The sequence below is a fragment of the Dreissena polymorpha genome, chromosome 1 (assembly GCF_020536995.1).
Source record: "Dreissena polymorpha isolate Duluth1 chromosome 1, UMN_Dpol_1.0, whole genome shotgun sequence".
In the NCBI taxonomy this organism is placed as follows: Eukaryota; Metazoa; Mollusca; class Bivalvia; order Myida; family Dreissenidae; genus Dreissena; species Dreissena polymorpha.
This window is the reverse complement of record NC_068355.1, coordinates 105,238,882-105,310,970: the sequence shown is the minus strand read 5'-3', so window position 1 is coordinate 105,310,970 and position 72,089 is coordinate 105,238,882. Positions and strand designations below refer to the sequence as shown.

Below are 72,089 nucleotides of genomic sequence, written 5' to 3'. Positions count from 1 at the left end.
GACAGATCCATCTTTAAAATGATACCAGGTTCGGAAAAATTGATACGTCGAAAAGGCAAGAAAAATGCTGTGAAAGTTGTAAGTTTTATAATGGGACCCTATGGGAATCGGAATTAGTGTAATATAACCTTGTTAAAAATTAATATCAACAAATCTTCTGAAACTTTAATAACTGTTATTTATGGTTAATACATTGTTAACTCATCAAAGGAGGTATGTGTATGATTATTGTACTTTTAAGATGAACCAAATAATGATTGAAATCTTGATGGCTTTAGTAAATACTAGGGATGTCAACGAATATCCGAATATCCGAATATTCGGTTCCGCACCGAATATTCGAATACTATTTTCTTTTCCGAATCGAATATTCGAAAGAAAAAAAAATCGAATAATTTCAAAGACTTCGTATTCGTGAAATTTGTCTCAAATATTGTAAAAAAGTTGTTCCTCGTTTCATAGTGTTTATTCCGGTAGGCGCGATAATGCGTCGCTATGGTGATGACAGTACAAGTGTCATCATTCCCGCTAATTGCCTACCTATAGGAAACTTTAATTGACCAAAGACAGTCACTTTGTGTCAAAATTATGATAGGTGCAAATCGCGTAGGCAATTAAAACACCGACCCGCACTTGATCCTATGACTCGAATTACATATAAAATGATCAAAGATTTAATGAGTAAAGGAAAAGCCGACTTGGTGTAAAACAACAAATAAGAACTTATGCAAAAGATTTTTGATTGACGTAAATTGCGTTCTCCAATCAAGTGTGTTGTGGCATCTTTTTTCAGTATGTATCGTTGGTGTTTTGTCCGTACATAATACATTTGTTTTTGTTTGAATGTGTTCGCTATGTAAATAATATGTTTAAGTTCAGCTTAACTTATTTCTAGATCTAACTGTTCTGTCATGTATTTGTTTTGTCGTTATGTAAATATTATGTTTCTCGTTCTATTGTTGATGTACAATATTAAAAGTTTAAAAACTGTTTTTGTCATTCAATGTTAACAATTACATCTAGCTATAAACAGCCTCAATATCAAAATAAACAAAAGTCTCCCGAAACTATAAAATTTATATGAACGCTTTGAAATTGTTGACGTTATTAACACTGACAGCTAGGCGTGGCTGTTACGTTCAATTCCTGCAAGAATGAACCCACCTACCTTATAATTCGCCGATTCCCCTATCCATCTCCCTTTCAATGAAGAAAAAATCCGATTGCTTTGTTCAATCAAGTTTTTAAACACATATTCACGAATATTTGATCAACATCTTATAAACAATAATCAACACAATCAACCTCGAATTAGCGACGCCAACGCTGTGCCAATATTTAGTCACTTCCGGTAAAAACGAAAGTAAAATTCATGGAGTAATTGTACGGTGAACAAAGTTGATTTTGTTGATTTTTTTCCAACAGATGTTGACCGAATATCCGAATATTCGTTCGGAAGGACGGCCGAATATTCGAATACCAAAATCGGTATTCGTTGCCATCCATAGTAAATACTGACTGAAAACAAAAAGGTTATCAAAACATTTTTCTTTTAAACTTAATTTAAAACGGAATGATACAGTCTTATACCATATAAACCATTGTATTGTTATAAGTTAAGAACTAAAATATACATACCAAATACTGAATTATTCACGAGTTTGTAGAAGTTCTGTTCGAAGTTTGATTTGGCTTGCTGTCTCAGCTGTGTGTTGAGTTGTACATATTTAGCCATGAAATCATCTTGTTGGAATTCTTATATTCTATGATTTTTTTTCAATTTCATTCCCAGCTGGAGATATAGTTGCAGGTTTCGATAATGGAGTACGTAGTCTTTATTGTCTTCTAGAGTGGTAAGTAATTTTTGAACTTTTGCTCTGGGTGGTAGTTGATCATTTACATTTAAACTTTGATGTTTTGATTTTGGATTTAATTTTTTAAATATTTTTTGTGCATAAGGTGACAATTTCTCATTGGGTATAAACTTTCTTTCTGGCGCAAGACAAAATTCATTATGACTATCATGTAATTCTTTAGGGTATTCAAGGTCAACTTCCAAGATATATCCCTTGGATCCATTCTCTGGTATTGTTTGTACATTAAAACAATCAATTTCTTCTTGAGAATTTTTTTTAAAGAATCCGACAGGTAACTTTTATGACATGCTGTAACCATACAAGTTGTTCACATCGAAATAAACAAGAAAAGATGTTGGTTCAGAAGGGTCATAATCATCTAAATAGGGATTGTTTGCTTTTTTATATCTTTTTGACATTTGACTAATACCTCCACGAATGCCCTTGTCAATAAACAGAACCTGATTTATGTCTGTCATCAGTTCTAATGTCACACCAGTAATTTTCAACATAGCTTGCCAACTAAGTCCAGGACTTGTATAAAAATGACAAGGGTCAAGATCATAACAATTTTGAGATGTGTCACGAAAATTCTCAAAAACATCAGCTAAGAGCAAAACATCTGTTTTTAGGTGAAGATCATGGCATTCGCCCAAATGTTTTAAATTGTGGACTTCAAACACTTGTTTGGCATGGTTATAATCATCCTGAGAAATGTTATCACTTGTTAGTGATGAATAAAATTTGTATATTGAAGGAAGTTAAGATTCATCAAATTTTTCCCATGAGGTCATGTACTCATAGGGATAAACACCTTTTCTTAACAATAGATTTGCATGTTCATGTATTTCACTATGGAAATGTTTAAATGGCTGTACACTTTCTTGAGATAGATTATCTACAAGACCTTCTAATGATGTGTTTAAAAATCCAAAAGAATCAATAAATCTTAGTTTTCCCACACTGAAACTGATATACTTTTCAATGCATTTTAATTTGTAATCTTTAAATGACCCAATGCTTTGACATAACAAATGACCATCAAAGTTTTTCAAATTACATTGCAAGTTACAGTTCATATGTGTGGCACCTATAAATGCTCCAGTGGTATGATTATGGTGTCGTGCCTTTTTCTCTTCATCTATGAATACTTTTTGCATAAACAACATTGTTTAGACATTTCAAACATTCTTTCTTCATAATCTGTCAAGTTCAGTGGTTTAATGTTTTTTAAATGCTTATTTATCTCTTCAGCTTCATGCAATAAACATTCTAAAAGTTTTTTAGAAGCACCAAAACCTCGATACACAACTGTATCCTTAGTGTAATTAGGGTCAGTGCATACCACTTTATACCCAAAAGAGCAGGGTTCCAACAGTTGTTTTTTAAAGTGCAACTTTATACATTGTCTACATCTAAAGGTTTATTAAGGGTTTCAAAATCTGCATAAATGACATAAGGAATGCGCCAAGTTTTTTCATAGCCTTTAAACTCAAGAAAACAGTTATCTCCTGATGGTAATTCAATTTTTTGGGCATCATGAACCTGACAATACTCTATATGATCTTTTAATAAAGTTTCATTTTTAAACCCATGAAGACAATATTGACAAAAATACAATAAGGCCTTGCCTTTTCTGAAATATGTCAAAAATCTATTTATGTCCTTAATGAGAACATAGTTGGTATTAGTTTCTGATTTCAATAACAACAAATTAATGTGATGCTGTCTGTGCTTACATTTTGTAATACGTAATGGTAAAACATCATTTTCCTCGTATGCAAAAACATTGACAGGTATTGCTGGGTTCTGTTTTTCAAATTTAGTAATTGATATTGGATAATTGGATAATTTATATTTGACATATTTAATTCATTCTCAAATGGCTGATAAGTACTCACCAAAGGACAATTCAAGGGATGTATGGAAGCGAGACAGCTCCATAAAAAACATTTTGATCCACATTTCTAATGTTTAATAAAGACTGTAAACGCTGTATATTATTTGGTAAATCCATGAAACTAGATCCATTTAATGGTGAAAAGTTTACGGTGTGAATGATTAATTTCAATACTCAACACCCACCCAGAGCTTTCTCTTACATACTTTTCAAAACTTTCAAACATTTTAAGAAATGCCTCAGATAGATTTTCCAAATCAAATGTCTCTATGTTTAAACTAGTGTAAGTCCAACTAACAAAATATGGAAAAACTACAGTTTCTCCATTTTGTCCATCTTTCATTAGTTCCACTTGTATAGATAAATACCACTTGATTGGTTCTTTTTGGAGTCGTAGTTTTAAAATATGTTGAATTTGCTTATCTGCATTTGCAAAAAATGTTAATAAATCATACTGTTCATGATTATTCGGAAGTAGTGTGAAATCCTGTACTGCATCATTTATAGCAGAGTTCAACGATGGCGGTGTGGAAGCAGCTTCTAAAGAAGAGGCACCTGCAGCACTCCTCTGGTCTTCTCGCATTACGAAGCGGTGGTCATTATCGATCAGTGAAGTTTGAGGATGTGTGAAATCCTGTTCTGCATCATTTATAGCAAGCAGTGTTCAACGATAGCGACGTGGAAGCAGCTTCCAAAGAAGAGGCAACTGCAGCACTCTGGTCTTCTCGCATTGCGTAGCGGTGGTCATTATCGATCAGTGAAGTTTGAGGATGTGTTGAAGAATTTTCTCGAGAGAGTAAGTCCTTAGATATTGTTCCTTTTTCGTTACCACCATTCTGATGTTTTCTTTTTTATGTTTTTGAAGGTAGTCTTTTCTTCTAATTTTACAATCACAGTATTCACAAGTGAAAAATGTGTTGTGAGTTAATATATGTCTATTAAGACTCATTTTTACATTGTAAACTTTTTCACAAATTTCACATTTAAATCCCTGTTTTTGTCGTTTTTCTGTGTTGATACACTTATCACAATTTAATTTTCTTTTCAAAGTATTTAATTCTTCTTGAAATTCTGAACTTTCATCTGGAAACACATTGTTTAAGTCATCAAAATTAATGTCTTCCATTGTGAAGATTTTTTCTCAAACTGAGAAAGTGGAGACTGTGGTCGCTTTTTATTGTTGAAAAAAGTCCGCCAAATTATTGTTGAAGAAAGTCCGCCAAATTATTGGCAAAAAATTCAAATTTTAGCGGGAAACATATATTTAAAATTAAAAGTTAGCAGTTGATTTTCATACATTATAAGAAATCCATTATATTTTTTTCGTGTGATTACCTTTTACTTTCTGCTTTTTCTTGGCGGAAAAAAATCAAATTTTAGCGGGAAACATACATTTAAAATTAAAAGTTAGCAGTTGATTTTCATACATTATAAGAAATCCATTTTATTTTTTTCGTGTGATTACCTTTTACTTTCTGCTTTTTTCTTATTTAATTATTTTCAGTTTTTTGCCTTTTTTATAAAAACTTAGTAGTTTTTCTACTGTTTGATGTTTTTTTTAAATAGATTTTGCTCCAATATCAACAAAAGTTTGTTTAACAGTAAGTTTTCTTTCCGAATTACCACCAATTTGAACAGCAGACAAGTCTCTTTTTTCTGTTGTTTCTGATGGTTGTTCTTTATTTTTGTTTAATCCATTACCACATTCCATGTATCTGGTTTTAAATAGCAAGTGTTCATACTTTGATTTAGGGATCAACACTTATTCCTGAGCCATGTTTCACAAGGTTTTATGAGTGTTATAATTTGCTTATAATATTTTAAGATAAATGCTCTCCTTCTCTTCTGTGATATACCTTTGGAAATCAGCTTGCGAAAGAAATGCCTATATCTTTTCATCCTCTTTTTATTCTCATAAGGTATGATTAAATTTCCTAAAAGTGCATTGTAAATCACCTCTATAATAACATTCATTTGAGGTTTTGTTAAGTGTTTAATAAGTATTTTTTGTTGGTGTTCACTTGCGTTTAAAAGAAAAAATAACAAGTATTTTTCTTTTTGTAGCTTATTTGCCATAATTTTCCTTTTCAGGTCGGAACACAATCAAAGTTTGATGAGGGAATATCTCTGTTCCTAGTTGATATAACTGGTTTGAATGTGGACTTATATCAACCAGTAAGTAACTATATTTTTTATTTGTAGCTTTCCTGTATGCATCCATAAAGTAATTTGTTTCACCAGGGACATTTGTTTTGCTAATGTTTGTATTTGTAATTGATCTCGTTGATTGTTAAACAATACAAAATAGTGGCTATTTAAACTTATAGTGAGAAAATATTTTCCACCTGTAAACAGATTCTGAACCACGAAAAACACAGAAAAATTTCTATGGTGACTGTAGATGGTGAATAAGTTGACTATATCCACACTTTCAGATGCTTTTTGAGCTAAATCATCAATGACTAAAATTTTGAAGTCAGATTCCATTGACCACACATCCATGTCTTCTTTGCTTGGTAAACCCTCATGAAATTCAATTGTTTCTATTTGCTTTTTCATATTATCAAATAAGGGTTGATCAGTCGAATAGCAATAAATGATCTTTTTTGGATTCTCCGTAAACATGAATTGCGCATTTTTAAACACATTCCAAAGAAATGTTGACTTTCCGCTACCACTTGATCCGGCAATAATGCAAGTTGCAGGGCATTCAAATTTAATGAGTGTATCCATCATAATGTGTGTATTGAAGGTTCACATGTAACATACTAATTAAAAAATAAAACCAACCACATTATATAACTTTAGATACATTTTATTAAAGGTCTACATATTTGTTTATTTACATTTACACTGTTTACACAATATGGAAACATATTACTAATACAACTATATACAACTGAATCATTATAGTCAAAATCATTTGAAAAGCTGTATACTATATCATGAAAAGATACACCATTTATACGTTGTAATAAGAAAAACCAAACAATACATTCCACACAAATCACTATAATCACTCTGCAACTGTTTAAAATTAACAACAATGTTATCAAAAACAGGTATATATTTACTAAAATAAGTATTAAAATAGTCAATAGATTTACCAAAACTATCAAAATATTCAATTTTTGTTGAATTTGGAGAGTAAAAACTACACCAATGTCTCCCGTCATTCAAATGATCATCAGTATTTGCAATAAATCCACATGGAAATCTCAAGTCTTTTGGTAGTTGGTCAGCAGCAAATACACCCATAATAGATGTTTTTAACACTGGGCTACAGTTTATACAACACAGCAGTTGTGATGTATTCATTCTGAAATAATGTCTCTTTAAGCATTAATTTGGAAAAAACCTGGTGAACTGCTATACACTATACAACTCGTTGCACTTGGTAAAGCTGTCCCAAACTGAACCTCTAATCGCACATGTCCTGTTTTTATTAGAGATATAAACATGCTCTCATTTGCGAATTTCGGTTCGAACTGAAATGTGAACAAAGTAGATGTATTTGCAAAGTCCTCTATTTATATCGATACCACCATTTTTATTCCACAGTCCGTTGGTTAAAAACATATTTGTGTACGCTCTCATAAAACTCTGACCTTCTAATTTATTAAAATTTAATTTTAATGGATTATCCCACACTGGAATCCCATCAGCGTACAGACAAATGCTTTTAATATCACAGTTTAAAAAATTAAATGGATTTGATTTGTAATCACCCGAAACTGCAGTTGATTTTACATATGCCATAATGATTGTGTTTGGTTTTTGTCCTTGAAATAAATTGCCCCATGTAAACACTGTACTTCCAGCTGCAATGGTTTGAGAGCGACACTCAAGTCGATTGAATGGGTACTTGGCTGTTCTACTTTTCAACATCTCAGAATGGGCAACGATGATAGTTGGACTGACTCTAACTTTCTTTGCTAGAAGGTAAATGTCTATGATTCTTACTTTAAAGCTTGAAGCATCCTCTCCAGAGGATAAACAAAATGCTGGTGAGCTACGATACAATTTTAGTTTCACATCAATTTGATTTAACAAAAATCGTTGAATAGTAAATAAACTATGATATATTGGCCCCTGTAACTCTAAAGTTTTGGATCCTGTAATGTATTTTGTTCGTTCATACAACCCTTTGTTTGCTCCAGTGGGATCACAGTTTCCAGGTTGGTCACTATCGTCTTTTATAAACAACTGAGAGGATAATTGTGAAAATACAGTGTCTTGTCCATTGTATAATAAAGCATGAAACATTGCTGTATATGGATTGTAATTAGATGATATTACAGCTTTGTTTTGTAATGTTACAATTCGTTAGGAATACCCTTAAAAAATGCCTCTTGCATGAAATACGACATCTTTAAATATGTTTCTGTAATTTTCTATCCGTTTAAGGGTATTTATGTACTATTATTTTCAAACCTTTTCTTGTCTTCTTTTTATATTTTTTACAGCATTATATCCTTTTGTATTGTTTTTTCTTGTTTTTTTAGTTGTAGTTAATACCTTTTTTCTTGTTTCCTTAGGTTGTAATCCTTTTCTGTTAACTATCTGTGTTTCCTCCAAAGGCTTAACTAACTTTTGAGCAAGAGATGATACTTCAGATGTTTTTATACCATCTCGTTTCAGTTCACTTTTTGCTTGATTTACAGTCTGTTCTGATGGAGAAACTGTTGATGCTGACACTACTTTCTGAAGCAGACTTTTGTGAGGTTGCAAATCCCTTCCCAACCTGAGGTTTGTTGTTTTTAAAATAGTCAATCCATTTTTGTGGATTAGGAACATAAAGTCTAGATTGATTCATTTTCATGAATAAAATGGATAACGTCTAAAATGAAGTGTGAGGTGCACTGGTGAAGTTATGAATGAGGCGTTCTCTCCATTTACAGTTTTTATACTGAACTCTGTTTCTTGAAATTCTGACTTGTTTAATGACAGATAAAATGGTTATTCAAGCACATATATCCACCTTTTTCTTTGATCACTTTTATCTACTCGTCTCAAAAGTGCCTGTTCACCATCGACTATATTGTCTTTGCATAAATCACGATAAATAAATAAAGTATCATCAATATCTTTCTTTTTTAAACTAAGTTCTGTCTGTAGTAAACTAATTTCACATAAAGCTATTTTCCAGTGACCTTCAAACCTTAGTGGACGTTTCAACTGGATTTTAAATTTATAGGGTGTATTGTCTGTAAAAATGTGGTTACTTTCACTGTCTCTCACCAACATGTATCGATCCATTTTTTTAATTATTTTTCTTGTACTTGATTCGCATCAATCCAACTATCAAATGATTTTGGAAAACCTTCCCAACTAACAAAATATTGCAATTTTCCCTTGACTTTTCTCTTTTTAAAGATTTTTTCAATATACCATAAACTCTCTTCATTTTTATCTACAAGAATCATCTCTTGTTCTTTAACATATCCTTCAATGGGCTCGTTGTTTAAGTCAATGATTTTATACATTGGTATACCTTGTTTTAACATTCTGCTTTTAATTTTAAACACTTCAATAGTGTATTGCTGTTGATAGGCACGTCTAAAGGGTTGTTTGGTGTAACTTAATCGAATTAAATCACCAATTTTAAACTTAAATGATGGTGGTTTTTTTGGAAATTGTTTTGCTTTCAAGTACAGTTTTTTCCAAAGTCGAGTCTCATTCCCTTTTGTAATTTCATGAGGTGACAAACCAAATAAGCTACGATGGGGGTTACTGTTATAACTATTCACAATGTCTTGCAAATGTTCAATATACCTATAATTACCATGACGTCGTAACATTCTAAACATCATACTTCTTAATGTTCTAATAACCCTTTTGGCATAATTTGCTTTATTATTGCTATGAGTGTTAAAAAGATAAATATTCTGTTTCTTCATGAACTTCTTTATATTTTGGTCAATAAATTCTAATCCTTTATCTGTTCGTATTTTGTTGAATTTTCTGTGATGTAAAACGTCTTTTATGGCTGATAAAACGGTTTGTATTTTTATTCCTAAGTGCTCGAACCAGTAAAAAACGGGATAATATGTCTATCACTATGAGTAAAAACTTAACTCCATCGCAATGCTTTAAAATGTTTTCCACTGACATAAGGTCCATATCAGCTTGGTCATTTAGACCTGCCACTTGTACAGGTGGTGTTTTATAAGAATGTCTCACTTGTTTTTGCAACGCATAGGAATCTTGATTATTCAACCATTTGTTGATGAAATTCAAAGTATACGCTCCTGGATATTTTTATTTCTCAATATGTGTTGTAATTTCACAGCACCTACATAAATTCCGGGTTGCTTAGCATTAAAATAGTATTCTGAAAGAATACGCTGCTTTTGTAATTTATCCATGGTAAATCAATACTGATTGTTTATTTATAAAAATTGGCAGTGTGTACTATACGAAAACAACTTTAAAAATGAACAACATGAATACTTCAATGCATATAAAATATTTATTTTATACACATAGTGATCTCATTACAAAACATGTACAGTACATAAAAATGTTAAATGTGATAAAACACTGATGAGTTTTCTGATATTTCTTTGTTTACAATCATGTGCTTTTCAACTCTCTCAATTATCCCCCCTACAGTCAACAAGACTGGATGAGTATTTCCCCTTACACTAGCAATCAAATAAAAGATTATTTTCCCTTATACTGTACAAAGTTAATATTATAAACATAATGACATTACAAAATATCGAACATTTACAAAACATGTCATCAATTTAAGGTAACAAGCTTTTCAAAGTATTACATTGAGAAATATTAAGGGTTACACCAAAAACTGTAGCATTTCCGTACATTGCAAAATGTCGTATGTCTATATATGTTTGGTTGCTTATTTTACAAAATGATAAAAACACGTTATTTTCTAACGAAAATTGTTTCGTTCGATACAATAAAACCAATGGTGTTGTGTTCATTTCAGAAGGCTCCCATTGCTGTGGAGTGCATTGAACGACATCATGGCCTAAAAGAACATACCCGGGGATAATACCAGCAGCAACAAGTGTTAGTAAAATTATCCTTTTCATCATGGCAGTTCTACACTTCACGTTTTTTGCTTTTTGTAAAAGTTCGTTCTGGATATTTACATTGTTTACATCATATACAAAAGATACATTCCCATCAATATTATCTGAACACTCCATTTCTAGTAGAAGATCAATCCTTGACTGAATACTAACGTTGAATTACTGTGTTTTTATATCAGTTACAGCGAAACAATCTGTCTTCTATCTGTGTAATTGTAAGCACCATTTTTTCATCTTGGCTTTCCATTGATCCGTTTTCATAATGGCTAAAAAGTATTTGCTCTCTATAACTCGTTTGTGAAGGAAAACCATCTCTGGGGTAATATTCGAAATGGCCATCATTTCTTCCCAAGAACGTATGATGGCATTTTCATCGACTTCTTTCAGCATATCCTCGAAATAAAACTCAAGTTGATACTCTTCATCATCACATATCATGAGGCAGTCATGTTCTCTCTGTGAAGGGTGATTGGTTTGACAACCATAACAGTTCTTTCGAACAGTCATTGTTTTGACTTCACATAAAGCTTTTGCGTATAAAAAGTCAAAGTAGGAACGCATCATCATGACACTCGCTGAAGTTGAGATGTATAATTGAGGGGATGATGACAATTCTACTCCCTCAGTCATGTTATTCTCTTCTTTCCCCATTTCATTGTTTAATGATAAAACACTATGTCCATCTTCACAACTTAGCTTAAAATCTTGAGATGATGAACAAGCCATGTTCACTATGTGCTTCTGTCACTTGTTGAAGTGGGAATGAAACACATAACTTGAGGATTTCTTTATATAGCTTTATGTCTAACGAATTTTGTTTTCAAATTTTTCAGTCCACGCAACCGCCAAAATGCACGCCGCTGTTTTGAAGCACGTCTGAGTGAACCGATGGTTTCCATGGATTCCATAAAGATTCAATTGATTTGCTGGTTTTTAATTGTCCAATTATTTTTAAAAATAAACATTTTGGTGAATGTTGTTTGTGTTCTTCCAACGGATCATCTTCTTTCCCCCATTGGTGTAATCGTACTGCACACGAAAAACATTCTACTGTATCGTTTTTACCTGTGTAATAAAAGCCAGCTGATGATAACTGAAACTTGTTCCGTTGAATTTGAGGTGACCATAGATAAAATGTTTTAAGTCTATCTTCATAAAATGTGAGGTGTTCAAATTTGAACTCGAGTTCTTGAAATGCATTCATGGTGACTGTCCCTCTAAAAATGAAATCAGTAGTTCAACACTTTCTTTTAAACTACACAACGTTTCAAACATTGTCGTTGGTAAAATTAACTTGTTTTTTTCCTTTTTTAAAAACCAGTTTTACTCGTGATCGTCTCTTTTTTCAAAACTAAGGTAAAATTATTGTCAAGTGTACAAATTACTTCTTTACACACTGGGGACCAGGTTATGTTTTCAAAACCATATTGCTTAAAATAAGATAGTGTATCTTCAGAAAACAGTAACTGCCTGTGCCATTATTCCATACGAAAATACACGCACGTTTTGTACCCACAAATGTCCACAAAAATTAAAATAATGGATGAAAAGATAAATCACCTAATCCAATGGCACTATTAAACATGTTCGTGCACACTTGTACCTAAACGATCTTATTATAACGCATCAATATGAAGGATCCATCCTATATTAAACCGACTTAAATCGTCAATATAGCGGCAATCATTCAAACCGCCAAAATGCTTGCTCATGAAATGTTAAACCGAAGGCAGTGAAACAGCTAAATTGCTCACTTACCATATTTCAAACCGACACAAGTGAAATCGTCAATATAGCGGCAATTATTCGAACCGCCCGCTAAAATGCTCACGTATTATATTTCAAACCGACGGAAACCGTCAAGATGGCCGCCAAACCGCCAACATTCTTACTCATACGAAACCGCTAAAAACCGACGGAAGTGAAACCGTCAAGATGGTGTCAAACCGACAACATTCTTACTCATCATATATCAAACCGCAAAAAACCGACGGTTGTAAACCGCCAAGATGACCGCCAAACCTATCAACCAATCAGAAGGCCGATCTCACTCCATTACAACCAGTCAGAACGTTGGAACGTCCAAGATGGCGGTATAAACCGTCCAAGATAGCCGCGAAAGCCCTACTTTTATACTACTGCTATCGTATTCTTAGTCACTCTGATGTTATACATTAGACTAGGGTACTCCTTAAGCGAGATGTCTGATAGTAATGGCAAGTTAGACACCTGGTTCTAGCGCTTTTCTCTAGCCTATATCTTTCTTCTGTTACCTAGGGCCAACTCTCTGGAGCAGCTCATCGAACATCGCTGGTTCCATCCTCAAAAAGGTGAAGCACAAATTGGTGTCTACCATTCGGAGTTCTCGCAGGAGTGGGTCATACTGTCCAAACTGATGTCTCCCATTTGTAGATAGCCATGGCCGTACCGAGTTTCTTCTTGGCCTTCTTCTGCGCTTCCGCCTGTTAATAAGCAATCCTCGTAGTTTCACAAAATATTACGACAACAACATAACTCTCCACATTATTAATTTGTTTCGCGTTGCAACGCTTTCTAATTTTCAGGTTTTTAAATCGTCAAAGATGCATATAATGGCTATTTTAGAGCATGGTAAATGTTCAGTATTACTGTTTCCTCACAAATATCATAACTAAAACGAAAAGTTGCGAATCTAAAACAACTTTTTTTAATTTTGTCAATTTACCCAAACGTGAAAAGGCCCCATGCCCAAATCATATAAAGATAAAGTGACGCTATGACTAAAATAACTACAATTACTATTGTTTGTGTTTGCCACTCTGCACTGAACATTAACAAATACATTTGATTTTGCACACAACTATTTTTTTATTAAAACATTATAAATGAACAATACAATACAACGAAACTCGAATTGGACAAACAATAGCAGTTTATTCATGTACTGTTTAAGGTCCACACTGTCGATAAACAAACTTCAAAACGAGGCATTGACGAGCATTGATCAATATTTTCTGTCAAAGATAAAAAATAGATCATTATAATAATGTAAGCAGTATGCAAAATGATGAAGACCGTCTATGTACACATGAACAAAAAGGAAATCAACAAACATACAAGCACTCGTTTTAATTGGAATACAAACTATAATTTATGTATCGAATATAGCATAATATTCCAGAAATAAATCAAAACAGTCAGATATCAGCCGTAAGACGTTACTTGGATATTTTATTATTGCGTACAAAAATAATTAAAAAAAAAAGTATTTTGCCAAATTTTCACAGAACAAAACACAAATGATCGTCCTCTCTTACAGTATAGCCACGTTCCTGAAAGATGCCATCGCTTCCCATCCTCTGGGCTTGTATTCGAATATTCGTTCCGATGTGGAACGTGACATTACTGTTGTCTAACATCCCTTGGATACGGCAGCTTGACATCAGAGGAACGTTGTCATCGGAAAATACGCATGGGTGAGTGCATTCTGGTAGTTTCACGGTGCTCTCAAACACCAAGCTTCTTGTAAAACCTTGATTGGGAACAGAAACACGATTCTATAATACACTAGTATAGTATGCAATCCATTGTTTTGCTTAATATTAACTGAACAGACATATAATAGCAAACTTGTAAATAAGGGCAGCCTATTCAGGCGTTCAGGAACGATTTCCAGACGTGCTGACCGAGTACGGCAAACATTGTGGTTTTATAATTAAACGATTTTCCTCTATTTTGACACTATACTATTTCGGTAATGTTTGTTTTCTCATCTTGAAAGCAAAACTGTGTTTATCGATAGTTAATTATATTCCCCGGACGATTTAGTGAACGAGTAGTGACCCTGAAATTCTGCGAGATGGATTGTAACGCGTAAATGTAACTGGGCCACAATTTGTTTCGTTCGAACATACAGAGAGTTGTCCGGAATTCCTTACACTGTACAGTGCTACATCCTTTGCGCTGAGCACTGACACAGTGATGAAGCCAAAGTTCAGAGGTTTTATCTCGAATTAGCCTATGAAATATTCGAAAATATTCCTGCGTGTCTCCTGGCGTTATATAATCAAAGTACTGACAGTACTGGTGTGACGATGCTTTTGAAGAGAATTGATATAAAAGCATCTATTAAAGTTTATCTACATCACCACAATTGTGTATGTGGGTACGAAAATTTTGGGTAGGAAAGAAAATGGGTACGAAAATTTTGGGTACAAAAATTATGCCAAAAAAAATCGGGTACGAAAAAAGATTTGGTTACGAAAAAAAGTTTGGGTAGGAAAAAAAATTGGGTACGAAACAAAATTTGGGTACGAGTAAAAATTTGGGTACGAAAAAAAATGGGCACGAAAAATGTAGGCTACGAAAAAAAATTGGGGGTACGCGGAAGTAGTACCCGTGGGGAACTTGATCCATTCAGCGAAACTGGGAGGCGGGTTACATTCTCGATCAAATATAACAAGAAATATCTTTAAAAAGATATTCGACGTGTATTTTCTGTACCTCTTATCTTTAAAAAAACGTTATGTTACAGTAAAACGTTTGTGGGTTATAACATTACGTTTCAGCATATAAATTCAAAACTTGACATGCTCTTTAATTACACCATGCTCTTTAATTTCACATATATATCATACCAAACTTTATATTTCGTTGTTTCCTTTCCTAAAATAATGATGCTATGTGTACGGACGTGATTTCACATGCCCATGTGCATGAACATATAATTTTTCTCTTTTGATTATTGTTTTTTCTCTAATTCAATAAGCTTAGTCATGTTTGTTCGTTAATTACGGCAATAATTTCATGATGATTCCCGAAAGTAGGTATGAGCTCATAGTCGTAAGAGCACTTGAATACGTGAAGTCGCCCATGAACACATGGTAAAGTTAACTAAATCTCCACGATATGACCTAATATGTGTTTAAAACAGCAAACAATATCCAACAAACGAATGAATTATCAAACATAGTATGTGCACTGATGTGGCTCTGTAATTTCTGTTCGAAAAGTTTATTAAATATTTATTATGCAAATTGAGAAAGCACGCATAAGAGCGAGTTCCACAGATGACATACGGCTATTATGCTGTTTATATACCATAGTCGCTACAACGTTTACACATGTCAGGTTCGAAATTATTCGTTTTCTTTACACTCATGATCGCGTTGAAAGTTAGTTATACACGTTTTAATTCGCAATGTATTTACTGAATAACGACACATGTCAAATACAATACAGAAAATGCGTAGTTGTTTCATTGGTCTATAAAAATATAATGGATTGAATATAACTGATTTAAAATTAACGTTTTCAAACTATTATTAAACTTTTTTTCCCAGAATACGCTGTCCTATTTATAGCTGGGCTTCCTATACGTTTATCAATGATAATCAGCGAGGTTTGCCGATTAGAAAAATCGAGCTATCTCTATCGGACTGGCTCGGTCTTTTACATAGGTCGCCATTGTGACGAATTTTTTTGTGGTATGATAACTTAGACGAGCTGCTTCGCAGCATCGTCAAAAATCATTTAAGGTGAAAAGCTGGGTAAAACAGTGTTCCATGATTCAGATACATAGATACAGGCTAAAGCTAATTAACATACCCAATGGTTACTCATAACATAGATGCAGACAGCCCGCACATTCAGTCTCTTGTATGTATTGCTTGGAATAACATCATTATAAGTAGTTGCATTATTGCTCTATACCTATGTTAAGGTCAGAGTTGTTGACACCGTACGTGTGAACTGCTAGGGTAACAAGTAATGCATAAAACCGTACGTGTGAACTGCTAGGATAACAAGTAATGCATAAACAACAAAGTACGGGTCAACAGGGCTGTCTTTATGACTACCTAATTCGTGAGTAAAAAGTATTGCTCGCAGATTCATTTTTTATTTATTTTCATCAATTATCTTATTGTATATTTTGAATCTGTATATGGTGTCGACAATCAAAAGTTTTGTACAGGGAATTTTCATCTTGGATTATATTCTTAGTGAGATAGGTGTTCGATATTCCAACAATAGTCATTTAATATGATGGTGATTGCATATTGTCTTTATATTCAGTTCTCATTACCATTTTCATCATACTTTCTATGCTTTTAGAACGTCCAAAAAGGGTCACGTTGATGTTATTCTGTCTAAGTTATCTCTATGAAATAAAAAGGATAATAAAAAGTGCACACAAATCTCGACCCGTGCGTTACGACACACTCTTTATAAATTTGAATGGCGTGTGTTCATTTCAAACTTGCGATTAATTTTGAAAAATGAGTTGAGTCTTAAATTATGCAACAGCGAAAAACTTAAGTGCCTTCAGCGCTTTGATTAGCTGTAAGCGTTAGCTCACAACTAATGTGGACAGGTAGTTTTGCAAGTTAGTCTGCTTTTAGCTACGCTAGGAACGATAACTGCAAATCAGTCTGCTGTGAGCTACGCTAGGAACGATAACCACTGCCTGTCTCCACTACCTGCAGTAAAATTATGCAGACGACGAATGCTAGGAGCGTCTGCTCTACTACTGCAGTGTGTGTATTTAATCAATAGTGTTTAACAGCTTGTAAGACGACATTGGCCAGTCTAGTGTTTATCATTGAAATATGTACATATTGGCTGTTTTCGGGAAAACGGGGCTTAATGCATGTCAAATAAGATTAGCCTGTGTACACTGATTAGCCTGTGCAATGCACACAAGCTAATCAAGGACGACACTATCTGATTTTATGGTGTGTTTCGTTTAAAGACAGTCTGTGTCACTGGGATGACAATTAATGCCCATGCATTAAGCCCTGTTTTCCCAAAATGAAGCTTAACTTATCTTTTTTATTAATGATTAAAAAACACACATTTCAACCTGTGCTTTAAGACACACTCTTTACAAATTTGAATGGGGTGTGGTCATTTCCAACTTGTAATATAAAAGCTATAACATAATTTTGAAAACTGAGTTATTGCATTTTGTCGTGTGTGTGTGTGTGTGTGTTCCGACTGTACGAATTCAGCGCCCGCGCGAAAAAGCGTACTCATATGATATTTCGCAAGTAAATCTATTGCAAAGATGAGCAATAAATAGACTATAGAGGGCGTTCAGTAAATGTGGTTTACTTAGCCCTCTATCATTTTTTTAAAAATGACCAATTATCATTTATGTGCTTAGAAAAATTTATGTCCAGGATATTCAAAAACAACTCGAGCAACATGTTGAATTCGTCTGTAAAAGTTATTACATCGACGCATGTGCTTATTGTTAGCGAAGTACTTAGCACGCTTTGATAGATATATAGAAGGAAAACGATTGAATGGATTATTATTGTGTACCTAGCTTGTTCTAGCTGGAATGATTTATTTATTGAAATGTAAATTTATCTTGACGATAATGACCTTAAGATCTGGAACACATGCCTTCAAATAAAAACGTGAATGCCGTATTTGACGTGGAAGCTTCAGCAGCGATTACGCCAGCAATAGCTTAATTCACAATTCTACGAAACGTAGGATGTTGAAACTAGCAAAAGATGTTTACATGAAAATAAGTCGCTGCTTGTCATTGAATATCATAATCAAGGAGGAGTTATTTTAAAAAGAATTATCAATTGAATATAACTTACTTGCGGACTTTCTAAACCACCAAGCGCATTTTATCCGGTAGATGTTACTCTCGGCTCCGAATAATAGAACATAGTTACAGCCCGTTTATCACGGGCCGTTAATCAAGGGCGCCACTTCCTTTTTTCGATGTATTGATAAATGAGCCAATCCTACTTCCGAGATGGCGCTTAGGACCGGATAATTTGAAATTTCACGAACAATTCTTCAGGGTGAGTAGGTTTTATATGTTTTTTCCAACATATTTCGCAATATTTAAAAAAAAATCGGACAATGTAGTGCGATTCAGCGAAGACTAATTCATCTACAAATAGGCATAAACATACAATCAAAACCAATTTGGAAACTTGATGACCGTTATAAGTTGTGACATAGTGGAGTTTTTGATAGCAAATACATGTAGATGTATTAATTTTGCCGGTGTAACGAGCAAATTTTCACCCGATTAATTCGCGAACGACATCAAACGATTGCGTTGATGCATGTACAGACGCATTGGCTTCTTGCAGATCTAATTAATAATGTTGTATTTTTCCAAAAGAGATGAGCCAATACCAAGGAGGTGAGCTAAGGACATGAGGTGGCGCCAATGCACAATATATGAATCATCACATGACTTACATTTGATAGATTATATTCCTTTTTCAAATTTCTTTTTATTTATCAACGTAAATACTTAAACCTTAATCTAAACAACACATAAGCACATTCTATATAAAAAAAACAAGATGTAATTATATACCGGTACGTAACAAACTCATTTAAGAAGTCAAAAACCAGTACAAACATAGTGTACGATATGAATAAAAAAAATGTAATATATAAATCCTATAACTCAATTCTCAATATTCTCAATATATTTTTTCTACAACATATATGTTTATACAAAAACACAATTCACGAAGTAATTTAAAGATGTTACTTCTGCTTGAAACGATGCATGTTTTCTCCTATTTCAATTGTTTAATTCACTGAAAGGCAAATGTCAACAAATCTTAAATAGGCTAACATAATGTCGTTTGTTCCTACTAATATCTGCAAAATATTAGGATAGTTTCGGCTTTAATCGCTACCTTTTTGTTTATTATACTCGAGCTTCTTTCCAGTTTTGTAGTATACAGTGTTCAATAACAGAAATCTTCAAATTCTCTTTGTAACACATGTTTCTTCATAATTATGTAGACTTTACTGTTTCGATAATATTTAATAATGATTCAATTTTAAACAAGAAATATCTTTAAAAAAGATATACGGCGTAAATAGTTTAATGAATGAGATCAAGGATAGCGAATGTCTTTTTCTGTGCAGTTCTTAGCTGCATCACACGCAGTACGGGATGTTACGGGGAGTTTTCGCGGCTTATTTTACATTATAACATATTGCTGGTCAAAAACCTATAGATACAAAACAGAAAACCAAAAGAAGAATGGAAGTGAAATTTAAACATATGAGTCAACCGGCCACACGAGAAGTATCCGTATTTATAGGCGCGTTCTTCGAACAAACCTGTTTTAGTAGTTTGTCGGGCATTGCTATTTGATTCGATTATTAACAGTATCAATTATCATCGTGCTAATGCTTAAAGTAATATTATGGGCATTTTGCACTGTTGAATTGAGCTGAAAAGAATTAACAGGTCAAAATAGTTAGTTAAAATGTGGTTACTGATTAATTATCTGCAACTCACCTTGCTACCAGTTGTTTATAAAAATATATTTTATATTCGATATTCTTACGTGACCCACCCAGTCCTGTAAGCTGAAATGATCCGTAAAACAATTTCGTGTCTTTGTGTCGTATGAACAAATCTGCACTAAAACTAAATTTAGGTTCAACTCGTAAACGCATGATCAGTTGTCAAACGAAAGTACGGTTGAAATTCAAATGCATTATTTTTCTCTTTCTGGTATATTGTTTTAGTATGATGATGCTGCATTAATTAATATAAGTGTATATGAAGTAGAAACATCAAAAATAATCAACGGTTGCGATAGACACCGATAAACTGTTACATGCTCATAATATCACTTTAGTACATTAGGCAATATGGACGAATAATTATTGTTAAATTTATCAACAATAATATTTATCATTGTATTGTTGAAAACACATTAAGAATCTATTATTTACATACCATTATTATATTGCTGAATATCTTCATTTAACATATTTCTGGTCTAAAGAAAATTCCAGGTCACCTAGTTCACGGATAGCGTCTTTATTATATAACGATTATTTTACTGGCCGCCAACTCCGGTGATGACCTGTATATAAACTCTGAATGTCCGCGAATTGACCCGATATACCTCGCGGGTTGAAATGCAATGCTTTAAAGTGAGGCATCGCTTCCATTGCTCTTTATACTTTTACATGTTAACATGTTGACAGGAATAAGGAAGTAAGTACTAAATATGAGAACATAGCCTTTTAAGTATAAACGCTCTTGCGCTGGTAATACTCTGAAAATAAAAGGTGTACGCACAAACTGTATTGATGTCGAGAATTGAGTGTAAAACTGTTCTATCTATTAAGCCTTTTCATTCGAGATAAAATTGTTTCATACAGTAAAACAGTGTTACAAAGACGCGGATATGTTTCCAATGTTCTGGTGGTATACTCAAATCAGCCAATGGAATAAATGAAGTGTATTCATTCGTACCTAGCCGCGGGAAATTTTATTGGAATTTTATTGGACACTTACAAAGGTCAGGCTAAGGTGAAAAGCTGGCTTATGCAGCTTACGCCGAAAAAAAAGTTCGAACACTCAACATTGAATACGACACAAAAAGTGTCGGCATTGGCTCCATCTCTTTTGGAAAAAGACCAAATTATCTATTAGATCGAAAAGAAGCCGATGTTTTTGTGCATGGAACAACTTATAAATGTTTAAAGCAATCGTTTGAGTTTGTAAGCGATTTAATTTGGTGGAAATTTTCGTCATACCGGCAAAATACAACAATATTCTGTTAAAATCTTCACCATGCCACAACTTATAAAGGTCATCACGTTTCCGGATGGGTTGTTATTATATGTTTCTGTACATGTGTGGATGAATAAATCTTCGCTCAATCGCACTACATTGTCCGATTTTAAAAATAATGCGAAATACCCGTGACATTTCAAAACAACCGGTCCTTAGTGTCGGAAGCAGCATTGGCTCATTTATCAATGCATCGCAAAAAGGTGGCACCCGTGATTAACGACCTTGAGTTATGACGTCATAATGAATATGACGTTGTAATCCGAATTCAACCGAAGCGACGCCCTTAGTTACTGAAAAGTAAATTCAGGCGAAAGACGTGTTTTTAGCGCTCTCGAAAATTGCTTAACTTAGGCTCAATTTCAACATTTTTTTGGATACTCAAGGTAAGATTATTTACGGTATAGGCAGTACTGATAAATTAGCACATTTAAATCGCTAAATAAAACAACGATTTTCACACTTTTTAAAATTTATATATGTGTGTGGGGCGTTGGATATTGTTTCGGTGATTGTTCTTTCGGAATAAAAAGAAACACAAAGAAAACACAATGCAAAACAGGTGTCAAATAGTATTTCTTTACTAGAATTAAGAACAGTTTCACATGTGGATTGTTGTTGAATTGATGAAGTAAATTTAATTAACTTGAAGATCTACTTCAATCTTCAGTACTTGTCTGATTTTTAAGGTATTTGAAACGTTTCTGTTCAATGCATGTGCATTGTTTTAATTTAAAGCGATGTATTAAAAAGGGATTGAGACCTAATTTGATGTAACACAATGTTCCTGGTTTACATTTGGATAGACTACTGCTTTGATAGATCGGTAGTAGATGGGGCATTATTGCGCGGATGAGTTGATGGGAAGATAACTGGATATCTAGATAGATGGATGAATGGTTGGATATGTGGATATATATTTTGATAGATACGGTGGATGGTTATTTAGGTTAGGGAATCGTTTGATATGAGAGTTGATGGTTGAAGAGTTAGATGGATTGTTGGATAGAAAGATGGATGGTATGAACAATACTGTATGTTTATAGTTGGATAGTTTAGTGCATGGTAGGATAGCATGGTGGGTGGTTGGAGAGATAGAACAGGGTGGTTGGAAAGATATGTGGATAGGTTTGCAAATGTGAGAATACGTGAGTTTATAGTTGGATAGGTGGGAAGGGGATGTCCGATTTGTGGATGATAATGATTGATTGGTTATTCATGTAGATGGATGGTTGGAAAGATAGATTTGTGGTAGGAAAGATAGGTAAATGTTTTGATGAGTAAGTGAATGGTATAATATGTGAATGCATGGTTAAAAAGGTGGGTGGATGGTTGGATAGGTGGGTGGATGGTTGGATAGATAGGTAGATGGTTGGAAAGATAGGTGGATCGTTCGATAGGTTATTGCATGCTTGGCCGATGGTTTGATAGGTGGGTAATGGGTATGTGGGTGTTTGGTTTGATAGGTTGAGGGAGTGTCAGAGATGTAGAATGATGAATGACTCGATAGACAGGTGGTTGGAAAGATGGATGCTTGGTGAAAGATTAAATAGAAGGCGCATGGATAGAAAGATAGATGGGTGGTTGGAAAGATATGTGGATGGTTTGATATATGAGAGCGTGGTTTGATAGCTAAATAATTTATGGATATTGTTGGGTAGAGGGTATGTGGGTGTATGTTTTCATAGGTGTGTTGTTAGATTGGTAAATTAATAGTTTGATATAAGGGTGGATTGTTTGATGGATGGTTTGTTTGTTGGATATGTGAATGGACGGTTGGATAGGTTGGTGTATGGGTAGATTGCAGATTAGTTGGTTGGATAGGTGGGTGGAGTATGGATAGATGGCAGGTTTGATGGTTGGATAGTATGATTGATGGTTGGATATGAGGATAAATGGTTGGAAAGCTGGATGTTACTGTATAGTTGTATATGTGGATGGATAGTTTGATATGTTTTTATATAGTTGGAAAGGTGGATGGATGATTGGTTAGGTTGGTTGATCGATTGATTGGTGTCATCCATGCAAAGTCATCCATTAAGACGTCACGATAATTATTAATTCGTTTCAACGAAAGGCGTGCGTGAACCTATTTTGAGCATTCGTCTCATGGGTATTGGGGTACGGCAGGGACCTATACAAACAGAGGGATGAAAAACTCACTGAACCGAAAAAAAAGCTAACGCGTTGTTACGCAAAAGGGAAACGAGACTTGCGACCCAACGAGACTTCGCGCGACGAGGCAAATTTTCACAGCCGCCATTTTGACAAAGCGAGACCGTGACAAAGCAATCGAGACAGAATAAGATAACAAATTGATCAAGTGTTGCCAACACAGAAGTATTCATTGCAAAGGTTTGTTGAGTTTGATACATCTAATTGTTTCATTTGTGTTCGACTATGCTTTGTATTTACTTATAAAACAACGGTGGGTATTTTCACCAAATCATGCGTATCATTGTTTACACTTCCATAATCCGAGAAACGTGTGTCGTGGCTTTTTTCAAAAGGCTTGGTCAAATAAAGCTCTATACTATTCATGTTGGTATTCTTACAAACGTTATATTTCAACGCATTGTGTGATGCTAATTTTATTTGTATTATTAGCAAATTCATGATTTTGAATGAGCACAAAGGCAATACAATTTTAGTCTTTTTTTTTTATATTTTACCACTTTCAGTTTCATCAACATATGCCGTGGCTCTTTTTGAAAGGCTCAGTCAATACTAGCCCTATATATATCATGTTGGTATCTTTACAAACGTTACATTTCAATGCATTGTGTGGTGCAAATTTAATTCGCATTATTTGCAAAGGTATAATTTTGTATTAGCTCAAAGATTATACAATTTTAGTCATTTTTTTATTTTGTAATCACTGTCAGTTTGATCAACATATGTCGTGGCTCTTTTCGAAAGGCTCAGTCAATACTAGCCCTATATTAATCTAATGGGTATCTTTACAAACATTACATTTCAACGCATTGTGTGATGCTAATTTTATTTGTATTATTTGTAAATTCATGTGTTGAATGAGCACAAAAGCAATACAATTTTAGTCATTTTTTTATTTTCTTACCACTATCAGTTTCATCAACATATGTCGTGGCTCTTTTTGAAAGGCTCAGTCAATACTAGCCCTATATATATCATGTTGGTATCTTTACAAACGTTGCATTTCAATGCATTCTGTGGTGCAAATTTAATTTGCATTATTTGCAAAGGCATAATTTTGTATTAGCTCAAAGATTATACAATTTTAGTCAGTTTTTTTATTTTGTAATTACTATCAGTTTGATCAACATATATCGTGGCTCTTTTCGAAAGGCTCAGTCAATAAAGGCCCTATATTAATCTTATGGGTATCTTTACAAACATTACATTTCAACGCATTGTGTGATGCTAATTTTATTTGTATTATTTGCAAATTCATGATTTTGAATGAGCACAAAAGCAATACAATTTTAGTCACTTTTTTATTTTTTTTACAATTTCAGTTTGATCAACATAAGTCGTGGCTCTTTTCTAAAGGCTAAGTCAGTTATCATGTTTGTATCTTTACAAACGTTACATTTCAATGCATTGTGTGGTGCAAATTTTATTTGCATTATTTGCAAAATCATAATTTTGTATTAGCTCAAAGATTATACAAATTTAGTCATTTTTTTATTTTGTAATCACTATCAATTTAATCAAATATGTCGCATCATTTTAAGAAAGGCTCAGTCAATACTAGCCCTATAATAATCATGATGGTATCTTTACAAACGTTGCATTTCAATCTATTGTGTGGTGCAAATTTCATTTGCATTATTTGAAAAATCATAATTTTGTATAAGCTCAAAAACAATACAATTTTAGTCATTTTTTTAATTTTATAACCACTATTAATTTGATCAACATATGTCGCAGCATTTTTGGAAAGGCTCAGTCAATACTAGCCCTTTATTAATCTTGTTGGTTTAAATTCATATTGTTTTATATTTTCAGTGTGCTGAAAAGAAGCAAAAGAGGGTCTCTTGCTCTTTAGACGACAAGTTTGACCCCGCAAAGCATAATGTCATGACGCCAGCGAAACTTGGGCGTACAAACCCAGGTCATTTCCACATTAAGAACTTTTAATGGTTGAAAAACATTGTGGACTTTAAATAGTGCTGACATACATGTGTGTTTACAGCTATGCCAAGGATACTGATACTGTCTGATTCAACACGGAAATTGGATTCCTTTCTTTTCCTGAGACGTACCTTGACCATCCCAGCACTAAGATGATGTTACTATATTCATGTCTACTATATAAAGCAGTGGCGACAACAAACTTCACAGACTTGCCGAAGACAAAAGAAAATTCAGTATGAATTAGTTTAAAATATTCAGTTGATTAAATTAAACTGTTGCATTTTTTTATAAATGAACACATTCCAGCAGTGAATATATCTGGTTTACTCAAAAGTGACAGTTAGATCTTTGATCATGTTAATCAAAAATGTGTTCCCAAAACTCATTATAAATATACAATTTTCAAACTTGTTTAAACAAGATAATTTTGTATTTAATTTTAGTAAGCTTTTTGTATTGCTGTAGGCTTCGAATAAATCTTCTGCATTACCTGCATGTCAGGAGGAATCTCAATCTTTTGTTGTTGAAATAATAAATAGAAAATTGTTAGTATTATTATCAAATTTTTGTTGTTCTATTTCACATTGCAAATGGTTACATGTGCAAAATCTTTTACAAACATGTGATTTTTTTTACATGCTATTGAGTTTTTAAAATATTTTCTTTAACTGAATGCTCATTACACTTAGTAACATGAATGTATTGTTACACATACTCTTAAACTTAAATAATACCAAGATTACCTATCATGCATGAACTAATGTGTATGTTTCAGTGATTAACTGATTTATACTGAGAAATAAAACATAAACGACTTTTATGAATTGCCTTGCCTTCAAATTGTGCTGATTTTTGTTCAATACTTGAACACGAAATCACGAAAGACTTTCAGTACTACTATGGATATCATGTTCAAATGGAGTCCAACAGAATAATATAATGGCATGATAACCTTCATTGTCTCGGATGATAAAGATCAATTATACATTTTAAATTGTAAGCAATTGGCAGCCGTTAATAATGTTGATATTTTTCACACAGCAGAGTAACATTTTTAATTAATTAAAAGACCGGTCTTTGCTACGTGTACATATGTGCGATATACAATGGCAATTGAAACCATGTGAAACAAATGGTATTGTTACTCGTCAACGCATCCGGTAATTGGGTTCCGTGTAGCATACTGCGTGTTAATATTACTAATTATTTATTTACAAAACAAACTAGGCAAAATTGAACGAATATATATTTGTTTATTAAACAACGAAAGTCGAATATTGCGAAACAACTATCACCACCAATGAGCGAAATCGCTCGCAATCGGATGAATCTGCTTTCCTTCAGCTACATGAAGGTCAGTCTGGCTGCACAGGTTCTGAGCGACTCTGTTGGTGAATATTAAAATGGCATGCGAAACTTTGCTGCGTCGGAGGTTAAAAGAACAGTTATACATTTTGAATTGTTTGCACTTAACATGTCTTGATTATGTTGCTATTTAAAACAAAACATGGTAACATTTCAATACTATTAAAAGACCGGTCTTTTGTACATGCACATACGTGCGATAAACAACGGCAATTTAACCCTGGCGAAACAACCGGCAATTAATATTCATCAAAGGGTCCGATAATTGGGTCCCCGTTCGACATACTGCGTAATAATTAGACTAAATAATGATTGATTTTGAGATCAACAACGCAACAATTGAACGAATAGGTACTTGTTTATTTAACATAATATAATTTGAATCCGAAAAAACGTAACCCGCTCAATAAGCGAAATCCCTCGCAATCGATATCGTGTAGCCGCATTATCGCTACACAGGGACCAATCAATCGAGATTATCAAATCTCGCGCACCGGTTTATTATCGCCTCGCCTCCCTCTACACAGGGACCAATCGATCGAGATTATCAAATCTCGGTTTATTTTGCGTGCTGTAACGGGATATCGCGAGGTTGCTAATCCCTTTGTTTGTATAGACAATCCCAGAATCGATAATATGGGCGCCGCCATATTGGCTATTACGTAACCCGCGATTGAAAACGGTACTGAAGAATTTGACAGATTACAACGTTATCATAGTGTACACCCGCTTTATTCCAATAAACAGTACTTTATGACTTCGCACATTAGGATTGAAAACAAGTGAAACATGAAACCAAGTGTCGATATGTATCACATCGTAAATCAATATAATTTAAATTAAAAATATACACGATAGATTAATAAAATATGTGTCTCTGCAATATTCAGTGACAACACGTATTGTTTAAGGCCGAGTTGGCATTTTTAAGCATACCTTTCAGCATAATGCCTTTGTATAAAGTTTAATTATTTCTTTATGGAATAAAATTATTCAAGCATAATTATAAAGGTATAGAAATATCTAAAGTGTGAAGTAAACTTTGTGATTTTAGCGTAAATAGTGCCGGAGATATGAACAAAGATCTATCAATATATAAAGATTGGAAACATCCATTCAGACCATATTTTTGGATAGATCTTTGATATTAATTAGATAGATTTAAGATCGATGTAGACAATTAAATTGCTATCTGCCTTTGTTTAAGCCTATATTATTTCTTATTAAATGTCGTACTTTCTATACTTTCCGGAGATATTCATTAAGAAGAATGCCGGACAAAAACCCTCCCGGATAAAAACCCTCCCGTCAGTTTTATAGGGGCCGGACGAAAACCGTCCCATGAATGAACGGGGGCGGACAAAAAACCCTCCCATGAAAAAAAACGGGGGAGGACAAAAACCCTCCCATGAAAAAACGGGACCGGACAAAAACCCTCCCGTGAAATCTGAGCCACGAATTCAAGTACCAACGATTATTTATGATTTTTTAATCCGAAATCGGTCATTTCAGAATCTCATTTCCGACATTTGTATTTATTTTGTAGTCGGTTATCCGAGATATTTATTTTTTGTAATAGTGACTTCACTTCAGTAGGTAACATTACACTATATATTGACTAATTAAAATTTTCCGAATTGAAATGATATTTTACACCCATTTGACGTCAATTAAATTCGCTCAATGGGAGGCGATGTTCCAAGTGTGGATTTAAAGCGTTTATGGGTTTGCCCGTGACACCACATGTCTGCACATGTGTTGATACCGAAATTTAGATAAGATATCACGCGTCACCTTTAAATAACATGTTAAATGACAATCAAGACCTTATTCATGCCAGGGACCTACACAAATAGGTCCATGTCCATGCTGTGTGTAATTACTCTTAAACGAATGCAGATGAACCTTATTTCTACTAATTACGTAATTTATATTAATTAAAAAAACACGAACTATTATGTGGTTGTCAGATCGATAACAGAAACTCTTGAAATCCTCAAATATATTTGATAAACCCGTTTCGCTTCCTTGTTTTGCGTAGGGACCTATACACACATATATAGGTCCCTGTTTATTTCTTCAGTACCGTTTTGGAGGCGCGCGAGAGTATTCAGGGGCGGGTAATCCGGGAGGTATCGATTTCTGGGATTGTCTATAGGTCCCTGGGTACGGCAAGCGTTCTCATGAAAAGTCATTTCCACGTGGATGTCGGAGGGTATTTCACATCTTTTTCTATCTAAAATTATATTTAAAAAATGAAGGGCAATACAGATGAAAGGTATTTTTTTAACAGAGAACGGATTAAGGAAAGTGCTCTTCGGCAAAAAGCAAAAAAAACACACAACATAAAGAACACGGCACACGCTATATGTTACTCTATGAAATGCACATCAATGCTTATTGAAAGATATTTACATATATTTTAAACATTACAGACACCATAATACTACTTTAAATTTTGACATACAATTTTAATGTGATCATGTGACTACATTCTGAGCAAGCTCACTATAAAATCTTTCATCCGTGACGCTTTGGAACGTGGCACTTGATGTCAATGACAATGTTTTGTTTTTCATTATTAATTTATTTATTTTTTAGTTACCCGTTGTTTATTATAATGCATACACATATTAAATTAATAAAAATCTTCCAACAAAACGTCTTCTTAAAAAAAAGATAGTTCGACTATGTACATAGATATTGACAAGGTAAATCACTCGCCATTTTCTAAAGCAACGGAAGTGCGTCATTATGCATAATTAAATCGCTGTCACCCCGCTCGCTTATTGAAATGCGCGCGCACGTCGGGAACCTCGCTCGTTCTCTATCTACTTTCAGTTTCAATAGAAACATCCACAGACGATGTGATAAATCCTTGTAACTATTGTTTCACTCAATTAATGGGGCAATCAACAAAAGATATTGTAAATTGCATACACATGAATCATTCCTTACCAATTGTTTAACTTGATTTCGTCTGCCATGGTGATTTCCAGAAAAAAATAAGCACGTCAAAAATCAAATCTGGCGCCCATATTGTTTAGTGGCTGTTATTGTGTATAAAGAGCGAGGTTCCCGGCCTGCGCGTCCATTTCAATAAGCGAGCGGGGTGACAGCGATTAAATTTCCGTTGCTTTAGAAAATGGCGAATGATTTACCTTGTCAATATCTATACATACATAGTCGAACTATCTTTTTTTAAGAAGACGTTTTGTCGGAAGATTTGTATTAATTAAGTATGTGTATGCATTACAATAAACAACGGGTAACAAAAAAATTAATCAATAAATTAAAAAAAAACATTGTTATTGACATCGAGCGCCTATGCGTGGGTTATGTATAGTTTCGCCTTTTTGCACGTGGAAATGTTGAAACACAATATTATTATGAACTAATTTCAATTTCATCATTGATTGTGGGTGCTTACAACTAGAAAAATCATCTATTTCATTTTACAAAAAGTATGGCTCATATGAATATTCAGAAATGCAACCGCGAAATTTGGCAAATTACATGCGACCCACCCTACGTGATAAGCGTCCAATCGTCACGGATGAATGATTGTATCGCTAGGTTGCACCGAATGTAGCCAAATGATCACATACATTTTTTTGAATGAAAATCTCTGCTTATAACAGAGATATTTAAGTTTGAAAAGTGTTGCGTTAGGAAAGTATCCAATACACTTGCAAGCAACCTGCATTTTGCCAAAATGCGCGGTTTCGCTCTTAAATATTCATATGAGCCATACATTTGTAAAAACTAGTTTTAATGTTATCCTGATGTAAGAACCCACCTCAAATGATAGCATTGAAATAAATTTAGAATAATATTGCGTTTCACCATTTACACGTGCAAACTTATTAAACCATTATACTCCACGTGCTAAAGCGTTTGAAAGGATGAATAATTTTACCGTGAGCTTGCTCATAATGTTGTCAAATGATCACATGTAAAAAATTTAATCAAAATATTAACTTATCTCTGATATATTCAAGTTTGAAAAGTCTCCAAATGTATGAACAAAGAAAACAGTTTAATAGATTACAATTTTTTTCCCAGCTTCTTCTACATTTAATAATTATTTAAAGAAATGTTAATTTATAGAAACGATAATGACCTTAAGATTTGGTGGCGCGTGTCTTCAAATAATTATTTGTGCTATTTGACATGGAAGCTTTATCATCGATCGTCGTGACTGTTCAATATAATTTGTTGCTGTCGTAGCAACAGCTTAATTAACGAAACGTACGATGCAAACAATAGCAGTTGATGCATTCAAGTTACTGCTTATCATTCAATATTATACTCAAAGAGTATACTTCAATAATTTACTTCAGTTTAAAAAAAGTATTATCTTTAAAATGTACCAGCAAGGTGCCTGTACCACGTGTCTTTTTCGGCTATGTGTGGGACAATCGGATGTCAACAAACCATCGCTTTAGGTACGTTTCTGATAATTTCTTCATTAATTCAAAACCATTTTTAAAAAAACAAAGACGAGAGCCCGGTCATTGTCAAAATACACTACTGTGTTAAGTTTGCGCAAAATTAATTAAGTATTTTTTTCCAAAAAGTGCAACCGCGTGTTTGAAAACACACAAAGTGAAATGCTATGTGTGGTATATTTGTTATTCAATCAACACAAACGTTCATTATAATATTGTTGAAGGTTTAAAAAAAGGGGCGGACATTGTAATTCTTCATAGAGAAGCTACATTTATTGTATGTTTGCGCATATACATCTGATTCGGAGTCTGTGTATAAAAATGCAATAATGCTATGTGTGGAACACATTTTTGAAATGCTATGTGTGGTATGCAAGAATTTTCCCGTCAGTTCTGCATTTAATCTGAACACAGTTTTGTAAGAATCTAAAACATATACTTCAGTCTGTACTGAAAATATATCAAATTAACCAAATGTTACATGATGGAATACTGAAGTAATTGTGTAATGTTTAAACAATTTATGTTTAATTGAACATAAATTTTAAATAAAATACACTGCGCAATTGTTATCCAACCAATGGTCTTTTTTAACAAACACGTTATGTTGAACTATAATATTATCTTTTTTTTGACTTGTTGTCTTTAAATAAATATCATGATTGATATTTCTGCCTGATTATTAAATTCGGTCCTTTTTTTATAAATGAATGACAAAGAAAGTAAAAGCACGTGCTTTAAAATGGGTTTTACTTCTGTTGTTTTTCAGACTTGACAAGGATCAGTCGAATGATTTGTAACGCTTTAAGGCGCGGAGCTGTGTTAGAATTAGATGAACACCATCAAACCACACGGAAGGTGTTATGCGGCAAGTTAATTATCAAAACCACAGTGACAGAGACGGACCCAGCTTCATTCTGTGATGTTAACGGAAAGCTATTTCAACTAACTCTACACATACCATTTAATATGTTTTTTTGCATAATCAAAACAAAGTGTGTGTATTGATATTTGTGTATATTTATGTGTTTTGTATCTATGTTATTAATGAAATTGATTAGATGAATATAAAATCTGGGTATATATGTTAATAAAACAATTGTTTCATAACAAATAACAATATAAATCCAATGATGATTGTTTGTGGTCTATTAAGTTCATTTAGTTTCCAATATCATCTCCATATGAATATCTTATGTATATCAAAATTAACACTTCATTAATAATAACATTGCTTTATAACCAGCATGCACATGTTACAATAGAAATTAAAGCACCAAGTACATAAAGAAGTACATCAGTATTCGCAAAGTAACAAATCTTGCTATACAAACATATAAATGATCTTATTAACACGTAACAAATGATCATCGCAAAAAAGTCTTTGCTTTGGGGGTTTATTATACCAACAAACATATTTAATTGTATTAAAACTTCATGAACTCAATTTCAAATGAAATCTGAATAACTGAAAATAGTGTAAGATGTTTAATGAAAATACTCATTCGACCGGGTCATGAAAGGGGCTGAAAGATCTTATTACCACCGCACCAAGTAATAAACAATACACGTTGTTCAATTTGTTGAATTGGCAAATTTGTATTTAATGTTTACTTTGATTGTTTTCTTTCACACTGCAATACTTGCACCATCTGGTAACAAAACAAAAAGTCTTTTAAACTTTTGAACATTAACTATATATGACAACTTTTCATTGATCAAGATCAGTACGTCTCTTGAAGGGGCTTCCGAAAATACTTTAATCTCCCTGAAAAGAACAAAATACACATGAAATAAACTGTAAAACTTAAAAAAAAAAATTGTCATGCTTGATATATAAGATAGCTTAATAGGATTTAGATACGAATACATGATTTTACAGAAAAATAAGTTATTGATCCTTTAATCTATTTGCTTAAATAATGTTGTATTATCTCTTTATGCTTATTTAATAACTCTCGTTACGGTCTAATATGTTTACACATTCCTGATAAAAAGCACACAACCATAAGTTCAATAACACTTTTTGTAATTTTGTTACAATTATATTTACATGACACCTTGCACAAACAATCCTTACGATTTTGTGTATTAAACAAGTGCCTTAGTTGGAAGTAACAATTCACTGAAAATTTAACGTTTTGTAACAATCAATTTTATAGAAACTCACAAGAAAAGGTTCGCCGCAACAGAAATATTTTCCTTCCCGTGCGTGGGTGGCTTTGTGTTTGGAGATTCCCGACTGTGTTTTGACCTCTCTACCATACTGTTCCCAAACAAATGGCATTCTACAAGAAAAAAAATATGAATATAAATTATCGACAATCATGATAATTTGAGAAACATTAACGTCGTGATTATCATATTTTAAGCACGCAAAACAGTACCAACAATGTTTTATTTACCAACTTTTGTTATTTAGACAGACTTAAAATATTATTGATGTTTATGTCAATCTTTCGATTCTCTAGTTTAGTTTGTATACCACACATAGCATTTCAAAAACGTGCCACACACATAGCATTATTGCATTTTTAAGCACACACTCCGATCCAGAAGTATTTGTGCAAACATACAATGTATGTAGCTTCTCTATGAAGAATTACAATGTCCGCCCCATTTTTTAAACCTTTGACAATATTATAATGAACGTTTTTGTTGATTGAATAAAAAATATACCACACATAGCATTTCAATTCGTGTCTTTTCAAACGCGCGGTTGCACTTTTTGGAAAAAACACTAAATTAATTTTGCGCAAACTTAACACAGTTGTGTATTTTGACAATGACCGGGCTCTCGTCTTTATTTTGTTTTTTAAATGGCTTTGAATTAATGAAGAAATTATCAAAAACGTTACCTGAAGCGATGGTTTGTTGACATCCGATTGTCCCACACATAGCCGAAAAAGTCACGTGGTACAGGCACCTTGACCAGACTTGCGGACTTTCTAAACCAATAAGCGCGCACTTAATTTGGTAGATGCATCGACTCCGAATAATAAATCGTAGTTATGACGTCACAATGAATATTACGTTGTAATCCGAATTCAACCGAAACGATGTCCTTACTTTACTGAAAAGTAAATAAACGCGAAAGACGTGTTAAAAGCTCTCTCAAGAATTGTTTAATTTAAGCTCAATTTCAATCAACATTTTTTAGCCAAGGTAAGATTATATACTTTATACGGAGTTGTGCCTTATTAAAATATTTAAAATGCTTAGTACAACATGAAACAACGATTAAAACACTTTTTAAAATGGACAAGTGTGGGTGGGGTTGTGAGATATATCATAATGTTGTTGGCTTTTTTGCAAGGAAAAAGAAAACAAAATCCCCCTAAAAACATCGCGTTTTAGTGGTAAAAAAGTATTTTCGTGCTAGAATTCGATACAGTGTCAAAACAATGAAGCAACTTGTGTCGATTTGGAGATCTACTCGTCTCAAACAAAAAATAAACACATTTTTACATGAAACGTTTTTTTTGTTTTACTGTCGATTGGTGTATAACGGATAGCTAAGGACTTCGAGTCTCATTTCAACGTAAACACCATGCATTCAGTAATTAAACCATTAAACCTAGATAGACACATGTCTTTTCTATTGAAACATGCCAGCGGTTTCAAATTTCCGAAAAATATTATTTGTTTACAGCGCGAAGTTCATGGTACACTGATTCAGCCATTACCGGATGCTTAGATCTTTATCGGATTGCATGTGTATCGTGTTATTTTTTTCTTGAAATTTGACACAGCATTTGTAAAAAAAAAGCAATATATGTACATAGAAAGAAAATTTATGTCTGCGTTTAATAAGACCAAGTTCATGGAAATCGCTGCACAATTGATGAAGTAATGGCTGTTCAAAGCGATGCACCCTATATTCGGGTCATTTTGAGTTGAATACTTCGTTATATTTATAGATTTGATAGGGAAAAATATGTTTTCAGAGAAATGGATTTTTCGTTATAATTTGATTATTTTTCATTAAAAATGATGTTTTCACTAATTAATAGCATAGCCACACGCTAACCACATGAGTATTGGACAACTTCAATTGAGTTTATATTTATTTTGAAACAATCCCCACATTCCTGAATATGGGTCACCACATGTCCGTTATATTCACTAAATCCCGAGTTACAGCTTTCATGCTTATTTTATATGGTACGCATCAATTTGGTTTCTGAGCATTCTTACTTTTGTAAAGGACACATAATACTAAAATATTAAATCAATGAACATTATGTTTACCAAACAAAATCTGCAAAATTCAAGAAACCTGCACTTTTCCTGTCGATACAAAAACGGTGCGTACATAACGTGACCTTGTTTTGCTTTCGAAAAAAGAAACAGTTGTAAACATTGACACACGTCAACAAAAACATGAATCGACTTAACAATGATAGGCTTTTTGTATTCAATTCTTAGATACTATAAATCTTAACATAAATCAAATTACTAAAAGTACTGGTTTGACGATGCTTTTGAAGAGAATGGATATAGAGAGGATATTTGTTGGATTCGGTGGAATATCGATTTTCCCAGAAAAACAGCGAAAAATATCGATATTTTCACTGTGATTTTTCACTGTTTAAACAGTGAAATACCAGTTTAATTCACTGATATTGTTACGTACCTCTGCTTTGAGGTATACCGTTTTAATGACTTGATTACTTATAGCTTTCAAATAGCTGTTAATATAGTGTTACGCTTGTTCCATCCGTTTTGAAATATGACACAAGTCCATAATAAACGTTTCAACAATAATTTATTCGTTCGAAAATAAATAATCGCAATAAACAACCCGTTAGACAGCAACACAATGTAAGTGATTCCTAACCCGGTAATTATACTAGGGTAGTATTTACAAAGTTAATGGCGTGTGACGCACAATCAGTCAGTTCTGTGTTCTTTCAGTATTTATGTGTAAATTATACAATAAAAGTGTTAAAATGCTTCCAAAATCAGTGTTACTTAATGTAAACAATCTTCAATTCACTGGATTATTACTATAAAACTTATGTGATAACGACTAAAAGGTATTTACTTCGAAAAATGAATGACTCTTTTAACAAAAATTACGTCTATCCTAGATCTTGACTTAAGCTCAACTGTCCACTGTTTTTACTTATTGTTTAATACTGATGACCAAAATTGATCAGTGACCAAGATTCTGGGCAATGACCAAGATTCTGGGCAATGACCAAGATTCAGGTCATTAATGACCCGAATTCTGGGCACCAGTGACCAAAACTGGTCAGTCACGTGACTGACCAAAAATAATGACCAAGAAATTGGAACGTTTCATGACGTCGTTTACAAAACGTCATAACAATAAGACATATTGGCGCCTTATTTAGAAAAACAATGAAAATTACAAAGAATTAGACATGGATTTACTTTGATGTGATACATCTTGCTGCGACAACAAAGTTGAACTCTCAAACTGTCAAAGTGACTTTCAGGAAAGGGAATTTCCCAGAATTCAATAAAACAAATGGTTAGCAAAATTACAAGGTGCCACTTGAAGTAAATAGGTAAATAGGTACATGTAAGCTGGCAGAAATTGTAAAATATTGAAATGTACTACAAAGAAACGAAATTCTATAACATAGATGGCTAACAACTAGATGAAAGGTCTGGTGATGTTTAAATTATATACATTCACTTGAGAAAATATGCCAATTGATTTATATAGTCACATTATGTCACCAGTACGAACAACTTCACAGTCCATGAGAAAAGGTAAGTGTTACTGTCACACCTGGGGTGTATCATTACCCCCCTCTTAATAAGGCAAAGCTCCTGCTGCCTTTTACTTATCATAATACACCACATACATAGCAATAATTGCTTATCAGCGTACGTCATTGCATTAAAAATAAACAACAATAACAGATCAAAGTGTTAAACTTATAACTTTGTGAATAACTGTTTACTGTACGAACTGATCATAGTGTATGGCAGTCTATTTAAATAACAGTCACTGTTTAGTGTACGAACTGTTCATAGTGTACGGCGGATCATTTAAATAACAGTTACTGTTCAGTGTTAACTGTCTGTATGATCTTTTTAAACACACATTTAACTTCAATAAATATTTAACAGTAAATAACATAACATGTTTAATTAAAAATACACTTATTACTCAAAAGTTAATGTCAGTGCCCAGCGTCTTTGTATGATTGGTATTTCCCGCTTGACTTTGACCGTCTCTCTTTCGCCAATGTTTCTTGGATGACGCCCAGCTGCTTCGAGATTTTTGAGACCTCCTCCACCAGCGTTGCCATGGACCTCTGTGTGGACAGACTAACCTCCACCAGTTTTGCCACGGACCTCTGTGTGGACAGACTAACTTTCAGCTGCTCGTCGATTGCGCTTGATAAGGATCTCAAAACGTTCGGCGCGTTACACTGGCAAGTGGGACTGGGACTACACTGGGTTGATGCCTCAATTCGCTGGACCTTATGCCGGCTGCCTGAAGATTCTGCGAATGGCACTGGTAGTGGCCTTTTCAGAGCGACAGGGTTCATCGGTCTTGAGTCCCCTAGGAAATCCAGAAATGAACTTTCTTTCTCATCCAGCACAGGTGTGGACAGCGATGCAACGTACCTCGTTAGTGATCCAAAACCAGCTGATGGACACAATGGCTGGAAGGAGTTATCTGCTGCTACTTCTGATGACATCATTTGGGCGTTGGTTGACTGCGCACTCAGAGTAGTTTGCAGACACGGTGCTGGCCCTTCAGCTACCCCCTGTTCATAATTCACTGCAAACCATGAATCCGGGATGGCAGATTTGTTCAGTGGCGCTGACAATTGGGGAGTTGCAGCGATGCCGCAAGCCTTTGCTGCCGTGTAGATCTGGCTGGCAGACGTGTCCAGTGGCGCCGACAATTGGGGAGTTACAGCAATGCCGCAAGACTTTGCTGCCGTGAAGATCTGGCTGGCAGGTGTGTCCAGTGGCGCTGACAATCGAGGAGTTACAGCAATGCCGCAAGCCTTTGCTGCCGTGTAGATCTGGCCAGACCTCTCAAAGCGGGGCAATTCCTAAGTGTGGGATTTTGTTGACACTGGAATCGGCTTAACCAACCACAGTGGCACCATTGACCCGTCTTCTGTAAATACCGTTTCGTTGTCATCTTCCTCCATGTCCTTCATCTGTAACCTGTTTCTGTCACACCATTGCGCACTCTCTTCAGTCGATAATGCTACCATATCCCCCTCGGTAACATGATATGGATCTTTTGCCCTTCGCAAAACTTTAGTATAGTCAGGTTTCCCTGACCTCTTCTCCTCAGTCACATGCCTAGTATATTGAGTTAAGTGTTTCAGAAAGGCTTGCTGGTCCTGGCACCTAAAACAACACAGGGTGCAGAAAAACGGCGCCCTGTCCATGGGAACGTGTTCCTTCAAAAAATGGCCCTCTATGCGGCTGGCCCTCTATGCGGCTCCTGCGATCAACTTTAATACAGTACTTACAGCGATACGCTCTACGCTTAAAGTTGCCGACACGGTTCATTGTCTGAAAATACGCAAACCAACAACTCTTTAGAGTATGGAGACAAATAGGTCGCAGTGACTGACTCGGTGCTCACATCTTCGGTTATCGGTACACGACTAGTTAAGTTTCATTAGTATTTTTCATCAAATTAAATGTTATTTGTTCGCTTATTTCCTACTATTCTTATTATTACTATTATTATTAAGACGATTAATAAAATAATTTTCAACAGTATTTTGTGCGGTTTAATAGTTCGTTTCGGACACACTTTTACACACGCCTGCTCAACAGCCTTTTACGCAATTTGGATGCCCATAACGGAGGGTTTATTCCCTTATAGGGTTTCAGCTTATCGTGATGGACAACCAATGTTTGTCCTTTTTTGTTAAGCTGGATCACAAAATTTATAGGCGACCGTTTTTCAGTTATTAAAAAGGGACCATCAAATGCCCTTTCCAGTTTTGAACTAACACCTACACGTCTAGTTTCATGGAGGCACCACACATAATCACCAAGCTAATAATTATGAAACACCATTTTCTTATCATAGAATTCCTCACTTCGTTTAGCTTCGCTTGCTAAATGTTTCCCAGTCACCTCATGCGCTCTTCTCATAGTTTCTCTAAGGTTTAAGACATACGTGCAAGTGTCTTCTTGCTCAGAGCTGTTTGGGTTCAAGTCTGGGAACATCATATCGGCAGGAAGTCGAACTTCACGACCCAGAGTCATCATGTTTGGGGATAACCTTGTTGCCTCATGTGGGGTTGCACGATAGGCGCCTGCCAAACATCCCAGGTGTTGATCCCAGTCGCTTTGTTCCCCTTTTAAAAATGCCTTGATCATCTTAAAAAGAGTACGGTTGTTCCGTTCCACTTGCCCATTACCTTTAGGATTTCTTGCACTCGACCTAGTCTTCTTTATTTCTAGAGTTCTACATAGCTCCTGAAATACTCTGCTCTCAAATGCCGCCCCCTGGTCCGAGTGAAGTGACAACGGAGCACCCCACCTGGCTATTACATCATTCATCAATCTCTTCGCGCATTCTTCCGCCGTTTGATTTGAAACAGCCAAAACTTCTGTGTACTGAGGTGATCCCAAATCAGCCAGTAATGTCTGGTTTCCGGGCTCAGCTCTGCCACATCAGCCCATGGTGGTTTGGAAGCGGACATCAGTCCTTCATAGATTGGCTTGATATTGATATCAACAGCTTGAAGATTCGCCACTTTGGAAGGAGACATTTCACATGCCCACGAAAGGTTGTTATTTTGTTCTTTTGTCACTCGTACGTTATCGCTTATGCTGGCCACCTTTACACCTTCAACCTGCTTACTATTCCCAGCAGCTTCATCGGTATTGGTGTCAATATTCAAAGATTGCTCTACATTAGCATCATTTTGATGGACCTTTGATGGCTCTCTACTTTCTACTAAAGTACCATGCGGCTGAAATTCCATAATTTCTGCCTTATGCTTACATCGGCTGCATGGTCCGCATTTTAGGGGTTCACTCATATCGACCTCGTGACATGTACATCCCCTTGGCGTTTCACAGCGCGACAGGGCATCACAATGCGGTTGAAGCTTTCCTGCGCGATACTCAATCTGAAAATCGAACGGTGACAGGATTTCGATCCATCGGGCGATTTTGCCGGTAGGCTCTTTCAAAGAGAAAAGCCAAGCAAGGGCTTGATGGTCGCTTCTGACGATGAAACGTCTTCCCAGAAGGTACTGCCTATAGTATTGTGTGAAATAGACCACTGCAAGTAGCTCTCGCTCTGTCACACAATAGTTACGCTCAGCTTTGTTAAGGGACCTACTCGCGTAACTGATCACCTTTTCGCGACCTTGCTGCTCCTGTGCCAGAACGCCACCTATTCCGCACCCAGACGCATCGACATCCAAATAGAAAATACCACCACCGTTCAATGGATAACCCATCACTTCAGGGCTAACCAATGCCTTCTTAATGGCTTCAAAGGATTTCTGACATTGTTCAGTCCAAAGAAAAGGTGCCTCTTTTTTTTGTCAGGTCAATCATTGGTCTGGCTATTTTAGCAAAGTCCCTAACAAACCTTCTGTAGTAAGAACCTGTAGCCACGAATTGCTTTACTTGTTTTGCAGTTTGTGGAATAGGCCAATTTATTATCTTTTCAACATTACTCGTGTCCGGTTTGATCCCCTCTTTTGACACTATATGTCCAAGGAAGACAACTTCTGTTTGCAGTATGCGGCACTTCTCAGGCTTGAACTTTTGACCTGCGTCTTGAATACGCGCCAGCACCTCATCAACGCGGACAATGTGGTCAACGAAATTTTCACCAAACACAATAATATCGTCAATGTAGACGAGACACGTCTGCCACTGGAGACCTTGAAGTGCTAATCCCATGGTACGCTGAAAAGTGCTAGCAGCATTGTTTAGACCAAATGCCATCCGTGTCATTTCAAACTGTCAAAACTTACACACGAAAGCGCTTTTCGGTACATCTTCCTTTTTCAGAGGTATCTGGAAGAAGCCGGACGTCATATCAAAGCTACTAAAATACTTGGACCCAGCCACGGCATCCAAGCAATCCAGGACTCGCGGAAGTAGAAACCCGTCTGGCTTAACCAAAGCATTGACGCGCCGGTAGTCGATGCACGGCCTAACCGCGCCTGATCTCTTTCGCACTAGCACTATCGGACTAGCCCAAGGCGAACTGCTCTTCTGGATCACCCCTTTCTTCATCAGATCTTCGATTGCGTTCCTTTCTTCGTCGACATAAGCTAACGGTACCCGACGAGGCCTTTGTTTCACTGGAGCGGCATCTCCGGTATTGATGCAATGCTCTGTTAAATGGGTTAGACCTATATCCCAGTCATCTTTAGAAAATGAATCGCTGTATTTGTGAAGCAAACCTGCAACAACGGCTTTCTCGTGTTCCGTTTTACCTACTGTAGAGCGCTCGTGAAGATCTTTAAGATGAGCTGGTAGTTCTTTTAAACCTGTTTGGGCAAGTGCTTCTACATTACCAGGCAATTCTTGATTCGGTCTTACAGCAATTTGTCTTATACAAATGTTATTCGCCACATCTTCGCTCTCTTTATCAACGACGACACTTACCACCCTATCAATGCGTTCTGCACGTGCTATTTCGGCATCCTGCTTCAGCATTGCTTCTTCAGGGAACGGATTCATAAGCCTCACCTTGCAAGTAGGGGCTGAGTTGATGTTTACTAATGTTGCAGCCAAAACTAGACCGTACCGCTCTTGGAACATATCAGTGGCTTCAATGAAAAAGTCAGGCTTCCCTCCGTCATCAGCCTCTTCTCTTTCCACATACACTTCTATCACAGCTTCTGAGTTCCCTGGAACTAGCACATCGTCTGCAACAGTTACCTTTCGCATTTGCCTCAGCCTTTTCTGTATACAAGGTATATCTTTGCCATCTAAAGAAATTATACTGCGACTCATAATGATATCTGCTGGACTCTCAGCGTTCCCCAACACTTCATAGCCCAACAGCACGTCATCTTCTATGTCGGCTACTATAGCTTCTTGAAGCCTCTTGACTGGTCCAAGCTGCATTTTGAAGGCTCCTCGACCCATTACCTTAATGGGCATACCCCCAGCTCCCCGCAAACCTATGGCACCAGTTAACTTTGGCTTCTCACTCTCTCTAAGTCGATTGAAGATCCTCGAAGACACAATAGTTTTCGAGGCACCAGTTTCAGTTGTAAAAACGACAGGGGTATCTTCCACTGTACCCTCAATGTACAGGCCATCCCCATAGTCCCTGGCGTTACAACTGCTCACTGGCTCTGTCGCTGTTGTGGTTTCCTTTTGGCCCTTCAATACTAGATCATTTACATGGACTTCCCTTTCGCTGCAATGGCTGGTCCTTTCCCGTTTAAAGGCTTCTGTTTTTCATCAGCTGTTCTGTTAAAAGCGTTCTTTTGCTCTTGATTGGGGCATTCCCTCGCATAGTGTCCCTTCTGTTGGCATCTTAAGCAAGTCACATCTTTCTTGAAGTTTCTCTTTTGAGGTGTGTTTCGCTCTGCCTCTAGTTGTTCGATCCTCGCCAATAGCTCTTTTATCGTAGATGCTTCACTCTTGCTCTCATCTCCGTTTTTTACTCGCGAAGGAGTTGTCTTTGCATCTGCCCCCTTAATTGCGAAAGCCTTTTCTTCCTCGTCTGCAACGGTACTATCATAATCGTCGTGTTCAGTTCTCCTGGCATTATAACGGTTTCGCCTTTCAGCTCTGTTTGAACCCCGGATTTCTATCAGGTTCACAGCAAAATATACCGCCTCATCTATATTCCGCGGTTCTTTGTTAAACTCCACCTCGAATTTGACGTCGTCGTCATTTAGTCCATCTAGGAATCTTCGTACAAGATCTTCGTCCCTAGTACGCCGATCTCTCCAGCCATGAGCCTTGCCATAGAGTTGCTTTAACTCCGCTGCATACTCTTCGAGATTCTCGCCATGTCGTTGCGACCTTCGGCTGAACGTTGACGCAAAAGAGCGCGGCGTTTCGATGACACGGAAACGGCTGTCTAATTCTTCCACAAAAGATTGATAGTCATTTAGCAAGTTTGGGGAGAGTTGCGAGAATGCAAACTGGGCTGCCAAACCTTCGAGTCTGGGAAGCAACTGGTCCAGCATTTCGTCTTGGCTCCAATTGTTCCTTTTTGCGATCGCTTCAAACTGCGATATCCAAGTCACCCAGTCCTCTTTTCCACTAAATGATGCCATCTTTACAGGTGGAAGTCTTCGCTGCTGATTTTGACGTTGACCATCCATGTAGGCAGGAGCTTGGTACTCGTATCTGCCACGGGCATTTTCGCACCTGGTATTTGAAACCCCAGGTTGCGCATGCGGCTGTCCATTGTCAGTTTGCCGTTCGTAATTACGGCCAATCACAAAGCCGTTGTTAAGAAACCGCGGCGCTTGTGGTTCCGGCTGCAACTCCCTCACGTCGGGCACTCTGTTGCCAACTCTAGAATCAACCCGGCTATCACCCGCACTACGTAGATAATCATCCAGATCACCCACACGCCTGTGTACCGTCGCAACAAATGTGTTGTTGTTCGCGTTGTTAGCAGTCGAAGATGTGGTACCCTGCCCTGCTTCCTTCAGCTGCTTTAACTCCACAACGACATCACGCAAAACGGAAGCCATATTCGACATTTGATCGTGTAGCGCTCTAACCCCGTCGTCAGGTACATGTTGGCTTCCGTACGCGTCCTCCGCGTCCGACTCAGGTGTGTCTTCATCGCCACGAGCCGACGAACCACTTCCGTCACGGAAGGTTACCTCACTGTCTACCGCCCTCGGATCACTCATATTTGACTTATACGATCGTAATAAATTATTGTATAAAATAACACTTTCAACCCACTGTTTTCACTTTGTTTTTTGAAATTACTAGTACTTTTATTTAAAAATATACATTTATTAAAATCGTGTTACAAAGGATTTTCCGATTAATATATTCGTACATCGAATTCGTTTGCCTACATTCGTGTGAACGCGCGTAACAACAGTCCGATGTTTGACCCTACAAAAGTGAATATTGTATATGTCAAATGGTAGCGTAATAAAAAGTAACAATTTTCACTTTAAACGTAGATAAGCGTCGGATTCATATCGCTGGATTGAGTTTTAAAACTGCAATCCCGGACGAGCCCCCAAAAATGTTACGTACCTCTGCTTTGAGGTATACCGTTTAAATGACTTGATTGCTTATAGCTTTCAAATAGCTGTTAATATAGTGTTACGCTTGTTCCATCCGTATTGAAATATGACACAAGTCCATAATAAACGTTTAAACAATAATTTATTCGTTCGAAAATAAATAATAGCAATAAACAACCCGTTAGACAGCAACACAATGTAAGTGATTCCTAACCGCCAGCTTCCCGGTAATTATACTAGGGTAGTATTTACAAAGTTAATGGCGTGTGACGCACAATCAGTCAGTTCTGCGTTCTTTCAGTATTTATGTGTAAATCATACAATAAAAGTTTTAAAATGCTTCCAAAATCAGTGTTACTTAATGTAAACAATCTTCAATTCACTGGATTATTACTATAAAACTTATGTGATAACGACTAAAAGGTATTTACTTCGAAAAATGAATGACTCTCTTAAGAAAAATTACGTCTATTCTAGATCACAGGCAGCAGTATCATAAATTTTCCCCCTCCCCCCGGGACCCTACCTCCCCCCCCCCGAGCTTACCCCAGGGGTTCCAGATGCAACTAGATTCGTTAATTCGACTTTCTCGCTACATTTCTGTGTTTTGCTGTCATATTTTGTCGATCGAATGCTCGGTTCTAAAACGCCATATCATTGGCCAACACAATGAGAACAACCAACCAGATGACGCGTTATAAAATTAAAATGGTGTACATGTGTAAATGAAACACCGAGTGACATATAGCGAGAAAGTCAAATTTAATTGAATATTTAAGTTATTAGCCGAGCAGGAGATCGGTTAGTTGTGTAATCACGTTGCTTTAACTGTCTTTTAACGAATCCAGTTGCATTTTGTCGGCAACTGCATGGGAACATGTGTGTTTTCGATGAAAAAGGTCACGTCCAGTGTTCCACAATCTTTCAGCAATAGGCATATAGTGCGTTTCATACCTTGTGTATATATAATACCTATACGAGGGTATTTTTTCAAACTATGAATTTTTGTCAATAATCGTTGTTGAAAAGTCAAACTATACACAATAGGTGTACATTTAACAATCTGGAACCCCTGGGGTAAGCTCGGGGGGGGGGAGGTAGGGTTCCGGGGGGGGGGGGGTGGAAATTTATGATACTGCTGCCTGTGTCCTAGATCTTGACTTAAGCTCAACTGTCCACTGTTTTTACTTATTGTTTAATACTGATGACCAAAATTGGTCAGTGACCAAGATTCTGGGCAATGACCAAGATTCTGGGCAATGACCAAGATTCTGGTCATTAATGACCCGAATTCTGGGCACCAGTGACCAAAACTGGTCAGTCACGTGACTGACCAAAAATAATGACCAAGAAATTGGAACGCTTCATGACGTCGTTTACAAAACGTCATAACAATAAGACATATTGGCGCCTTATTTAGAAAAACAATGAAAATTACAAAGAATTAGACATGGATTTACTTTGATGTGATACATCTTGCTGCGACAACAAAGTTGAACTCTCAAACTGTCAAAGTGACTTTCAGGAAAGGGAATTTCCCAGAATTCAATAAAACAAATGGATACCAAAATTACACTGCACTCCCTTCAATGAGATTTATTTACCTAAATATCTCTTATTTGAACTTACAATTCTTTTGGGAGTAATGGTCCAGACAACTGGATAAAACAGCAACAATATGCTAACCCATTATTTTTCGATGAACATAATTTAGAATTCCTGTGCTAGCCCCCAATCACAGTATGTTGAGGTATAATAATAGTTAAATTTTGTTTTTCTTCTCAAAAGATTGTCGTAGATTATAAGTTGAGGAATATATCATCCAAGACTACAACTTTTAGAAAGCCATTTTTTTCATTTATTTTTATTGATAAACAAGGTTTTGTAACAATCTATACTATACATAGATAGCTTTAACAGCACAATGTGGCTCACCTGAAACTGATTGTTTCCTAGTGGTGTTAACTAATTTTTTCATGAAGATCTAGAGAAAAGGGCATTGTGAGTATGAACAAACTATTTGCGTCTATCCGATCTAGTTGAGCCTTGTTACTGAGTTCCTACTTTTATTTATTTGAACATTCTGATCAACTGCCATGAAGATCAGATAAAAATGTAAGTGTTAACATAGATTTTAATGATTTTAGTTATTGATCAAATGCTTAGAATCACATGACCCACTTTGGAACGTGACCTGTTAATCACTGAGACTAGACCTTGTGACCTAAATGTTGAATATGCTACTTTCAAGCTTGACTTTTAAATCATTTATATTAATGTTCTAACCAATTCACAAGTGGATCAGAGAGAGAATGTGACCACTAAAGTATTAACAGACCTTTTCTTATATTTGACCTAGTGCCCTAATTTTTGATAGAATATGAAACCAAAAATGACATAGAGGTGACTAGTTTCATAAGAATCTGGCAGAGAGGTGACACCCAAATTTAAACATTGTAAAATGATATCTTATGTGTTCACAATAAACTTTGGATAAAATACAACAGACAAAGAGTGATAACAAAAGCTCACCTTGTCACATCATAACAAGTGAGCAAAATAACCAAAACTATAACATTATATAATTGCTCAGTTACTTTCAATAACAATAAAATGTTACTTTTGAAACAAATACAATACCTTCCCTTTCTTACTACAGGCTGTTCTAAAACAAGATAGCCCTGTATCGCTCACCCAAAACTCCTTGTATAGTGTCAAAAACTTGTGTATGATTTGAATAAGTTGTAACCTAGCTTTAGCCTGTACATGACCAACTTACGAATTCAGCTTTTGATTTGATTTAGATGGACATTGTAAGCAATTTTCATGAAAATCAGGAAGATAATGTGACCTGTAGAAAGGTAAAGGAAGTTTTCTATATTTTGACCTAATGACCCAGTTTTTGACAAACTACCAACTTTCAAACTGAAACTTTATTTTATCGAGATAACATTCTGTCCAATTTTCATGAAGATATGGAAGAAAATGTAACCTCTGGAGTGTTCACTAACCTTTTCTGTGATTTGGTTTGTTGACCTAGTTTGGACCACATATGACCTACTTTCAAACTTAACCTAAAATTGACCGAGATGAACATTTACTAACATAAGACAAACAAGGGTTGTTTGTAAAACATGCATGCCCCCCATATGGGCTGTCAGTTGTAGTGGTAGCCATTGTGTGAATACATTTTTGTCACTGTGACCTTGACCTTTGACCTAGTGACCTGAAAATCAATAGGGATCATCTGCCAGTCATGATCAATTTACCTATGAAGTTTCATGATCCAAAGCCTTACTATTCTTGAGTTATCATCAGGAAACCTTTTTACTGTTATGAGTAACCTTGACCTTTACCCAAGTGACCTGAAAATCAATAAGGGTTATATACCAGTCATGATCAATGTACCTATGAAGTTTAATGGCCCTAGGCGTAAGCATTTTTGAGTTATCATCCGGATACTATTTTACTGCTTTGAGTCACTTTTACTTTGACCTAGTGACCTAAACATCAATAGGGGTAATCTGCAAGTCATGATCAATGTACCTATGAAGTTTCATGATCCTAGACGTAAGCATTATTGAGTTATCATCCGGAAATCATTAAACTGTTTTGACTCACTGTGACCTTGACCTTTGACCTAATGACCTGAACATCAATAGGGGTCATATGCCAGTCATGATCAATGTACCTATGTAGTTTCATGATCCTAGGCCTAAGCATTCAAGTCACTGTGACCTTACCCTTTTATCTAGTGACCTCAAAATCAATAGGGTTCATCTGCCAGTCATGATCAATGAACCTATGAAGTTTCATGATCCAAGGCCTAAGCGTTCCTGAGTTATCATTCGAAAACCATCTGGTTGACGGACCGACTGACGGACTGACCGACATGTGCTAAACAATATACCCCGAACAAGCCACATAAGAAATGCGGCATAACACATTCTAAAAGTAAAAGACATATGTGCAATGATATCTTTTCTTTAAATGGTAAGATGAACAAACAAGAGGGCCTGAAAGGCCCTAAGTCATTCACCTGAGATAACAAGATATTATTGGGACAAATATTGTGACCAAAATTCATGAAGATCGGAAAATAAATGTGACCTCTCGAGTGTTAACAATGTTTTACTATAGCAATATAAGGAAAAATGCCCCACCCCCTGGCAGCCATGTTTTTCAACCAATTGTTACCATTTTCGAACTGATCCAAGATATCATTAAGACTTATATTCTGGCCAAATTTTATGAAGATTGGAATATAAACGTGGCATCCACAGAGTTAACAAGGCAAATGTTGACGGCGCACGACGGCCATAAAGCGATCACAAAAGCTCACCATGGGCACGTTGTGTGATTACACTCAATGCGTTCAAATTTTTCTCACAGGCTTTGCCATTGACCTTTATAGTATGGATGGCTTTGTAATTATTTATTGCTATCATGTACATGCAATATTGTGTGTATGTTTACAATACACAAAGCATATGACATAAATAGACTAATTGAGCTTATAATAATCTGATTACTATAGCCAGGTCAATTAAGGACTTAAAAACGTTTTTGTTGTCCTGATTTCATGAAGACTTGAGATATTTATGCACATAGAGTTTCAAGATATGGGATTATCCACAAATAAAAAGTATTTTTGATCTGTGTTGTGCAGGCTCTTTTTCCATGACTGTAAAAGTAAAATTTCCATGTGAAAAGGATGTCAATTTTTTCATTCAACCATTGTGTATAAAGAACGGTTCTGCATATAATTTGCCATTTTGATAGGAAATGACCAGGGTGACAGAGAAAAGGGATATGCATTTGAGATCTGGTCAGGACTCCATATAAAAGTGGTTATATTTAAAAAATGTTTAATTACCACATGACCACGGACTCTAGATCTCCGTGACATGACTAAGGTTCTAAATTAATCTAGTATGAACATTTGAACTATATCTTTTTAAAACAATTAAAAACTTATATTTGATGTACAAATTTAAATTACCAATGTGTACAGATACTACTTAACATATATTTGACTGTATTGAATGTAGGAACTAGTTAAAAAATCCATTAGAAAAAGAGATCAGGATATGAAATATTCATTGCCTGAAGCAAAGACCCTGGAGCTATGTTTTATATCTTTAAACACACTGATTAAAGAAGTAAAACAATACATTGATACAACAGAGGTAAAATCATCCCCTCTGAACAATATGATACATAATTATGTATCATATCTTTTTATCTGGATCTGGATAGGTACACAGCAGGATGTTTAGGTGTGCCCGCTGCGGGAGAAATATAGGAGTAACTTATATTTTGGATTTAATTTAATTCACTGAAATTCATCACTGAAGTTACAGTTTGATCTCATTTGATATAGATGTACATGATTGTATCAAGCAAAACATATTAAATAATTATCAGTATTAATTCACTGTCATGATTTCAGAATCATTAAAATGATTTCAGTAAAGTCTATCCTTCATATGCATCAATTTTGTAAATATCAATATAAGTATACTACATGAAAACATTTTTGAAACAAGGGCTGTTTGTAAAACATGCATGCCCCCATATGGGCTGTCAGTTGTAGTGGCAGCCATTGCGTGAATACGTTTTTTGGCACTGACACCTTGACCTTTGACCTTGTGACCTGTAAATCAATAGGGGTCATCTGCGAGTCATGATCAATGTACCTATGAAGTTTCATGATCCTAGGCGTAAGCTTTCTTGTGTTATCATCCGGAAACCATTTTACTGTGTCAAGTAACCGTGACCTTGACTTTTGACCTAGTGACCTGAAAGTCAATAGGGGTCATCTGCGAGTCATGATCAATGTACCTAAGAAGTTTCATGATCATAGGCGTAAGCATTATTGAGTTATCATCCAGAAACCATTTTTCAAAGTTAAGTCACTGTGACCTTGACCTTTGACCTAGTGACCTGAAAATCATTAGGGGTCATCTGCGAGTCATGATCAATGTACCTATGAAGTTTCATGATCCTAGGCATAAACGTTGTTGAGTTATCATCCGGAAACCATTTTACTATTGCAGGTCACCTTGACCTTGACCTTTTACCAAGTGACCTCAAAATTAATAGTGGTCATCTTCGAGTCATGATCAATGTACACATGAAGTTTCATGATCCTAGGCATAAGCGTTCTTGAGTTATCATTAGGAAACCATTTTACTATTTCGGGTCACCGTGACCTTGCTCTTTGACCTGGTGACCTCAAAATCAATATGGGTCATCTGCGAGTCATGATCAATGTACCTTTGAAGTTTCATGGTCCTAGGCATAAGCATTCTTTAGTTATCATCCGGAAACCATCTGGTGGACGGCGGTACGGACCGACATGTGCAAAACAATATACCCTCTCTTCTTCGAAGGGGGCATAATAATACAGTAGCATGAACCAAAAAGGGAGGCAACTTGTTATGTCTTAATTTGGCAGTGTATAAAAAGTGGTTCTTAATTATCTCGCTGAACATGGGTCTAAATTACGTTTAAAAGCTATTTTCTGATTGGATGAAACAGTCCGAAATCATCCAATAAATAAAGTCGAGATATTTATCTTACGGTACATCGTCGCTGTTCTTCGAAAACCGTGTAAGTCAAATTTGGCGCAAAATGTTATTTGTTTTTATAAGAACGGCGGGTTCACGGGTCATTTTCTGCGAAAATACTGGATTTCATATCCAACTGGAAGGCATAGTTATGAGCACGTGATAAAATCCTGAACACTCATTGGTGCACTAATTGTTTCTGCAAAAACTGCGTAAGTCAATTTTTCCAACTTTTCAAAAAACTTTTTTTAAATATTTTGTTAAGTTTTAAAATATATAAGTCTTAATAAAAATGGGCACACTTTTTATTTATGAAAATATAAAAGCCTGTGGTTGTCATTTTAATTCTAAAAATGGACTTACGCAGTTTTCTCTTTAATATTTGGTTCCTTTTTTAGACTATCTAAATTATTATATTTTAAAATTGTTTTTTTGCCTATTGAAAAGTTGTAAATTTACTTACGCGGTTTCCGAAGAACAGCGACGACATGCAATGCCATTCCGCATGCAAGCTCTTTATAAAGTAAATATCGTAAATCAAAAAGCTTATGGGTTTTTTCGTGGTCATAGACAGTGTTCCTGGCTGAAAACAATGCAATATTACTTTTAAATCATTCATGCATAAATTTTTAGCAAGAAAGAGGTAGACTATTAGTGTAAAACATATTTTTTTTATTAAAACTTTTGTCTGCTACAATTTAACGAGTGGTTACGGAAATTACCGATTGTACAGATGTATCGACAGACATATGCAAAACGAAAGAATAGCTTGCATATTTCAAGTTTATCAGCCTTTAAATTACCTATTAATCAAATGAGAATCGAAATTATTAAAATATAAACCAGTAATGTTCATTAACACCAAAATCCTTGGGCACAACTATCATATTTTTGGAAACCGTGACGTATTGTTTTTCGGAAACTGACGATCGGTCATTTCCATAACCATATGGAAAATTTCATCACTGACAAGTTTCGTTTCTGATGTTTTTCTCAAATATTCTACCACAAAATTATTGTATACAATTACACATTATACAAATTACACAAATGAATGACAAGTAATAATGCCTTGATTTTGGGGAGGGACACTGTCTATAAATGCTTATAAAAACGCATTAAGGCTAAACTTAAGTGCATAAAATATTGAAACATAAATCATAATTCACGTGTAGACAAGTGTTCGTTTTATCCGATATTCATTCATCCACATTGCTCAGACACTCAATTATATTGAAATTATAACGAATATCTGATAAAACTTGCATTATTTATTTTTATCTTTAAACTTCCATTTCATAAATGTTTTGTTTTTTTATAAACGTCGTCAATTATTAATTGTAGATTTCTCTATAGTTTGAAAAACATTTAGGCAAATATTTCTCATGTAAGATAAAATGCAAATAATTAATAAAATATTCCCTTTTGATCAGTATGTTGGTTTATCGGTCAATAACAATATCACTTTGAACATTGAATTATTTAAAAGTTATAACAAACATTAATGTTCTCCGAACAAATGATTCATAACACATTCATAACAGATTGATATGAAGATATGAACAAATCAAGGTTGCTAGGTTGCCCGCCTAGAATGGTCCTGTTAGTATGGAAGTACTTGATATATAAATTTATTAGCCTGTCGGTGTTGTAAAGACATAAAATATTCTATGAACGTCTCAAAGTGTAGAATTATTTTGCATTTAGTAAAAGAAAGGCAACATATAACCCTTAAGTGGCTGACAAGAACTTGTGGCTGAATACAACTAAAATGAGGCATTATGCTACTTGAAAATAAAAGTAAACATCATTATATATGAATTTTCTGATCAAAAGTGTTATTTTTAGTGAATAGGGGAAAAACATTTTCAAGTATAAACAATATAATTATAAATGTTTTGGCGAAGTGCATCATAGTATTATCATAGTACCAGTTTGGTCTAAAAATCCAGTAACATTTTTTAAATTTCATAACCCCTTGTTGCAAAAAAAAATCATGAAAAATAGAATTTTCAGAGTAACCTATTAAAATAAAATAAAATATGCTTTATTAGACCCTTGATATTATTTTTGCAATCATTTTTCATCAATTACAAATGTTTAAAAAAATATTGTTTCATGCTATTTATGGTACCAGTTTTTTGTCAGAAAATTAATTACATTTTTTAAAAATGCGTTACCCCTTGTTGCCAAAAAATTCATAAAAAATATAATGTTCAAAGATATCCTTTAAAACAAAAAGAAAATGCCTTCTTAAACCTTAAACATTATTCCTTCAAGCATTTTACATCAATTATTTATGTTTGAAAAAATCATTGGTTCATGCTAAATACTGTTTGATATACTGTAAATAATGTAACTACACATCCAAGTAGTGAGTCCATCAAACTATTGCAACCGAAACACCTGGTATGCCAAGGCACCAGCCGAAGTCAAATGCCTTCTGACTATTTATAGTGCATTTTACTATTTATATTTGTATGCATTTGTATGTGTTTGAAAAAATGTATAATCTTAAATGACATCTTCTGACCATGCATGTCCTAGATTTCAAAATCCAGGCCCTGGTCTGACACATTGGTAACATTAACGTTAAACTGTTGCCAGGCTTCTGAATTTAATTAGCCAGGTCACAGGAAAATGGCAGTCTAATCAGTATCCAATTAAACTATTTGTCATTGTCAGAAAACCGCTCTTAAGCAAACAGCTTTCAAGCAACTGCAGGCTGAACTATATCTAAACTGGCCACAATCGCCTTAATGTCTCTTTTACTGGGATACAGACACAGTTCATTTAACTTTAAAGGGATTTTTTCACGTTTTGGTAAATTGACAAAAATTTAAAAAAGTTGTATCGGATTCGCAAAATTTCGTTTTAGTTATGTTATTTTTAGGAAACAGTATAACTGAACATTTACCATGGTCTAATATAGCCATTATATGCATCTTTTAACGATTTAAAAATTATAAAGCGTTGCAACGCGAAATGATTGAATACTTTGGAGAGTTATGTTGTTGATGTTAAATTGTGTGAAACTACGAAGATTGCTTATATAAGGTATAAAATACGTCAACCATTTATACTTGGCAGAATAGTCGAGCAGGCTAATGCGTTTTTACTCCAGGACTAAGGGGGTCACTGGTTCGAGCCCTGCTGCGGACTACTTTTTTTAAGAATTTTTATTCCGGATTTTTTACTGGAGCTTTTAAGATCCAATGTTTACATTTATCAATATAAAGCATTTAATGACTAACTTCAAAACATGTCAAAATCTGTGAAAAGGCCCCTTTAACATAATATCTACTCCCATTAATATGAGGTCGATATACATGGACTAAACGGTAAAGTACGTCTAAGTATTTGGACTATAATGATATAAGCAACTTAAATAGAAAGAAAAAAGAATTTATACAAACCAGTAATTTGAGTAAAGAGTTTGTAATCAATGTTGTATTTCAGGACAGCTTGGTGATACGCAAATCCCATATGACATGTTGATATCGGGTATCATAGCCATTCAATAAGTCGCAAAATGATCGAACAAAAGTTATAAAGCGAACTGTGACTTAAATTGATAACTAAAAATACCAGTATCATCAGTATGCCAGTTTTGCCTTGTCAAGCTGTCGAGATCCAGAAAGTGCTTCATTCACATTGAATTTATCCTTCGAATTCCATTTATTGTTGCATTACTAAATAGCGAAACAAGCCGATTTAAGCTGTAAAAAAGTTTTGACACGAGTGTTATCAAGTCTCTCATGGGCGAAGCTAGTTGCAATAATTCAACTCTAAGCTTTATAGCCCAATGGGCTGCAGCCGCCATATCAAAAATTATCAAAGGCTTTGGGAGTCCGTTTATGTGGACTATGGCGAAGCCATTGTTGTAGAAAGTGATCCATTCACATCGAATATATCCTTCCGAATTCCATTCATTGTTGTCATTAATGGAGATTTAGTGAATAAATAATTCATATATCATAAATGACAGCTTCTAAATAGCGAAACAAGCCAATTTATGCAGTAAGAAAGTTTTGACTCGAGACTCTCATGGGGGCGGCCATTGTTGAATGTTGAAACATGAACGACAACTCTGCTAGGAGAATGTTATCAATGAAAATCAACGAGGTCGATGTATTTCGATTAGAAAAATCGAGTTATCTCAATCGGACTGGCTCGGTCTTTTACATAGGTCGCCATTGTGAATAATTTTTTGATGGTTATCATACCTTAGACGATGCTGTTCCAGCATCGATTAAAGTATTTTGCAAAAAAACTTTAACCTATCCGTTACTCACTAAAATCCGCTATGCACAAATCGACTGTAATTTGATAGATTTATAGTTAGATAGATAGGTAGGTGGATAGTTGGATTGGTTGGTGCATGGGCGGTTAGGAAGGTTGTTGAATGGAGAGGTAGATTTGGAAAGCTAGGTGGATAGGTGGGTAATTGGTGCATGGGTGTATGGTTTGATAGTTGGATGGATGCATCACATAGGCAGAAGGATGGTTGGATAGATAGGTGGATTTTTTTGAAAGATAGGTGAATGGTTGGTTGAATAGGTTAATGAATGGTTGGTTAGGTGAGTTCATGGTTAGTAAGGTTGGTGGATGGTTTGATGTTTGGGTAATGAGCATATAGGTGATATTTTGGAAAAGTGGATGATAGGATGTGTAGGTGGATGGATAGCAGGATAGGTAGATTGGTGGTTTTATATTAGGGTGCATAGTTGGATAGGTGGATGTATATTTTAATAGGTGGATCATGGATGATTGGATAAATGATTGTATAGTGAGTGGAATGTGTGGATATGTGATTGTGTATATGAGTGGATTGATTACTGTTGTTGATAGTTGAATTGATTGGCGAATTGATGGTAGGATGAATGGATTGGTGAATAGGTTGTTTGATTGTTGGTTATGATTATACGGATTGATCAGTGGATAGTTTAGGTGGGTGAATTGGTGTATAAGTAGTGGGTGGGTGATTAGATTGTTGGATAGGTTAGTGGAGTAGTTGATAAATGGATGTGTTGTAGATGGATGTGGGGAAGCATAGTTCAATTGATAGGCGATTTTATGGTGGGATAGTGGGTTAGATGAATGGACAGGTAGGTGGAGAGTTAGAAATTTTGGTTAGTGTCGTAGTGAAAATGTTGGACGGTTGAGTGGGTTGTTGAAAAGGTTTGATTGATAGGTAAAAGATTCAGGAGGTAAGATTTGTTGAATGTTGGATTGCTGGGTGGATGTAAATATATGAATTTGTATTGGTTCTTTAGTCTGTAAGGCCTATTACTTCCTCTTACTGTTTGGTCCATTTCAAGTAAGACTGAAACAAGTATAATACTGTGCACAAATGATGACAAAGATCAAGGCCCTGAAATTTAGTATGGTTTCTTTTGCCAGGTCTAATATATACAAATATAAAATGTTCATGATATTCAGAATAACTCATAAATAACTTTTACTCAAACACATATAATTGCTTATACATTGTATTTGTTAAACTTAATACTTTTCAACTCTTAACACATGTATCCAGAAATGGTAAAAATGGTATGCGTTTATACTCACAAAATCTCTTCACTGAATCAGCATTATCTTAAATTATGCTATTTGTATCATCCTTAGTCAATACTTGTTACTGCATGATACTTGTCGAAGGCATCCCACTCATACCTTACACAGTTTGTGGTGTTAGTAGCATAACATGCCATGGTTATTGATGTAAATTAATAAATAGCCATATAAAATGTAATAGAGAATAATTATTTATTTGGAGAGGAATAAAAGGAAAGAGGTATTTTAAATGAAAACTTCAAACAGGCCACAACAAACTTAAATTTAGTACTGTGCGGGTAGATGCTGAGAAAGATGGTGTGATTGATTTGCTATACAGCTCTAGATACTGTCATTTATCATGATCCTCCTTTTAGCATTATTTATTAAAATTAATTTAGGTTTACTTGTTTATGTTGATTTCTTTTCTTTGCAGATGGCGATAGAGAAAAAACATTTAGTTATTGCCCCTGACTGCCTGGCAAGTATGGCTGAGACCTACATCAGGGAATATCTGTCATTACCGAACCCTGATGTCTATGATGTCATGCCTGCCCCTACATACACGCCGGAGGCGGTCCTTATCCCCAGACCCTCAGTTTTCATGGCAAACATGATCATGTGAGTCCTGAAGTACTGATATATTGTTGTTTCATTTATATCAATATAAAGAAGTGAAACTCCAGCTGCTGGAGCAGTATTGAATTTTCATTAAAAACAATTAGTTGGTCCTTTATTTAAGGCAAGTGACCGATTGCCCAAACAGTACAAAACAGCACAATACAGCACAATACAAACCAACATAAACACAAAATATGAATAAAGCTAGGGTCACCGCCTTAGAACGGTCAATGCAAAGCAAAACATTCGTGTGGCTGGCAAGCTGCCAAATATCGTCCATAAAGGTAAGAACCATAGCATTGTAACACTTCTGTACTACATCACTTCAAATTATCACCAGCTTTAATTGGTTCACAAGTTCATTTTTTGCAAGAATAAAAGTCACTAAATCTTTATTCTGATATATACAAAAAGTTTTCATAAATTTAGATTCACTGCCCTATATATTTTACTGATATTTCATGCTCACTATACATGTATACTGATATTGCAATATATTTGGTCTAATGATATTGCAATATATTGCAATTTTCTATACTCAAATACAGCAATATAACATTATTCACTATCTTTGCAATATTGCAATACTTGAGTACACCCATAGTGCACTGTAACATTATTTTAGTATAAGTACTACACTGGTATTGCAAAAGAGCGCTACTACATTTTTTTTTTATTGTTTTTGCACTGTCTGTTGGTTGGTCTGTTGGTTTGGTCAAACTTTAACATTTGCCATAACTTTTGCAATATTGAAGATAGCAACTTCATATTTGACATGCATGTGTATCACATGGAGCTGCACATTTTGAGTGGTGAAAGGTCAATGTCATCCTTCAAGGTCAAAGGTCAAATATTTGGGTCAAAATTGCTCATTTAATGTACACTTTTGCAATATTGAAGCAAGCAACTTCATATTTGGCATGCATGTGTATCTCATGGAGCTGCACATTTTGAGTGGTGAAAGGTCAAGGTCATCCTTCAAGGTCAACGGTCATATATATGGGGACATAGTGTTTCACAAACACATCGCTCGTTTCTTATTATTTTTTTCTCTATACATAAAAATGATATCATGCTTGTTTTATTCTGTTCTTCACTCCATTTTCACTCTCTTTGTCCCGATTTTTTTCTGCGGGTTTTATAGTGCGGGCCCTCTGCTCCATGGTCCAGTCTTTTCGCCGCACCTTCTGCTTTCAGAGCCAATATGAGCTTCTTGAAGAAAGGCCCACCAATGAGCTGTAAGCTTACTAAACTCGCTATTGCCATGTATTGCCCTTATTGGTGCCTTTTATAATATTATTTTCCTGTTGAAAAAGATGTGACTCCGTTATTGTAGCTCTTATGAAATCTTCTACTCTCCAATAAACATTTCTTCTATTTCTATTCTATTCTTCTATATTCTATTTGTTTACAGCTTCTTCAATGTTAGTTTCTTTAGGTTTATTTTTTCAGCCGTTTTTAATGATTCTAGATTTTTATGCCCCCTGTAGGGTGGCATATAGCAGTTGAACTTTCAGTCAGTCCGTCTGTCAGTCTATGCGTCCAAAAACTTTAAACTAAAACATTGGCCATAACTTTTGCAATATTGAAGATAACAACTTGATATTAGGCATGCATGTGTATCTCATGGAGCTGCACATTTTGAGTGGTGAAAGGTCAATGTCATCCTTCAAGGTCAAAGGTCAAATATTTGGGTCAAAATTGCTCATTTAATGTACACTTTTGCAATATTGAAGCAAGCAACTTCATATTTGGCATGCATGTGTATCTCATGGAGCTGCACATTTTGAGTGGTGAAAGGTCAAGGTCATCCTTCAAGGTCAACGGTCATATATATGGGGACATAGTGTTTCACAAACACATCGCTCGTTTCTTATTATTTTTTTCTCTATACATAAAAATGCTATCATGCTTGTTTCATTCTGTTCTTCACTCCATTTTCACTCTCTTTGTCCCGATTTTTTTTCTGCGGGTTTTATAGTGCGGGCCCTCTGCTCCATGGTCCAGTCTTTTCGCCGCACCTTCTGCTTTCAGAGCCAATATGAGCTTCTTGAAGAAAGGCCCACCAATGAGCTGTAAGCTTACTAAACTCGCTATTGCCATGTATTGCCCTTATTGGTGCCTTTTATAATATTATTTTCCTGTTGAAAAAGATGTGACTCCGTTATTGTAGCTCTTATGAAATCTTCTACTCTCCAATAAACATTTCTTCTATTTCTATTCTATTCTTCTATATTCTATTTGTTTACAGCTTCTTCAATGTAAGTTTCTTTAGGTTTATTTTTTCAGCCGTTTTTAATGATTCTAGATTTTTATGCCCCCTGTAGGGTGGCATATAGCAGTTGAACTTTCAGTCAGTCCGTCTGTCAGTCTATGCGTCCAAAAACTTTAAACTAAAACATTGGCCATAACTTTTGCAATATTGAAGTTAACAACTTGATATTAGGCATGCATGTGTATCTCATGGAGCTGCACATTTTGAGTGGTGAAAGGTCAATGTCATCCTTCAAGGTCAAAGGTCAAATATTTGGGTCAAAATTGCTCATTTAATGTACACTTTTGCAATATTTAAGCAAGCAACTTCATATTTGGCATGCATGTGTATCTCATGGAGCTGCACATTTTGAGTGGTGAAAGGTCAAGGTCATCCTTCAAGGTCAACGGTCATATATATGGGGACATAGTGTTTCACAAACACATCGCTCGTTTCTTATTGTTTTTTTCTCTATACATAAAAATGCTATCATGCTTGTTTCATTCTGTTCTTCACTCCATTTTCACTCTCTTTGTCCCGATTTTTTTTCTGCGGGTTTTATAGTGCGGGCCCTCTGCTCCATGGTCCAGTCTTTTCGCCGCACCTTCTGCTTTCAGAGCCAATATGAGCTTCTTGAAGAAAGGCCCACCAATGAGCTGTAAGCTTACTAAACTCGCTATTGCCATGTATTGCCCTTATTGGTGCCTTTTATAATATTATTTTCCTGTTGAAAAAGATGTGACTCCGTTATTGTAGCTCTTATAAAATCTTCTACTCTCCAATAAACATTTCTTCTATTTCTATTCTATTCTTCTATATTCTATTTGTTTACAGCTTCTTCAATGTTAGTTTCTTTAGGTTTATTTTTTCAGCCGTTTTTAATGATTCTAGATTTTTATGCCCCCTGTAGGGTGGCATATAGCAGTTGAACTTTCAGTCAGTCCGTCTGTCAGTCTATGCGTCCAAAAACTTTAAACTAAAACATTGGCCATAACTTTTGCAATATTGAAGTTAACAACTTGATATAAGCCTTGCATGTGTATCTCATGGAGCTGCACATTTTGAGTGGTGAAAGGTCAATGTCATCCTTCAAGGTCAAAGGTCAAATATTTGGGTCAAAATTGCTCATTTAATGTACACTTTTGCAATATTTAAGCAAGCAACTTCATATTTGGCATGCATGTGTATCTCATGGAGCTGCACATTTTGAGTGGTGAAAGGTCAAGGTCATCCTTCAAGGTCAACGGTCATATATATGGGGACATAGTGTTTCACAAACACATCGCTCGTTTCTTATTATTTTTTTCTCTATACATAAAAATGCTATCATGCTTGTTTCATTCTGTTCTTCACTCCATTTTCACTCTCTTTGTCCCGATTTTTTTCTGCGGGTTTTATAGTGCGGGCCCTCTGCTCCATGGTCCAGTCTTTTCGCCGCACCTTCTGCTTTCAGAGCCAATATGAGCTTCTTGAAGAAAGGCCCACCAATGAGCTGTAAGCTTACTGATCTCGCTATTTCCATGTATTGCCCTTATTGGTGCCTTTTATAATATTATTTTCCTGTTGAAAAAGATGTGACTCCGTTATTGTAGCTCTTATGAAATCTTCTACTCTCCAATAAACATTTCTTCTATTTCTATTCTATTCTTCTATATTCTATTTGTTTACAGCTTCTTCAATGTTAGTTTCTTTAGGTTTATTTTTTCAGCCGTTTTTAATGATTCTAGATTTTTATGCCCCCTGTAGGGTGGCATATAGCAGTTGAACTTTCAGTCAGTCCGTCTGTCAGTCTATGCGTCCAAAAACTTTAAACTAAAACATTGGCCATAACTTTTGCAATATTGAAGATAACAACTTGATATTAGGCATGCATGTGTATCTCATGGAGCTGCACATTTTGAGTGGTGGAAGGTCAAGGTCATCCTTCAAGGACAAAGGTCAAATATATGGCTTCAAAGCGGGGGCATTGTGTTTCTGACAAACACATCTCTTGTTGTTTTTTTAGTTTAAACTTGTATGATAAAAAAGCAGACATTTGTATCTGGTTTAGCATGACACTTCTCCATAATGTGTTCTTTGTTGTTTTTTATGTTCCCTGGCTTTGTCGGCTTTGAAATGCATGTCTTTGGAAGTTAAGGTATTGCATGATCCAGTTTTGACACACTAGTGAACTTCCGTTTATTCTTCAAATAACACGCAGCATGTGTTCACAGGTTTCCCCACGCAATGGTCCAGACATGGCACCAGAAAAAGCGGGAGCTGCTCTGTGAGCTCTCCGAGCACCAGGACGCTGTCAGGAAACTCATGGAGGCCCGGAAGGTACATTCCCGTAATTATTCTGATTACAGCTGAAAAAGTTTTCTTGTTAATTAGATTCGATAAATATGTATGTAGATCTCTTTTCTGCCATTATTGTGTGCATAACTGGTTGAAGATCCTATTGTTTTGTTAGCAGAAATTATAAAATAAATAAACATAAATATTTTTTATGTTGGTAAAAGCTTTGGCATTTTGCATGTTCGTGATGAATATGGCCTGATTAACCTGATATTGAAAATTTTAAGAGCATTTAGATATGTACCTGGCGCATATTTTGTGATATTTCACATGTATTTGTGATATTTTTCATGAATAACACAACATTTCTTCATGTATTTCATTCTGTAGGAGTGCTGGATGTCTGAAAGCAAGGTCAAGAAATACAAATTGATCACCTCTGTGCATACATATGCACACCGTCATAACCCAGAAGACCTCAAGGGGCGAACAAAGGCTCTCCGTGTAAGTTGCTAGACTGGTAGTTTGATTGGTTTAAGGTTAAAGTCCTTCATTAGACAATATTTAATATTATTCCATTGCTTTAACTTATTCTTTTTAATGGATTTGGAACAAATAAATGACCTAGGACGTATGCATTGTTTGAAAGTTGTTTTATACCTTACAGGACATGCAGAAAGTCCTGGTCAACAAGGAGGAGGTTCACATAAAAGCCTGTGAAAGTTTCAAGGAAATGCTTCTTGTGGAAATCAACCTGCGGGAAACAATTCACAAGGTATAACTATTTCCAATTCAACAAGAGATGTGTTTGTCAGAAACACAATGCTCCCTATTGCGCCGCTTTTAAGCCATATAATTTGACCTTTGACCTTGAAGGATGACCTTGACCTTTCACCACTCAAAATGTGCAGCTCCATGAGATACACATTCGAGCCAAATATCAAGTTGCTATCTTCAATAATGCAAAAGTTATTGTAAAACTTTTACCAAGGTTAAAGTTTTGGGACACACACAATGAATGACAGACAGACAGACACAGACAAGCCAAAAACAATATGCCTCCGATCTTTCGATCCGGGGGCATAAAAACGTTATGATTCTCTGTATCTAAACAAATCAAAAAGTGCTTTCTTGTTTGAAGATATTTCCTTAATGAACACATTGATGTGTTGCGTTTTTTCCTCTAAGCTTTTCTTTACAACAAACATGAGCATATAAAAGAATGTTTTTGGGCAAAACATAGTTTTAATATGCATTATTAACTGTTTGCAATCAGAACTTATACTATCAGATGTTTGTTTTAAATTAGTAATCTAATTCATGTAAAATGCTAAAAAATTGTTCGTTATGTTGCACCATGTTTCTTATAGTTTTGAAATAATAATAAGAATCCAGTTTATTAGCCATCCATTAGCCAATAAGACAGTAACTGAACATGGGTGCATGCAATGCAGGAAATGTTTTCCTGCGCAGTATTCAAAGTGTTACTTCTACTTCATTGGATTATACTTGATAAAGTAACTAATTTAAACAATCATGTTTTGCTCATGTTTGTTGTTGTGTTGTTTATCATCCTTATACCCATTCTGTTTCTCGCCATCTTTTTGTAGTAAAACAATTATAATGTCACATGTTTGTAGTTTTGTCATAATTCTTATCGAGCAATGACATCGTCATTCGACACTAGTCCTTATGTTCGCCCCAGCTCGATATTGGGGACTACAGCCGAATGTCGATGTCAGAGCTGGCTCGATATTCGTCCCAGCTCGATATCCGGGACTAGTGCCGAATGTCGATGTCAGAGCTGGCTCGACATTCGCCCAAGCTCGATACTCGGAACAAGTGCCAAATGTCAATGTCAGAGCTGGCTCGACATTCGCCCAAACTCGATATTCGGGACTAGTGTCGAATGTTGATGTCAGATCTGGCTCGACATTCGTCCCAGCTCGATATTCGGGACTAGTGCCGAATGTCGATGTCAGATATGGCTCGACATTCGCCCCAGCTCGATATTCGGGACGAGTGTCGAATGTCGATGTCAGAGCTTGCTCGACAGTCGCCAAGCTCGATATTCGGGACTAGTGTGAATTTCGATGTCAGAGCTGGCTCGACATTCGCCCCAGCTCGATATTTGGGACAAGTGTCGAATGTCGATGTCAGAACTGGCTCGACAATCTGCTCAGCTCTTTATTCGGGACTTGTGCGTAATGTCGATGTCAGAGCTAGCTCGATATTCGTTCCAGCTCGATGTTCGAATGTCAATTGTCAATGTCAGCGCCAACCTCACGCACCTGTGGTTTTATCGCATTCAAACGACTTCTAATGGGATGCGTTTAGGGTATAAATGTACATTAATGATGTAATTTTATATTCGACAACGCTGTGACATTGGCTTTGACCAGTTGAGCTCAAAAAATTTTCTCACAATTTTGACGGCGTCATAATAATATTTATCAAAGCGGTCTAGTTGATTTCGTCCGGAAATGAAATGGAGCAACCGCTCGTCCGACCGACCAATCGACAATTACAAAGCTATATATGCCCACTTTTTCGGAGGAAGAAGGGGTGTGGGCAATACTGTTGGGTCTATACAGCCCCTTCCCCTCTAAATATAGCGTTATTATGAACTGTTAAAGTTAATTATTCACGGTGACTTCAAAATTGTTGCACAATTGTGTGGATGCGCTCATGAGTTGGGAATACTGCACTGTTTCAGAGTCGTGCGCAGACCTGTCCATGGGAAACATCGTGCGCCAGAGCGGCGAGTACACAATCTTCAACACCAACTATAAACCATTCCAAGTGTACTGCGAGTTTCAACATGGCTCCGAATACACGTTTATCTCCCCGGCAACACGTGTCAACGTTGACATAGCTAATCTCGTAACGAACAGAAGTCACGTTCTGGTAAGAGACCGCCGGAAGGAAGAAGTACGAAGCTGTTCTATCTCAAATCACTTCGCACAAGAATACGCCTCTTTCTATACAGTACAACAACTACACCAGCTACCGCGAGTTCCAGAACCCGTCAAAGGGTCCGTATGTTTACGTGGGGTTCATCCCTGTCACCGACACGCATTTAGGTGGTACAGAAGGCTACCAGATGGACGGCCAGGATCTGACGTTCGCCAACTGCGACGGCAACTCACAGTTATTGTGTGTTTCTGTTCAACGACCAGAACGCTGCGCCATCTTCGTACAACCCAACATACGCCTTAATGTAAAGGCAGTGGATCGACTGGGCGCGGGCGCTTCCTCGAGGTCGATACCTCACAGACGCTTACTTTAGCTTCTTTGAGATGCACTTTGGCGGCTGCGGTGCGTACGGAACGCCTCAACACATTCAAAAGGTCGGCGGGGCGGCCGTTGGTCTCTGATACGGTCAGTGCAGTCCAATGTGATGAGAGAATCGGGCCCCCTTTTAAACTTAAAAAGTTAATTTTCTGGCGCGTTTTAGAACTTGCGATATTGACAAAGGGTGCTTTGAACAGGGCGTCGAATGACGCAAATGTATAGAACAACATGTGCCGTTAATATGAGAATGGCAAACTGATAATGACATAGAAACATATTTATTTTATGTTTCAGATATGTCATGTCATATGCCAGTTGACGTCACCCACGCTACTGAGAGCGTCTCATCCACGTCGGTCAGTGGTCACGTGACGTACAGATGTGACCTCGGCTACACTCACGCGTTTGGTGATCTCATGCATTCTTGCTTTCCTACTAGGCGGTAGACGTGTCTAATACCAAGCTGCCAAAGAAGAATCTATACTTTTATACAAGCGCGTTTATCCGCCAATAAGGTCATTTAGTTAAATCCATACACATTTCGGTTAATGTTACGCATTTCGATAAAATGGGTAAATTTAGATAGGTGATTATACTAATTTAAATATATCAATTTCAACATAATTATGCATGTAATGTATATTTAATATGTTTCGTTAATGTGAATAAACGCAATAACAAAAGTCGTTATGATAATGAAAAAATAATATATATTTATTGAATTTTATTTTTAATATGCGCAGGTTTTCAAAAATTAAGCAAGGCTGGAAACATATCGCATAAGATCCATTTTTGTATATCGCGGGTCATTAAAGCGTGATGGTATTATCTGAGCATCTAAATGCTTTTTGTCAACATTTTGTGTTAAAGTAAATTAATGTAAGTATTATATACTTTGCCGGGACCCGAAGAATACAATTTGTCGAAACAAGATCAACCGCTAGCATTTAAGTTGAAGGATGAGACAAGATAAAGATGTTTATATGAAACAAAGCATATACTCGCTCGTTTAAATCAGGAATATAAAGATTAACTTTCTTATAACATTAATAAACTATGCTTTTACATGATATAAGTACTGTTCTCAAAATAAGTGTAACGGTTCAATTTAAAAATGCTGTTGAATTTGTTTTGCTAATTATGATACAACATAAAAACGATGCGATTGAAACCTCAATAACTTGCGCGCTACCGAATCAAGAACATTATTTTGTAAAACATTAGCATGGACTATATATTTATTTTCAAAATTACTTGAGCACAGTATGTATAGATTGTGCGTATATTGCGATTATTCAGATCTAGATCTCGTGTTCGTGTGTAATATAATGTTAACAAGGTGTTTATTAAGGTCGCCAGAACACACCGTGCTAATGATAAGTAATAATAATATACGATATTTGTTCGTCGAAGGCTAAGGCGCCTGTGCGTTGTAAACTTCACTCAAACGACTTCAGCTCCCGATCTTCAAATGCATTTTTGATGACGTTCCATGAAATGTATTTAAAGCGTTGCAATCTGCGTTAGTTTAATGTAGCAAAGTAGATTTCAAAACTATGCAAATCTTCTTCGAACTTGCAAGGTTATGATCTTTTGTGTTTAAAATGTTACATTGTGTATCGCTCTTGATCAAGAATTTTCAATTTAGGCAAACGCTTTTATTTGTTGCCACTAATATCGCCACAAAAATAGGCAAGCAGGTTTTCTTAAATTTTCTGAGTCATGAACTTTTCGTAAGGATTCCTAATTAAATAAGCATACGCAATGACGTGCACGAATCGTAACAATCTCCAATAGACGTTGTTGCGTTTAGGTAATTTAAGTTAATTTTAGGTAATTAATAATTACCTAAAATAACTTAAATTACCTATTAAACTACTAATTATATATTAAAATTAGTTAATATGTACGACCCCCCCCCCCCCCATGACAAAAAACAGAATATTTTACAAGTATTTAAGTGAATTTAGCAAAGTTGGAAAAAGCAAAAACAGTTAAGGGTCAGTGCACAAAAAATAGAAAAAAATAGTGGAAACAACAACTTGCTAATGCCTTATAACCCAGCAAATAATACTTTATATTTGTAAGCTGCAAAATGTGAGTTTCTTTAATAAAAATTGATGATTTATCATTTTGATGCAATTCCGTTTTATTCTTTCCTTTTGCATCATTCATACGTTTGCATTTTTGTTAACACTGAATGTCATTCGTTGCAAGAGACTTTTTAAGATTTTTAAAAAATGACAATTTTCAGAATACTTATTATAGATAACTAAACTAACACACTATATTAAAGCAAGTAGAAACAATCAATATTCAAATTAAAAACAATTGTGTATGTCAGTAAACTTTTTAAGAGATTTTTTTTCAAAAATACATTAATCTATTGACAAGTCCATTTAATTCGTTAATAATACCAAGGATAGTATTCGAAAACATTAATGTTTTTAACATTTATCCAACAGCTCTTTGGTAAATTATCATTCCATAATACATACCTTACTATATATAGTAACACATTTGTACAGTTGTTCATGTCATTATCACCATTGCGGGGGGCATTATAAATATTCGGCCCTAGGGCCGATTATTTATATTCGGCCATCAGAATGTGTGCGCGTGACGTTCAACTGGAAAAAAATGGCGTCCACATCCAGTCTTAGCCATAAAAAGTAAAACATTACATTTCTTGATCGCCATCCACCTTTTCCATTTTAAAGCACTGGATGTAAGCAGGCAATTCTTTGTGGATACTGGTCGTGTACGTAATTCCAGCCATTTTTGGGACTATTTTAACAAAATCTTTTGTTTTAGGCAACTGGTTTAAACTAAACTTCACATATATAATCCTGGGTTCAAAACTCACCTAGCATGAAAATTTCAATAGAATTAGATCAGTGTATGTTACTTTTATGAACAGAAATTAATGACATATAAACTATCAATTTTCATAGGGCAATTGTACTTAAAAAAATCGGCCACTTTTCAGTTTAATCTGCAGGTACAATTTCAAAGCAATATCTTTAGACGAATGTCCTCATTTTAAGAGTATTAATAAAGGTATTCACAAACACAATTTTTGAATTGAAACTTAAAAACTATGCGACATTATTATACCAGTTACTCCCCCTACCTATTTTAATAAATATTGACAGGCCTGCACGGTTAATGGGGAACTACAAATTTATAAAATATATTTATTTTTAATAGTTTTAATAAATTTTTACTAACAGAGCTAAGAAAGTAAAAACATTTTGTTTAAAAAGTTGATTTTAGTGTCGATTTTTAGTAAACGTTTATATTTAATTTTACAACATGTAAACTATTAATATTCAAATAAAGGGAGGTAATTCATATATTAAAAGTTTATATTTAGGTCGTGATTTTTTTTTAAATGTATGTTTTTATACAATTAGTTAAAAATACCTTAATTAAAGTTTATCAGATAGAAATAATAATAATTTTATCAAATATATTTGTTTCTTATATGAATATAATTTTTGCAATTGATAAAGAGTCCACTTTTCCCATGAGAAAAATATCTTGTGTTATGTTTGAGACATTTAAGGGGCCTTTTCACAGATTTTGGCATTTTTTAACTTATTCATTAAATGCTTTATATTGATAAATGTAAACATTGGATCGTAAAAGCTCCAGTAAAAAATCAAGAATAAAATTAAAAAAAGGAAAAGAACATTGCCCGGAGCAGGTTTCGAACCAGTGACCCCTGGAGTCCTGCCAGAGTCCTGAAGTAAAAACACTTTAGCCTACTGAGCTATTCCGCCGAGTACACATACATAACGTATTTTATACATTATATAAGCAATCTTCGTAGTTGCACAAAATTTAACGACAAAAACAGAACTCTCCAAATTATTCAATCGTTACGCGTTGCAACGCTTTATAATTTTTAGGTTTTAAAATCGTCAAAAGATGCATATAATGGCTATATTAGAGCATGGTAATTGTTCAGTATTACTGTTTCCTAACAAATATCATAACTAAAACGAAAATTTGCGAATCTGAAACAATTTTTTTCAATTTTGTAAATTTACCAAAGCGTGAAAAGATCCCTTTAGATGCAAACGTTTACCGTGATATGCTTCTTTAATTTGCAAAATATTGAGATTAGAGTTGGTTTTCAAGTTGATTGTTCTAAACATAATCAAAGCATGTGTGTTTAGATCATGAAAATGATTAAACACAGGTGGCTGATTTTTTACGTACAGGCCGGAATACCGTACACGACCAGTAGACATTCTTTGATTGACTGACAAACGAACGACTTATTCATCAAAGAAATTACCCTTTTAATTCAACATCGATTTCCTTCGAACAGTTAAAGAACAATTCACTTACACTTTTCTTAAATTTAATCAATCAATTTTATCCCATTTTCATCGCGACATTGACGGTATAACACGTTGTGGAATATACTTGCTTGTATTCAACACTGTGGAATATACCTGTCGCGTGCACGGACTACTTTTTAAATGACGTCATGCGATATACGCTAAAATTAGGTCGATATTGTTTTATTTGGTTTATTGATCGAATTATAAGGTCACCCATTAAAAGAAAATGTGCATATTTTGCAGAAAAATATATATATATGACATATTCACCAAAAGAAATGTTGAAATAAAATATAAAATTACACGATTTTTGTTTTGTATTTTTTTATTTATATTTACTTTACCACTGAATGATTTTTCATAAGAAACAAAGTCGACAAAACTTAAGCTTCAAAATTATACGACTTTCAACCTTTTAATCTAGTCATATGACATAATTTTTCGCCATCCGTATAATGAATCAGCTGATTGATGGCGTCATAAAATGACATACTTATTGCGTCATTTTCCCCATTTTTTTGACGATTTATTATAAACGCGACTTATTTCACATGTTTTCTACATGTACTGTATGTCGACATATCTGAATTGTCAATTGATCACATTTTCCTTATTTCGTGTAATGTGCATTGTTTATAACCAAAGCATATACTTTTGACATTTAACTTAAATATTAAGAATGTACAACAAGCCATACACATATCGCACAGTTCATGAATAATCTGCTATGTTTGCTTTCCTATTTCACGTTAGGCATAGAGCTGTGTAAAGTATAAGATGGTAAAAATAGCACTGGAATTGGGAACGTCCCATTTTGTACACGGGTATTTTCTACTCATTTATCTGTTGTGTACTGGAATGTTTTCCATTCTTTGTGTATTTATATATTAAATTATTTTCTCGTACAATAAGGGCACTTACCATAGATAAATAAAACATTGTGCAAGTTTAAACATAATTATGTTTGTATGCAGAAATCTGCAAATGCAACCGAGTTTACCAACGGCTATTATTAGATAAACTGCTCCGGTTCATTGGAACAGCAGTAATGTAGAGTACATGACGTAGCGTGTGACGAAGAAGAAAGTTTATCGCGTTCATAAACTCATTTGAATAAAGTGATAGAATGGCATAAGGGTCTTTATTTAACTATGCTAAAATAATTATTAAAGACCCTAGATGCAAAATCGTCAATTATTGAGTTAAATGGATTATTAGATGGATTTTAAAGGATAATTAAAGGTAAGATACTAGTTCTTACGTGTTTTGATTTTTGTTTGTACTTTTGTCGTTCACTGTTCTCGGGGAAATGATTTTAACATGGGCGCCATTGATGCATCGGATCACACACGGCATACCCACAACATTCTATAAAAACACGTTCTGCGTGTCCTTAAATTCGTCGTTCGAAGTCGGAAAACGTATTGCCCTGTATATTTTGTCAAATAAAGTGTCAGTCGCTGCGATTGTCTGTTTACTCGTCAAAATTGTCAAGGTCTTCGATAGCTAAAGAAACTTACGCGTACAGTTTATTTAGCATTGACAGACCTGTACAAAGTCGCGCCAGTCAAAAATCATAAAAAGCGACATTTAAAGTTATGGTAGCCAGAACTAGGTCGTCGATGGTGTACATGTATGTTGACATCGACAGCATTTTGTCAGGAGCAATCGCCGCCATATTGGATTTTGATCATTTTCTTTCGAAAATAAAATGAATTATAGTAAAGTAAAATCTTTTCGCGGTCGTAATGTGTTAAAATTCGCATACTGCGTAAAAGTGAATGTAGGCACATGGTGATATTTTTACTTGTTTTACAGTTTGTGTGTGAATTTTTTAAAGACTATTTTGCGTACTAGAAAAAATACATGTATATCACTACGCATGGTTACATTTGTTAGATTTTAAGCGCTTTTATGACTGAATTAAAATTATTGTTAAGGTTATTAGATCTATTTATGTTAAATGTCACGTTGAAAAAATCAAATGGGATAAATAGAATACTAGGATTAGCGTTGAATACAGAGAAGTTTATGTTGCTCGGCTCGAACACCGAAAGCGCTCGCCAAGGCTCGCGCTTCCGGCGTTCTAAGCCTCGCAACATAAACTTCTCTGTATTCAACGCTTACCTAGTATTCTCTATATTCAACACAACATCGCGTTATTCGACATTTTAACGAAATCGAAAATGCAGTCTCGCCAGTTTCATTCCAGTTTTATACTCCAACACTGTTATTCACATTCATTAATATTATAATAAACCATCGTAAACACACACACTAATCGTTCAATGCTACAAAAATATTTAACTGTTAAATAAAAACACTATAAGTCCGATTTGTTGTTGTCCTTAAATCCAAAGCGTCTAGCTAGTTTCGTCATTTAAATTACGTCACATGGGATACGTCATAAACTGCGTAATCAATTCAATGAAAATATAAGTACGGAGAACTGGTTCTGCATACAAGGACCAAAATAGTATGATTTTATGACTCAAAACCTGTGCCCATCTATAATTAAGAATAAAAGTAAGATATATATTATAGACGTTAATACACGACTTAGCCGGGCCGGGCAGTGGTAATCGGCCCAGGTCGCAAATAACTCGTCGTTATGCTCCCTGCGGGCCGATTATCACTGCCCGGCCCGGCTCAGC

At 35.3% G+C, this 72,089-nt stretch overlaps 1 protein-coding gene and 1 long non-coding RNA gene across 17 annotated transcripts; both read left to right on the top strand.

Annotated features, from left to right (window-relative positions):
* Positions 1 to 8,440: 8,440 nt before the first annotated feature.
* LOC127865288 (uncharacterized) lies at positions 8,441 to 11,868 on the top strand. Its single transcript, XR_008042578.1, has 3 exons — positions 8,441 to 8,505; positions 10,712 to 10,794; positions 11,651 to 11,868. It is a non-coding gene; the product is annotated as an uncharacterized LOC127865288 (long non-coding RNA).
* A 9,821-nt stretch (positions 11,869 to 21,689) lies between these two features.
* On the top strand, positions 21,690 to 65,763 carry LOC127865234 (uncharacterized). 16 transcript variants are annotated; one of them, XM_052405256.1, is made up of 8 exons: positions 21,690 to 21,776; positions 57,071 to 57,255; positions 60,074 to 60,167; positions 60,910 to 61,003; positions 61,723 to 61,828; positions 62,177 to 62,290; positions 62,454 to 62,561; positions 64,503 to 64,805. In XM_052405256.1, the coding sequence occupies exons 3-8, from the start codon at positions 60,134 to 60,136 to the stop codon at positions 64,659 to 64,661; spliced, it is 615 nt and encodes a 204-aa protein (XP_052261216.1). In that variant the 5' UTR covers positions 21,690 to 21,776; positions 57,071 to 57,255; positions 60,074 to 60,133; the 3' UTR covers positions 64,662 to 64,805. The 16 variants fall into 16 exon arrangements, with proteins under 16 accessions (XP_052261216.1, XP_052261214.1, XP_052261220.1 ...); XM_052405254.1 differs by lacking the exon at positions 60,074 to 60,167 and adding an exon at positions 59,237 to 59,330; XM_052405260.1 differs by lacking the exon at positions 60,910 to 61,003 and adding an exon at positions 59,237 to 59,330.
* The last annotated feature ends 6,326 nt before the right edge of the window (positions 65,764 to 72,089 follow it).

Bases quoted from the DNA above. Each gene is read 5' to 3' on its own strand.
- LOC127865234 (XM_052405256.1), top strand. From the start codon at position 60,134: ATGAGCTTCTTGAAGAAAGGCCCACCAATGAGCT. The intron at 62,291-62,453 runs GTAAGTTGCTAG...TATACCTTACAG, and splicing joins GGCGAACAAAGGCTCTCCGT to GACATGCAGAAAGTCCTGGT. The intron at 62,562-64,502 runs GTATAACTATTT...GCACTGTTTCAG, and splicing joins TGCGGGAAACAATTCACAAG to AGTCGTGCGCAGACCTGTCC.